The sequence below is a fragment of the Hippopotamus amphibius genome, chromosome 4 (assembly GCF_030028045.1).
Source record: "Hippopotamus amphibius kiboko isolate mHipAmp2 chromosome 4, mHipAmp2.hap2, whole genome shotgun sequence".
In the NCBI taxonomy this organism is placed as follows: Eukaryota; Metazoa; Chordata; class Mammalia; order Artiodactyla; family Hippopotamidae; genus Hippopotamus; species Hippopotamus amphibius.
This window is the reverse complement of record NC_080189.1, coordinates 6,608,818-6,669,765: the sequence shown is the minus strand read 5'-3', so window position 1 is coordinate 6,669,765 and position 60,948 is coordinate 6,608,818. Positions and strand designations below refer to the sequence as shown.

Sequence of the window (60,948 nt, the reverse complement as noted above, 5' to 3'; positions counted from 1 at the left end):
GGGGATTCGTATCTAAACGGTCCAGAGCTTCAGGCCGTGCGATGGAAAAGTTCTGGAACTCTGCACAACATCCAGAATGCACCCGATGCTGCTGAGCTGTACACTTAAAAATGGCCAAGATGGTCAATTCAATGTTACATGTGTGTTGTTGTTTTTTTTTCCACAGTAAAATAAAATAAGGTCTTTCTCTGCGTTTCACTTCCTTCTCTAGAAGGAAGCTTTGACCGCGTATGGCTCTCAAACAGGGTTTCGTTTTATAAATTTTCTGAAAGCATCAAAGTTTTAGGATTTCAAATGTTGACTAGCTCGGGAGAAGAACCCTTTCTCCTGAGAACGAGCGCTGGTCCGAGGCCCTGACTTTCTCCTCCGGCGGCGGGAGGTTCAGGGAGGGCCCCCTGGAAGGCAGGGGAGGAGCCGTAAGGGCTGCGGCAGGGCGCGCGGAGCGCGGGCAGTTGGGGGGAGAGGGTAAGCTACGTCTTCCTGTTTTCACCCCAATCTCGGGAAAGGGCGGCCTGAGCGGGGGAGGCGGGGGCCTGCTGGGGGCAGAAACCCCTGCCCCGGGCCCTCCGCACCGCTTGCCCAAAGGCTTGCAAGGTACCAGATTCTTCTCCGCACGTCCTCCTGTGCCCTCGGCACAGCGATCCTTCTGGAGGGACCCTTCTGAAGCTCGGCTGCGGCTCAGCCGGGTCCCCTCAGCTGTAGCGGAGCTCCGCCCCCACCTCCCACCAGCCTTAGGCCGCTCGGGGTAGGTGGGCACATCCCTCCCTGCTTCCGAGACCGCCCTGCCTCAGACGCTCTCACCCTGTCATGTGGCATCCCTTTTGTACTTCCCCTCTGACTGCACTGGAAATCTATTTCTAGAAACCTCTTGCTCCTCAGAAACACGCTTTGTCAGGAAGATCCCGACCCTGCGAGGCTGGTCCAGCCCCGGCTTTCCTCTCCCCGCGCGGCTCCTCCATCCTCTGAGGGGACAGAGCGGCCGCTTCATCCAGCCGAGCGATGGAGGGACGGCCGCAGGCAGAACCTGGAGGTTCTGCGACTGTGACAGGCGAGGGGACAGGACCGAGGTATGTGTGTGCATGGTGGCGGGTTCTGTAAGGATGAGAAAGGCAGCCGACCTGGGGCGGGGAGACAGCTTGATTTCAGGGGCTCTGAGATGTTCCTCCCGCTCCAGCGCAGGTCTCCCCAGCCTGCGGGGCGCCACAGAGCTCCCCACCCCCCGGGGGAGTCGTGCCTGTGGGCAGCCTTCTCAGGAAGAGGCGGGCCTGGGAGGCGCTGCTCTCCCACCGAGGGCTCAGATGAAGGCCTGGAAGAAAAAGAAGGGGGGCAGGTCCGCTCCTCCGGAATCTCCTGACTTCACGACTGTGACATAGAGAGCAGCCCCCCCGAGAAGTCAGCGGGAGCTGCCTGCCTCCTTGAGAAGTAGGGAAGATGGCCATTTGGACACTGATTTTCCACATTCACTTTCCTGATATTTCCCAACCCTTGGACACTTAGGATTCCATTAACTGAGCATTGCAAGTGGTCAGTGTTTGCCAAAAGCACTCTTTCTGATTTTATCTAAATTTAAGCCTCCCGGGCTCTCATCTATGAACTCTTTTCCTTCCTCCTCCTGGGCTGGGATTGCATTCTCTCCAGGCTGGGCTCTGGAAACTTCTCTGACCACTTTTTCTGTGCACATGAACGGCCCCTGATGTGGGATGAATCCCTACATCATGGGCAGCTTTGCTTGGTTGCCGGAAGCCGTGTCTCCTTTGGGCTATATCCTGAGAAGAGGGTGGAGGCTGCTTTAGAATCTCAACAAGAGTTCTGGAGAAAGCTGTCTTTCTTTCTTTTTTCTCTCTGTTGCTCTGCTGGTGTCTCCAGAGTGGTCTAGGAGATGATGAGGGGACTGTGGGTCATCAAGGAGAGAGTGAGGGGAGGGGGAGTTTTGGTTCCCTTTTGTCCCGAAAAGTATTTTCTGTACCCTTGGGAGAAAATGGTACAGGTTGGGCAATTGTATGGAGAGAGAGGGAGAGAGAGCCAGGGAGAGCAAGAGAGAGAGCTGATTCAATATGGCATCGTAGACTGGAAGGAGTCCAGTAAAGACTCTTCCATTTTGTCACACTACGATGAGGAAGCATATAAACAACGGTGAGTACTTGGGAAATAAATTCCTTTTTTTCTTCAACCTGCTGGAGGTCTCCGCTTCCTTCAGCGTCTTTTTAAAACATTCACATACAAATATATACCACTTCTTCACTGGTTTGCGAAACAATATGAACAATAACACTTTTATTATTCAAAGTGACATTACATCAGTTTCCCACTCCATTTCTAAAACCAATTTTTCTTCCCTTCCTCACATCCCCTACTCTCGTGATTCATTTCATGGCATTTATTGACCATATACTATAACGCACGACACAATATTAGGACTTAGGATGCAGAATAAGACAGGCATGGTCTCTGCTCTTATGAAGTTTCATACTACAGGCAGTAAAGAGAAAATGAAAAAAGTAGACACAATAAATAAACCAGGTAGAAACAGTGTTATGATGACAATAAGGAGAGTCAGGGTATGGGGAGTTAGGGTGAGGATTTCTTTTTCTTTCTTTTTTTTTTTGGCTGCATTGGGTCTTCATTGCTGAGCACAGGCTTTTCTCCAGTTGTGGTGGGCGGGGGCTACTCTTTGCTGTGGTGCACAGGCTTCTCAGTGCAGTGGCTTCTCTTGTTGAGGAGCAGGGTCTCTAGGTGCATGGGCTTCAGAAGTTGCAGTGCGCAGGCTCAGTAGTTGTGGCATACGGGCTTAGTTGCTCTGTGGCACGTGGAATCTTCCCAGACCAGGGATTGAACCCATGTCCCTTGCATTGGCAGGTGGATTCTAAACCACTGCGCCACCAGGTAAGTCTGAGGATTTCTTTATATGAGGCTGTGTCAGGGTCAGAAGAGGCTCTTAGAAGAGTCCCAACAGTGACTGGACTTGTCTCCTTGGTGTAATGTTTCTGAGGAACATGTTTTGGGCTGAGGTGGGCTTTGGCTATTGCACGGTGCAAAGATCCAGATGCTTGCAAGGAGGAGCCCAGGCCTCCATCCATCCTGATGAACCTCTCCGTGCCTCAGCCCTGCATCTCCTCAAGGTGAAGCTTCTTGAAGGCAGGTGTATGTGCTCCCTTTCTCACCTTCTGTGACTCCTTCCTCACATTCCACCGGACACTCTTCTCTTAAAAGGTGTGAACTCTCAAATTAGCTATGCAGAAAAAAGGGCTTTTCTCTTTCTTCACTTTCTTCGGCTGCATTTCTTTGTTCCTCAAGTCAGTATGACCATCTGCTCAGTCAGAGTGGGTGTTTACTGAATGCCTTCTCGATGTTGTAGATCCACTGGTGAATGAAAAAGAACAAGTCCCTTCTGGTGGTGTGGAGACAAACAAGAATGCAAGAAGCCAGTGAATGCACCTTTCCCAGGAAGTGGGTGCTGAGGAGAAACATAAAGCAGGGTGCAGGGGTTGGGGTGTGTTGGTGGGGTATGGGGGGCGGTGGCTCTTAAATATAGGATGACGGATGAAGGCCTCCTGAACCTCAGAGACAGTACAATGGAGACCTAAAGGAAGTGAACCTTCCCAGCACAAGTCTGGGGGAAGAATGTTCTAGCTCAGATGAACCACCAGCACAAAGCCCCAAGGTCGAATGTTTGAGGACTAGCACGGGGGCAGACAGAGCAAGGTGGACGGGGTGGGGGATGAGGCCGGATTGGGCAGGGTCTTTCAGACCCCTGCAAAGGCTTTGCTTGTTTCTTTGAGTGGATGGGAGGCCACTGGGGACTTTGGACTGTTGAGTGACATTATCTGTCTCTTGTTTTAGCAGGAGCACTCTGGCTGTTGCAGGATGATAGACTCTAGGAGAAGGGTGGAAGCAGGAAGACCAGGCATAATGTTATTGCAGAAGTCTGGTTCAGTCTGGAAAAATCAGGAAGGGCTTGACATGGAGGTGACACTTATGCTAAGTGGTGAAGAATGGGGGTGGGTGTCCAGGTAGACAGGAGGATGGGGTACATTCTAGGGGACTGGAGCTAAGGTAGCAGACATGAGGTGGGGTCCCTGATTGTGAAAGGCACCCACAATTACAGGCCACACATTCCTTCCACACCCACATGAGACATTTACAAAAATTTTATTCAGCCAAAAAGTAAATCTCTACCAGTGACAGCTGTTTCATACAGATGTTGTTCTCTGACCATAGGGCAATGACATTCAAAATAAATAAAAATGTCTCCCAATATATTTTTAAATTTAATAATCACTTCTCAATTTATGGATCAAAAAGAAATCATAGTTGAAAGTAGAACATATTTAAAGCTGATCAACAAAAAGCAACACTATGAAGATGTCAGTTCTTCTCAAAGCTATGAATGCAATGAAATGGTGTTCAGCATTTCATCAGGAAAGTGACAACTGATTGAAAAGTCCTAAAGAAGTTTAAAAAGTTAAGAATAGCGAGAAAATTTTGAACAATTGCAGGGTGTTGGGACCTGCCTGATCAGATAACTAGGACTTATTTTAAAATTATACTGTCAGTCATGTTGGTTTTAGTAATTAAGACTTTCTGGTTCAGGAATAGACTGAATCCAGTGGAAAAAGTGGAGAACCTAGGGGCAGACACGTGGGAATATAGGTCCCTGGTACCTGACAGAATCACCTGGGAAGGATGGACTACTCAATAAATGGACAGGGAAACTTGGCTCTTTTTTTTAAATTTATAAATTTATTTATTTATTTTATTGGCTATGTTGGGTCTTTTTTGCTGTGCATGGGCTTTCTTTAGTTGTGGTGAGTGGGGGCTACTCTTCGTTGTGGTACGTGGGCTCCTCATTGCTGTGGCGCACAGGCTCTAGGAGCATAGGCTTCAGTAGTTGCAGTACATGGGCTCAGTAGTTTTGGCTCACGGGCTCTAAAGCACAGGCTCAATAGTTGTGGCGCACGGACTTAGTTGCTCCACGGCATGTGAGATCTTCCTGGACTAGGGATCGAACCCATGTCCCCTGCATTGGCAGGCAGATTCTTAACCACTGCGCCACCTAGTAAGTCCGGAAACTTGGCTCTTTATGTGGTTTCTGAATCAGTTAGGAATGCTCATTTTAAACTTAAAGTGGCTCACACCTGTGCTCCTCAAACCTGAAGTTTTGTGAGAATCACCTTGTTAAACTATAGATTCTGATGCATCGGGTCTGGGGTGTGGCCCAGGACCCTGCATTTGTAACAGGAACTCAGTTGCTGGCAATATTGCTAGTCTGTGAATCCCACTTTGAATAGCAACAGCTTAAGTTGTAAGACTGTTAATTGTTTATTTAACCAAGGGGTCTCAAGGATGTTCTGGCAGCTCAGTGACGTCGTCAGGGACCCTTTTTATCTTTCTGCTCTGCCGCCTTTAGTTGATGATGAATGTTGACTTTTTCCCTCTTATTTCTTACCTCATTGCCCATGCATGATATCTGCTGTGATTCCCGCTTGCATTTCATGCAAGAAGGGGCAAGTGGTGACAATAGGAGTTCTCTACTTGAGCCTGCCCCTACCATCAAGAAAACAATTGCACTCCCCGAAGGTCCAAGCAAGCATTCCTTAAGCTCTCACCTGGGAGAAGTGAGTCACATGGACACCCTTCCTTGCAAGGGAAGTTGGGGAGAGAATGTATTAGTTCCCTATTGTTGCTGTTACAAATTGCCACAAATTTAGTTGCGAAAATCTCACAGACTTATTATTTTACAGTTCTGGAGGTCAGAAGTCCTGTAACAAGGTGTTGAGCAGGGCTGTGATCCTCCTGGGGGCTCCGTGGAGAATCTGTTTCCTTGCTTTTCCAGCTTCTAGAGGCACCTGCATTCTCTTTGGCTCGTGGCCCCTTCCTCAGTCTTCAAACCCAGCAGTGTAGCATCTTCACGCCTCTCTCGGCCTCTGACCTCTGCTTCTGTTCTCCCATCTCCTTCTCACTCTGACTTAGGAAAGTCTCTCTCTTATAAGAACCTCTCATAATGTGATTACATTGGGCTCACCTGGATGACCCAAGATTATCTTGCCATCTCAAAATCCTTAGTTACATTGACAAAGCCCTTTTACCATGTAAGGTAACAAATGTAGTCACGAATTCCAGGGATTAATTAGCACATGGACATCCTGGGGGGAGCTTTATACTGTGTATCAGAGAGGGTCTAGATTTCCTCCAGCGTGTAGAGTGGGTGGTGTGTATAGAGAAGGGGGGCGTTTGTTTAGCCAATCAACAATGTTTGACATTTTACCAATATGAGTTTATTTTAGAGACAAGAGCACAGAGAAGAATCTGGGAAACAGGATTTCTTGCTCCAAACTAGTCCCGAGTCTAGGACTTCAGTTGCCCAAATCATTGGGGGAAAAACTTGAGTCAGAAACAGAAGGTACTTTCTTGTTGTTCTTCTGTCCACGCTGTGAGTCGAACATTGATGTGTTGCTTTTTTGTCCCAGCAGAACCAGTGGAAGCCTGTGTCAGGAGAGAGAGTCAGAGGAGGGCTTCTCCACGTTGGAACTGAGGCTTCTTCTCTTAGGGAAACGTGGCGCAGGGAAAAGTGCCACAGGAAACACCATTCTGGGCAGAGATGCGTTCAACTCCAGATTCAGTGAGCAGATGGTGACTGAAATGTGCCAGAGAGAGAGTGGGGTCACGGAGGCGGGGAAGGTTATGGTCATCGACACCCCTGACCTTTTCTCCTCGAAAGCTTGTGCCGGTGACAAGGAGCGGCGCAACATTGAGCGCTGTCTGGAGCTCTCGGCTCCCAGCCTGCACGCCCTGCTTCTGGTAATTCCCATCGGCTATTATAAGGCGGAAGACCAAGAAACAGTCAAGGGCATCCAGAAAGTGTTTGGAGCTAAAGCCAGGAGGCACATCATTATAGTCTTTACTCGGAAGGAAGATTTGGAGGATAGCTTGCTGGAAGAGTACATCAAAAATGACAAGTCTCTTAAGGACTTGGTTCAGTGCTGTGGCGGACGATACTGTGCTTTCAACAACAAGGCAAGCAAGGATGAGCGGGATGCCCAGGTGAAGGAGCTCCTCAGCAAGGTCAAGCGTATAGTGGATGAGAACAAAGAACCATACTGGGTGAACTTGAGATATGAAGACAGTGGATTCCAGGTGTGAATTCTTGTCAAGGTCTCCAAGGGTCTCTGCTGTTAGAGCTAGTGGGATGAAGGCACAAGTAAGAGAAATGTTGCATAGGCTTTGTTTAAGGGGATATTTATCCATAAATTGAAAAGATGAGGCTACTTTGAGTATTATACTTAATTGGCAAATTAATAGGTACATTTAAGCCCTTATCTGACTTTACCCCGCATAGTTTTGGACACACAAATGACTCATTAGACCCTCTCTTCCCTTGGCTTCAGTAAAACTACCTTTGACTTGTTTTTTCCTCCTCTCTTGCTACTCCAGAGATTGCTGAGTCCTCCTCTAATGACCTCTGAAAGCTGGCATCTGCAGGGCTTGATTCTAGCTCTTCCTCCATGCTCTACACTTTTTTTCCCCTCAGGTGATTCCACATTTTTACAGCTTTGAGCTTCATCTGTTGCGAATAGTTTCCAAATTAGTAACTGCAGTCGAGGTGTTTCCTCTGAGTTCTGACCCCTTTCTCCATCCAATTGCTATTTGACATTGCTCTCTTCAAGGATCTCAAAATTAACACGTCCAGACTTTTGTTTTTCCCTCTTAGATCTATAAGACTTCAGTTTTCCTCTCGACTCTGTCAATGGCTGTCCTGCTCACCAAGCTCTTCAAACCTAAGCCCAGCTGTCAGCTTTGATACCATGGCCGGTTTGCATCTGATTTCTAGGAGATCACTGTCTTGTGTGATTAAGGCACCTGGAATCCACCTGCTTCTCTCTGTCTCCACTACCACCATCTGGTCCAGGCCAGCCTCTTTTCTTGCCTGTACTATTTTACATACACTCTACTAACAATTTCCACCTCATTCATTCTTGTGCCTTACCCTCCCCACCCCCATCCATTTCACACACAATTTGCTGGAGTGATATTTTAGTTGATTTTAAAACTTCTGGTTTCATGCCAATTTAAATGTCAGGAGTGAGGCTTCCCCAGGAAGGTGAAGGGGACATTAATTACGTGTTTGGCTCTCCATCCTTCCTTGTCTCCATTTTCCCATCTGGATGGGGAAGGTTCCAAGTTTTACTTGTGTTAGAAGAAGCCTAATCTCTGTACTGGGGGTGCAGTAAGGGAAGAAGACATTGGAGAAAACTGGGGAGCTTGATTTCCAATCTCCTCCCTTCTCCTGTCCCTCAAGTGCACTGCACAGGCATCACTTGACTAGTTTCTTCTTCCAGGGAGTCCAGAAGCTCTTCTTAAGTGTCTAGATTTTCTCCAGGAATAGCAGGAACTCTGCGAGGCTTTGGAGAGAATTACTATTACTATTGGAGACTGTGGAGAAGTAAAGTTAGGAAGTGCTTCAGGAACAATGCCTGGGTTAGATGGCATTTGTGGGGCTCCTCTGAGTGAGCACAAAACCCACCTTCTTACTTCTGGGAAACCTGTTGCAGCAGCAGCAGCAATGTCTCAAGATAAGCTTCATCATGGACAGGACTAACTATACAGGCCAGCAGTGACCATGACCATGGCCGTGATTTGACCACATCCTAATCATTGAATTACTCTGAATTATATACTTGTGTCTCCATTCCTTTACTTTGTGGAAAGCAGGGATTTTAGATCTGTGTGCATCATTTTCCGCCTTTATTTTCTTTCTAGGATTGTGTGAGTGAAGCTGCATCTCAGAGGGAGGACCATCCACATGGTAAGATAATCCTTAAAAGATGTTAAGCTCATATCGGTATTCTTTTGATGCATCACGCATCAAAATGAAGTGGAAAAATTATCTGGATAAGTCAGAACACAAACGCACCCTGGAGCCCTAGCTCAGGCTGGTGGCCACAGGCTGTCCCCCAGGGAACTGCCAACACTTGTGAGTAGGTGCAGCACCAGCAGAAGTTCTGGATGCGGCGTGGGTGTCCTCGGCCTTCTCTGAAATGTAACAGAGCTGCACTTGCCTCTTTCCTGACTCTGCCTCTTCTCCCCAGCCTGGGATCCAGCACTACCCAATTTTGGACTCCCACTGGGAGGCAGAAATCACTCCGTGGATAACACTTAATAGAATAACGCCTGCAGAATTCAGTGATAAGCTCAGTATCTGTGTGATGATTGCCATTAAGGGTGCACACTGCCCAGGTCAATACACATAGATCTACCTCGTTCTGTTCCGTGGAGGTAATGTGAATAAGACAGATGAGATCGCTGTCCCTGTGGGACTTCCCAAAATAATAATTAAAATTGAAATTACAATTTTAATAATGACCATTATTGCAGCTGACTTTATATGTTGGGAAATGTATATAGTATATATAAATTATTCAATCTTCATAGCATATAATATATACTCCTCATAACAACTCCATAATACAGTTCTCATCACAACCCTATAAAGGTGTTATTTTCATCATTCTTATCTTACAGATGAGTAAACTTAGCCAGAATACATGAACTTACACAGCAGTAGGGAGTTAAAATTCTGTTGATGCCCATCAGCCAAGACCCCCAGGGATGTTCTTGTTACTGAACAAAATTGGGTGGAATGGCTTGTGGCAGTGAGGCAATATGGCCCATCATGGGGACCAAGGAGTGGTGGTTGGAGAAGACTTTTTATAGGATGTGGGCTTGCGTTCGGTGATTTGGGGGAAAGTAGTAACTCTCCCGAGGCAACGTGACACGGACACGGTGTCACTAGCATTTCGGCTGCTTTCTTTAAATGCGATGTTGGTTCCTCCTCCCAGACTTGGGGCTTGGACACTGAGTGTCATACACTCTGAGAGCGCCCTGGATGAGACAGACTCTGTGACTATCCCTGTAGTTATGGACTCTGTCATGTGCTCAGCGGGTGGGTCTGGTATTGACCTGGGATCATGGGAGAAGTGGTGGGGACAGGGTATGTGTGAAGAGACAGTTTTGTGGTGCAGATTATTGCAGTAATTTACTGAAGTCTAATTTACATAGAGTGAAATGCACAAATCTTACGTATACATCTTGAGGGTTTTTTACATATCTACACATGTGACCGTCATCTAGATAAAGACATGGGGCATTTCCATCACCTTAGAAGTTCTTACTGTCCCTCCCCAAAGAGAACCACTCTCCAGACTTCTATCAACATGGATTAATTTTGTGTATTCTTGAACTTCAGATAATGACATCACGTAGCATGTGGTTTTGCGTCTGGTTTCTTTCACTTAGCATGTTTTGGAGACCCATCCAGACTGCATATCAGTACATCACTTTTTGTTAAATTGCTAAGTTGTATTCTATTCTATGAATATACCACTAAGATACATTTTTTAAATTAAATTTTTAAAAATTTAATTATTTTTTTATTTTATTGGCCCCACTGCACAGCATGTGGGATTCCAGTTCCCTGACCAGGGATCAAATCTGTGCCCCCTGCAATGGAAGTGTGGAGTCCCAACCACTGGACCACCAGGGAAACCCCCTACTAAGATGCATTTTAAACTCATTCTCCCCGGTTCTGCCTTAGCCCATGAACTTCATGCCCCAGTAGTTAACTTTGGTAGCAAAATAAGAGGAATCCTGAGGTTCAAGACCAGTGAAGGCCAAGTTTAACCTTTTCGTGTTCCTGGGAAATCTTAAGCCCTTTACATGTCTCTTAAGTTGTTCATGGCCCTTTTCATGGCTTTCACTTTGATGGGTGGCTTCTGACTGGGACTAGAGTTCTACTGTTGAGAGCACCACTGCCATTATCTATAAAAACTGACAAGAAATTTTTAAAAATTGCAGAAGAGATTTATGAGAAATCCTAAAACCTGTCCACATCTCTGTATTCCACTGTACGAAAATATTCTGAAACTGTCCTTTTGTCGCAGGATCAGGGGAGGAGCATCACCAGGCCACAGGATGTGAACCAAACCCTGGGCTGCCAACACTGAAGGTCCTGCTCGTGGGGAAGCATGGCGTGGGAAAAAGTACAGCAGGAAACAGCCTTTTGGGGAAGCGGGCCTTTGAGACCAAATACAGTGAAAAGCCAGTAACCCAGAGATGTAAGTCTGAGAGCAGAACCTGGAAAGGGAGAAAAGTTTTGATCATTGATACTCCAGACTTCTCATCTCCAAAGGATGTGAAACAAGACCTGTTGCGCAATGCCTTTCCAGGTCCCCATGCCTTCCTACTTGTGACCCCACTGGGCTCTTTCAATGAGAAAGATCACAAGGTGCTGAATACCATTGAAAAGATTTTTGGACGGAAATTCATTGAGCACGTGATTGTTCTCCTTACCAGGAAAGAAGATCTAGGGGATCAGGATCTAGATGAGTTCTTAAAAAGCAGAAGTGGAGAGCTCTACAAGCTCATCGAGGAATGTAAAAACCGACACAGCATCTTTAACTACAGAGAAGAAGAGGAACCGCAGGTGGATGAGCTCCTGCAAAAAATTGTGAGCATGGTGCAGCAGAATAAGGGCAAGCTTTGCACCTTCAAAGGAAAAGGTAAATGATGTCTAGAAAACCTTTCATGCAGACTTAAAAAATAGACATACATGTACGAGAACTTTATTTCCTGAAGGGCAAAGAGGAGATCAAAAAGACAGTTCTCTTCTATCAACCGACTCTTTTCTCTTTCTCTTTTCTTTCTCAAATTTTACTAAATGTATGTACCTTTCTATGCAGTGTCCTGACCTGGTCTTTAATTCTCTCCTGACTCTTCTCCCATCTCTTCAACTGAATGGTGAGCCTCTTGAAGGAAGGAGTTGGTCTTTTCCAGTCTCTTGTCTTCGCCACAGTGTATCTGTTTCTCAGGGCTTAGCACTCAATGCTGCTGGTGAGATAGTCCTGGATCATTGGTTTTACTCTTCTCTTCTTCCTCCCTTCTCCTCCCCCTCCCCCCTCCCTCTGTTGCTTCCTTCCTCCCCCCTCCCTGCTTTCTCGGCCTCTTTGTCCACTCTCTTTTTTCTTTGCTCTTCCCTCGGTTGGAGAAGGGAGGGCATTTTCACTGGACAAGGACAGGGAGCCTGAATGCTCATGGTGGTTATGGCCTGCGTGGCACTAGGTGGGCTTTACTAGTCCAGCCACACTACCCTACCTACTGCTTAGGCAGAAGTCCCCATCCACTCAGTGCCACAAGTTCTATTGACCTGAGCTGAGATTCTTCTAGTTCTACTCATCCGATTCTGTTCTGCTTCAAACATCCTTATTCGGGAAGAACATCAGACCAAAAGGAGCATATCTGTTTGTTGTGCCCGTTCACATTCTCTCTCTTTTTTTTTTGGCCACTCAGCATATGGTATCTTAGTTCCCCAACCAGGGATAGAACCTGTGCCCCCTGTATTGGAAAAGTGGAGTCTTAACCACTGGACGGTGAATGTGAAATCCCTCCTTTCACATTCTTTATGGGCAGCCAGGTGCTGGGGAGCCTCCTAAAAGCAGAGACATGTGGGAAAGTCGGGAGGGGCTATGTGAAGGAAGCCTGCTTTGAAACAGGCTTTGGAGGATGGGTAGAGTTTGGATGGCTGAGCAGAAAGCTCCAGGGAGTACGCTAGCAACTTGAAGCAAGGAGGTAGAACTGAGCATCTACTTGTGAGGGGACAAAGGGGCATGGTCTTGGTGGAGATGAAGGGCTCACGCCTAGATGTGGGATGGAGAGTTTAGACCAGATTGTAGAGGTGGGTGAGAACCACACCCTCTGAGGGAATGGAAGAAGGACTTTACTTTTTTTAACTATGAGATTGTGGGTTCAAGATAACCAATTCAATAATTTCTCCCAGAAGAAAGAGCGTGGGATGAGCTTTCCTCTCTCTTTGTTTTGAGGTAGATATCAGTAACTTGGTAAAAATTCACAGTCGAGAACTGTGAGACCTGAATGGAAGAGAGAGATCACAGTACAAGTGCAAAGTCATAAGGAAAACTCCAATAATATGCATTATAAGAGCTCTGTGCATCTGTCATCTCATTTATAGGGAAATTTATTCTCCATTATTGACCCCACACAGAACAGTGTTAGTGGATATTCATTATTATAACCAGGGAGTGCCTTTTGACTCATTGACGAAAGATACAATTAGACACAATTAAGAGTAATGTGGTTTTTAGATATATATGTATATATGTATAACTGAATCACTTTGCTGTATATCTAACATTGTAAATCAACTGTACTTCAATTAAAAAGATTAATGTGGTTCTAACAAGAAATGAATTTTAGCATGATCCAACCAAAGGAACTGGTAATCCATTAGTGATATATGTAGTTGTTTTTTCATGAAAAGTCAATTCTATGGAATACTTTTTCAAATACATCAAGGAGATTTTGCTACAGTTAGCATTAATTGGCAATAGGAAGGCATAGTTAGAGCAGGAGCAGAAGACAGAGGTGAGGTGTATGGACTGGACCCGGCTAAGCAGGTGAAGAGTAATAAAGCCACTGGCACTCAAAGGGTGTCAGGGAGTCAGAGAAGGTACCAGAAAAAGGAAGCAGAGCAAGTTCAGAGATGGGTACAGTGTTATGTCAGTGGATGAGCACTGAGAAGAGACTGTGGTCCATGTCCTGCTTCTGAGTTTACAGACTGTGTAATTTTGACAAGCTGTTCCAGTGCTTGGGGATAGAACTTTCTGAACATCCTCTGCTGTAATTAGTGGCAATGGTCTTGAGATGAAAGTTGTACCCAGATCAGCCCATGGTCATGAATCTTTCCTGCTTTCTTTTCAACAGAGTCCCTGAATATTATCCTTGTGGGGAGGAGTGGGACTGGGAAGAGCGCCAGTGGGAACACCATCCTCGGAAGGCCGGAGTTCCACTCTCAACTGGGAGCACAGCCGGTCACCAGGACGTGCCAGAGTGGTAGGAGGACGTGGGACGGGCAGGATGTTGTGGTTGTGGACACTCCTTTGCCCTGTCTGGAGTCCAGAGCTGCAGGGGGTTCACCCCAGCTACTGGATGAGGTCAAACGCTACTATAAAGAAGGGAGTACAGTTCTGGTCCTGGTATTACAGCTGGGACGGATCACTCAAGAGGACAAAACAGCAATGGCAAAATTAGAGACCATCTTTGGAGCAGAAGCTATGAAAAACACGATTGTGCTATTCACCCGCAAGGAAGACTTAGGGACTGGGAAGCTTAAACATTATGTCCAAAACACAAATAACAGATATCTTAAGAACATAATTGAACAATGTAAGGGGAGATATTGTGCTTTTAATAACAGAGAAACTGGCCAAGCCAGGGAAGAGCAGGCAGGAGAGCTTTTGTCAGAGGTCAGTAACCTGATAAAGTGCTTTGAAGAGTGTGAATATACCCATCCATTGGAGAATGTAGGGAAAATAATGAAAAGTTTCCAGCCCCCCAAGTTAGTAGAAAATTTAAAAACTATGTTACTATAAAATTACTAAACAATTTAAAAAGTATGTAAGTTACTATAGGAAGCCTCCAAAATTACTGAATAATTTAAAAAGTAAATTACTATAGGAAGCGAAAATGCCTGGGGTCTCTTTAAGTTAGAGATACCCTCAGGCTACAAGCATGGGGTGGGGCATGGTAGGACTGGTGGGACGGGAAGAGGGTCCACAACTTTGAGGGCTTGAGAGGTAAATGTATCTCACCTTGTGGCGCTTCGGGTCTTTGCAGGTAAATAAATTGTCAGGTTGGGGCAGGTAGTAGGGGTTGATAAAGGAGAAAGAAGAAATGAGGTGGGGAAATCTGGGAAAAGGCTTCAGAGATTAGGCCAGTATTAAGCAAATCACAAGAATCACTTCATCTGTGTAGGTAGATTGGAGTCAGGACAGACACTGGGACTGAGGCCAAGACCAGCCTGAGGTCAGAATACAATACTCACACGAGAACCATGGGATTCAGATGCATGAGAGTAAGGCAATGTCCAGACAACTCCTAGGCATGGCAGAACAGAGATGCTGGATTCCTGTGGGCCTCTCTGTTGCCCAGCACTGCTTGCCAGGTGCCCTGAGCTACCCATGTCCACTGGGGCAAATCTCAGGGCCTTCCATTCCTCACATGGTGGCTGCTCCTTACTTCTTTCCTCATTCCAAGCTTGAATGTGGAACCCAGTCGACCCTCCTTTGCTGTCCCTAAGGAAATGAACAGGAGTCTGAAGTATCAAAAGTTTTTATTGCTAATCATTCACAGTGGAATAGACTAGAACAAAAACTAGAAGTGTGGTAAAATTGCCAAGGTTAGACAATCTTGCAAAAATTTAAAATTCTAAGTGGGATTCTAGATTTCCTCTAGAAAAAGTTATTGAAAACTCCTTTATACTTCTCTCTCTCTTTTTCTTTCTCCCTCCCTCCTCCCCACTCTTGTCCCTGAGGCTTAGGAATTAGGTTAAAACTCAAAGAACTCAAATAATAATGGCTTAAACACATAAGGGGTTTATTGGGTCTTACGTCAAGAAGTCTAGGATTAGGCAGTCTGGGACAAGTGTGACATCGACTTTCCAGCTTCTTTCTGCCCCCACCCATCAGCAGGCAGCCTCTACACTTAAGGTTGCTTCTTGGTTCCAAGATGGCTGTGTCCTACTCACAGCTGAGCAGGTTATGTTGAGAGCTGCCCAGTGTGGGTGATATATGAGAACCATGGAATCTTCTCCCAGTTAGGTGTAAGGTCAGATGTTTTCAATATTAACCACTTTATACACACTCTGAGGACGTGATCTATGTCATCTGCTTTGTAAAACTTTCAAAGTATCAGGTTACCTCAAGATTAACCCATTTATGAGAGCATGGACTGTCACCATTAATACTTTTGTACTCTATGTAACCCTTAACATGATAAATTCTGGAAAATGTGTGTAAATATATTCAGTTGAGTGAAATAATAAAGATGAATTATCTTATGAATTCACATCTTCCTTCTGTTTCCTATTTTTCTGACTTGGGGGAAGAGCATGCTTCCATGGAAAGGAAATGAAAATGTTTAGATACTTTGGTGAAGTTTCTGCATCTTTGATGCCTGAAGACCTTTAAACTGGGTGACAGTCACTTCACTAGGCCTCTGCCAGCTCAGGAATCTTCCACTATGAGCATTTCACTACAGTAAGGACAAAAAAATGTAACCACTATTAGAGCCAGGTACATGGGAGGAATAAAGTCTAGAAGACATTCTGTGCCTCTTCCCAGAGCTTCCCTTCAGCTTGAAGGCAGGAACAAATCCCAGAGTGCTACCCATGATTGAGTAGATGACACTGAACCTGCATGAGGTGGGGAATGTGTGGGCTGAGCAATGTGATATACATTGCCAGAGGAGAGAAGAAAGAGGCAGGAAGAATATTTGAAGACATAATGGCTGCAAACTTCCAAAATTTGGTGAAAAACATTAATCTACACATCTAAGAAACTCAATGAACTTTAAGTAGGATAAATTCAAAAAGACCCACACCCATTATAATCAAAAGACAAAGACAAAGAAAGAATCTCGAAAAGAGCAAAAGAGAAGTGACTCATCACATACAAGGGATCCTCAACAAGATTAACAGCTGATTTCCCCTCAGAAACCATAGAAGCCAGTGGTCCATAGGATGGTACATTCAATGTGCAGAAAGAAAAGACTGTTAACCCCACATTCTTTTTCCAGCAAAATTATTCCTCAAAAATTAAGAAGTTTAAAAACATCCCCAGATAAAGAGAAGTTTTTATAGAAGAATTTATTGCTTGCAGAGCTGCCCTACAAGATAAGATCCTGAGAAAAAAGAACAAAGCTGGAGGTATCCTGTTCCCTGACTTCAGACTATACTACAAAGCTTCAGTAACCAAAACAGTATGGTACTGGCACAAAAACAGACACATAGATCAATGGAACAGACTAGAGAGCCAAAAAATAAACCCATGCACATATGCTCAATTAATCTACAACAAAAGAGGCAAGGCTATCCAATGGGGAAAGGGCAGTCTCTTCAATAAGTGATTTTGGGAAAATGGGACAGTTACATGTAAAAGAATGAAATTAGAACATTTTCTTACACTGTATGCAAAAACAAACTCAAAATGGATTAAATATCTAAATGTAGGACTGGAAACCATAAAAATTCTAGAAGAAAATATAGGCAGAACACTCTTTGACATAAGTCTTAGTAATATTTTTTTGGATCTCTCTCCTCAGCCAAGGGAAACAAAAGCAAAAATAAATAAATGGGACCTAAATAAACTTGAAAGCTTTTGCATAACTGAGGAAACCATCAACAAAATGAAAAGACAACCTACTGAATGGAAGAAGATGTTTATAAATGATGTACCTGATAAGGGATTATTATCCAAAATACATAAAGAAATCATACAATATAAAACAAATGTATAAAGTCATACAATATAAAAAACACAATCAAACTATATGATTAAAAAATAGGTTGAATTCTTGGGACTTCCCTGGTGGTGCAGTGGTTAAGAATCCACCTGCCAATTCCGGGGTTTAATCCCCAGTCCAGGAAGATCCCACATGTAGAGGAGCAACTAAGCCTGTGCACCAAAACTACTGAGCCCATGTGCCCTAGCGCCCCAGTGCCACAACAACTGAGCCTGTGTGCTGCAACTACTGAAGCCTGTGTGCCTAGAGCCCATGTTCCAGAACAAGAGAAGCCACCACAATGAGAAGCCCGGGCACTGCAACGAAGAGTAGCCCCTGCATGCCACAGCTAGAGAAAACCAGCCCAGAGCAACGAAGACCCAATGCAGCCAAAAAGAAAAATAAAAAGGATAAAAAGAAGGAAGAAAAAAGAAAGACATGAAAAAAAGAAAATAAGAAAAAAAAAGAGAAAGAAAAGAAAAAAAGAAAAAAGGTCGAATCCTTATTGACACAAATATGTGGAAATTAAACAACACATTCCCAAATAACCAATGGGCCAAAGAAGAAATCAGAAGGGAATTTAGAAAATATTTTTGAGATGAATGCAAATGAAGACATATCAAAACTTATGAGATGCAGTGAACACAAGGATGCTTAGAAGGAAGTATAAATCTGTAAATGCCTTTATTAAAAAAATCAATAATATAATCTTCCATCTTAAGAAATCAGAGAAAGAAGAGCCACTAAACATAAAGCAAGTGGAAGAAAGGAAATAATAAAGATCAGAGTAGAAGTAAATGAAACAGGCAATAGAAAAGCAATAAAGAAAATGAACGAAACTACAACTTCATCCTTCGGGAAAAAACCAACAAAATCAACAAATCTTTAGCTAGTCTGACCAAGAAATAGAAGGCTAAAATTACTAAAATCAGGAATGAAAGAGAATACAGTGCTACTGATTTTACAGAAATGAAAAGTATACAAGGAGAAACTAAGAAAGACTGTGTGCCAACATATTAGATAACTTGGGTGAAATGGACAAATTCCTAGAAAGACACAAACTACTGAAAGTGACTCAAGTTGAAATAAAATCTGAATATACCTATAACCTGTAAATAAGAGATTAAATTAGCAATTAAAATAACTGTCCTCAAAGAAAAACCAGGTGGCTTCACTGGTGAATTCTAGTAAACATTTAAAGAAGAATTAACACCAATAGTTCTCAAACACTTTAAAAAAATAAAGAGAGGAGGAAGTACTTCACAATTTTTCTATGAGGTCAGTATTATCCAGACAAAGATATTACAAGAAAAGGAAACGATGGACCAATATCCCTTATGAATATAAACATAAAAACCCTCAACAAAATACTAGCAAATAGAATACGGCAACTTGTAAAAAGAAGTATATACTTAGATTTACTCCAGGAATGCCAGATTGGTTCAATATATAAATACCAATCAATGTGTTCCACCATATTAGTCGAATGAAGCACAAAATCACATGATCATCTGCAGAAGAAAAGTCTGACAAAATCCAACACCCCTTTAATGATAGAAACACTTGATAAACTAGGAAGAAATATAGGCATGCTATTCTTCTGCTTATTTTTTCATGCTTCTCAACTGTCCTCACAAATTCCAGACTTCTTGGTATTTTAAGCAAAGCTCTTTATGCTGGGGGATCCATTTAAATCTCCACTATTCTTTTTTTCTTTCTTTTCTTTTTTCTTTTTGGCTGTGTTGGGTCTTCGTTGCTGCATGCGGGCTTTCTCTAGTTGTGGCAAGCAGGGGCTACTCTTCATTGAGATGTGCAGGCTTCTCATTGTGGTGGTTTCTCTTGTTTCGGAGCATAGGCTCTAGGCGTGCACGGGCTTCAGTAGTTGCAGCATGTGGGCTCAGTAGTTGTGGCACATGGGCTCTAGAGTGCAGGCTCAGTAGTTGTGGCACACCAGTTTAGTTGCTCCGTGGCATGAAATCTCCACTATTCTTACTCCTATGGTCACATCTGAGGGTCCTGCCCTTCTGTCTGCATTGCTTCCTATAGCAGCTCTCCCACTTCTGCCAGTTGCCCCACCTCACCAGACACACACACACACACACACACACACACACACACACACACACACGCTGTGGATGACCACAACCCCAATTCATCATGTCAGTTTAAGGATTCATCTTAAATCTCACCTCTTTCCTTTCCTTAAGGAAAGTTTTCTGACCCACCCAAGGCTTACTTAAGCACTCCTGTTTGATTCTATCACCTTCTAGGCACACACAGATCATGCTTGCTATTTCTTGTCTGTATCCCCAAGTACACTGTAAAATCCTTGGTCCCAGAAGACTCCTTGTTAAATTATATCCTGATATTTAATACATCTGAGGCTCTCAATTTATAATTTTTTTAAGCTCTTTATTGGAATATAATTGCTTTACACTCTTTTACCAGTTTTTGAGGTACACCAAAGTGAATCAGCTGTATTTATACATATATCCCCATATCCCCTCCCTCCCGCGACTCCCTCCCACTCTCCCTATTCTGGCCCTCTAAGGCATCACCCACCATCGAGTTGATCTCCCTTTGTTATACAGCAACTTCCCACTAGCTATCTATTTTACAGTTGGTAGTGTATATATGTACGTCTGTGCTACTCTCTCACTTTGTCTCAGATTCCCCATCGACCCCCCCCAACCCCGTGTCCTCAAGTCCATTCTCTGCATCTGCATCTTTATTCTTGCCCTGTCACTGGGTTCATCAGTACCACTTTTTTTATTCCATATTGTAAATAGTGCTGCAATAAACATTATGGTACATGTTTCTTTTGGGATTATGGTTTTCTCTGGGTATATGCCCAGGAGTGGGATTACTGGATCATGTGGTAGTTCTATTTTTAGTTTTTTAAGGAACCTCCAAACTGTTTTCCATAGTGGCTGTACCAACTTACATTCCCACCAACAGTGCAGGAGAGTTCCCTTTTCTCCACACCCTCTCCAACATTTATTGTTTCTAGATTTTGTGATGATGGCCATTCTGATCGGTGTGAGGTGATACCTCATTGTGGCTTTGACTTGCATTTCTCTGATGATTATTGATGTTGAGCATCTTTTTGTGTGTTTGTTGGCCATTGTATGTCTTCTTTGGAGAAATGTCTGTTTAGGTCTTCTGCCCATTTGTGGACTGGGTTATTTGCTTTTTTGGTATTAAGCTGCATGAGCTGCTTGTATATTTTGGAGGTTAATCCTTTGTCCGTTGTTTTGTTGGCAACTATTTTTTCCCGTTCTGAGGGTTGTCTTCTAGTCTTGTTTATGGTTTCTTTTGCTGTGCAAAAGCTTTTAAGTTTCATGAGGTCCCATTTATTTATTCTTGATTTTATTTCCATCATTCTAGGAGGTGGGTCAAAAAGGATCTTGCTTTGATGTATGTCATAAAGTGTTCTGCCTATGTTTTCCCCTAGGAGTTTTATAGTGTGTGGCCTTACATTTAGGTCTTTAATCCATTTTGAGTTCTTTTTGTTTGTGTATGGTGTTAGGAAGTGTTCTAATTTCATTCTTTTACATGTAGCTGTCCAATTTTCCCAGCACCACTTACTGAAGAGAGTGTCTTTTTTCCATTGTATATTCGTGCCTCCTTTGTCAAAGATAAGGTGCCCATATGTGTTTGGGCTTACCTCTGAGTTCTCTATTCTATTCCATTGATCTTCCTTTCTATTTTTGTGCCAGTACCATACTGTCTTGATCACTATGGCCTTGTAGTATAGTTTGAAGTCAGGAAGCCTGATTCCACCAACTCCATTTTTCCTTCTCAAGATTGCTTTGGCTATTTGGGCTCTTTTGCATTTCCATACAAATCGTAAGATTTCTTGCTGTAGTTCTGTGAAAAATGCTATTCTCTTTTTTAAACATAAAAGGTAGCATACTATTTTTACAGCTCTACATCTTTTTTTTTTTTTTCATGTAACAACATATCATGGGGATTTTCCTATATCAGTATCTAGAGCACTTGCTTATTCATTTTATACAGCTGCATAGTAGTCTTTTGTGTAGTTATACAGGGGTTTATTTTTTCACCTGTCCCAGTTGATAGTCATTTGGGGATTGTTCCAACCTTTGCTATTTGAAATAACATTGTATTGTTTGCTAAATTTCCCTACATGTGTGTTATGCCATTCTGTATTTTCACAAATAAAGTATGAATGCACCAGTTTCATTCTTTCAAGTTTTGAAAACCAAGTAGGAGAGAAATCATACCTAAGAATCATTTGATATGCCTTTCTTTCCATGTGAGTGGCATTAAGCCTATTTTCAGGTGTCTATTTGTTTTTATGTTTCTTTTCATGTTTTGTCCATTTTTATAATGGATTGTTGGTCTTTTATTTTTCAATTTCCCAGGAACTCTACATGTTAGAGAGACTAGATATTTGTCTATTAGATGAGTTACAAATATTATTTTCTAGTTTATCATTCAAATTTTACTTTTTAAATGTAGGTATATATCACTATTATACAGGTAAATTAATCAATAATTTTATCTGTGTGTTCTGGCTTTTGAGTCACCGTTAAAAAGACCCTCCACATGTACACATGTAGTGGAATACTTTTCTGTTTCCTTCTAGGACTTTAAAATTTTCCTTTTGGCTAACATTTAAATCATTTATTCATTTGTAATTTATCCTGGTGCTTATGAAGCATTTATCCTGTCTTTCCTGCATAAACTGTACTTCAGGTTACTAAATATGTGAAGAAGGAAAGAATGTCCTAATAGAAATATTCCAGCTACTTAACAAAAAAGAAATTTTAGAATAGAATATCACCATTTTCAATACCTATTAAAATTATGGATCTACTCAGTGATCATCAATGTGTGCTAATGCAAAAAGAGGGAAAACCAGACACTGAGTACCCCCTATGGATATGCAGAATATCATCTGTGAGTAATATTGTAAAAAAAATTGAACTTAATTCTGACCTGTTTGATCAAACCAACCACAACTAACTTCCAGTTTACAAAAATGGTGAGGCAGAGGAACACATTAAATGACATCATAATGACAGAAGCAGCAAAATTGAGAATGTGGGGAAATTAATAGTATGAATGTCTAGTGTCGTCAATGAATACTTTGCAAAAAGAAGAAATGGGCAGGAGTCTTCTGGTTTTGGCTATGATGGAGTAACTAGTATTATTATTTACCTTTTTTCCATTAACAAGCAGAAAACTAGAGAAAAATATGCAAGCAGACCTCATTGTATTGTGCTTTGCAGATATCATGGTTTTTACAAGTCGAAGACTTGTGGCCACTCTGCATGGAGCAAGTCTATCAGGGCCACTTTCCCAATAGTGTTTGCTCACTTTATGTCACATTTTGGTAATTCTCACAATATTCATAACTTTTTTCAATATTATTATATTTGTTATGATATTGATAGGAATAATCAATAAACAATCTATACTAGGAATAGAAAAGAGTTTTATCTGAGCCAAACTGAGAACTATAGCCTGTGAGACACAGATCCTAGGAGCACTTCAGTTGTGTTCTGCTGGACTACAAAATGGGGGCCTTATAAAGGCAAAAACTGTAAAATTACATAAGTTGTTTGTCAAGAACTATAATTGGAGCTGGCAAGAAGTAAAGGTGCTTGTTAAGCAAGGTTTGGTTGGGGTCCAAAATGGTTGCATAGTTACAAGGGAGACCTTGAGGCCATAAAAATGCATCTGGCAGTGGCTAGCAGATATTATTTTGAGAACAGCTGGTAGTGTCCTTGAGTTTGATACAGTTCAGTGGATTCAAGTTCTCAGTGATGCAGGAGTGTATCTGAAACCACATCCACAATGGTCAGCTCCATTTTGAATGCCTGAACCATAGTTATTCCATTTTTAATTTAATTAATTAATTGGCCATGCTGCACGGCCTGTGGAATCTTAGTTCCCTGACCAGGGATTGAAGCCATGCCCCCTACAGTGGAAGTGCAGAGCCCTAATCACAGGACCGCCAGCGAATTCCCTCCATTTTGACTTTTAAATTCATTCTTTTCTTTAATGGTTAAAATAGATGTACAATGTATGTATAATAGGCCACCAAACAGGCTGTTCTAGTTAAAGTTCAGGTTAAATTATGCATAAGCCAGAATGTCTTCCCCATGCACCCCTTCCACCATGGTGATCTGTGATCAGTGGTCTTTTAGGTTACAACTTTAAGGTTGTAACTGTTTTGTGGTGCCACAAACCACATCCATATAGGACAGTGAACTTGAATGATAAATGTGTGTGTCCTGACTGCTCCTCTGACCAGCCATTCCCCTGTCTCTTTCTCTCTTTGGGTCTTCCTATACCCAAGAAACAACAATATTGGAATTAGGCAATTTTTAACCCTACACTGGACTCTAAGTATTCAAGTGAAAGGAAGGGTTCACATGTCTCTCACTGTAAATCAAAAGCTAAAAATGATTAAGCTTAATGAGGAAGGCATGTCAAAAGCCAAGATAGGCTGAAAGCTAGGCTTCTTGTGCCAAACATTTAGATAGGTTGTGAATGCAAAAGAAAAGTTTTCGAGGGAAATTAGAAGTGCTACTCCAGTGAACACAGAATGAAGAAAACGAAACAGCCTTATTGCTGATATGGAGAAAGTTTTAGTGGCTACAACATTCCTTTAAGCCAAAGCCTAATCCAGAGCAAGGTCCTAACTCTCTTCAATTCTATAAAGACAGAGAGAGGTGAGGAAGCTGCAGAAGAAAAGTTTGAAGCTAGTAGTGGTTGGTTCATGAGGTTTGAGGAAAGAAGCCATCCTCATAACATGAAAGTGCAAGGTGAAGCAGAAAGTGCTGATGCAGAAGCTGCAGCAAGTTATCCAGATCCAGCTAAGATAATGCATGAAGGTGGCTGCACTCAACAACAGATATCCAATGTAGTTGAAACAGTTTTATCTTGGAAGAAAATGCAGTCTAGGACTTTCATAGCTAGAGAGGAGAAGTCAATGCTTGGCCTCAAACCTTCAAAGGACAGGCTGACTCTCTTGTTAGGGGCTAATGGAGCTGGTGACTTTAAGTTGAAGCCAATGCTCGTTTATCTTTATGAAAATCCTAGTGCCCTTAAGCATTAGGCTAAATCTACTCTGCCTGTGCCCTATAAATGAACAACAAAGCCTGGATGACAGCACATTTGTTAGCAACATGGTTTACTGAATATTTTAAGCCCACTGTTGAGATCTAGCTCTGGGAAAAAGATTCCTTTCAAAATATTACTGCTCATTGACAATGCATCTGGTCACCCAAGAGCTCTGATGGAGATGTACAATGAGTTTAATGTTGTCTTCATGTCTCCAAACACACATCCATTCTGTAGCCCACGGATCATAGAGAAATTTTGACTTTCAAGTCATTATTTAGGAAATACATTTCATAAGGCTGTAGCTGCCATAGATAGTGATTCCTCTAGTGGACCTGGGCAAAGTTAATTGAAAACCTTCTGGAAAGGACTCACCATTCTAGATGACATTAAGAATATTGATGATTCATGGGAAGAGGTCAAGAATATAAACATTAACAGGAGTTTGTAAGAAGCTGATTCCAAACCTCATGGGTGACTTTGATGGGCTCAACATTTTAGTGGAAGAAGTAACTGCAGATGTGGTGGGAACAGCAAGAGAACTAGAATTAGAAGTAGAGCCTGAAGATGTGATGGAATTGCTGTAACCTCATGATCAAACTTTAACAATGAAGAGGTGCTTCTTATGGATGAGCTAGTCAGTGGTTTCTTGAGATGGGATCTATTCCTGGTGAGGATGCTGTGAAGGTTGTTGAAATGACAACAAAGGATTTAGAATATTACATACATTTAATTGATAAAGCAATAGCAGAGTTTGAGAGGATTGATTGCAATTCTTCTTTCTACCCATTCATAGAAAGAAGTTCTATGGTGGGTAAAAGCTATCAGATGGCAATGTGTACTACAGAGAAATCATTTGTGAAAGGAAGAGTCAATTGATGCCGCAAACGCCATTGCTGTCTTATCTTAAGGAATTGCCACAGCCACCCCAAACATCAGCAACCACCACCTTGATCAGTCAGCAGCCACTGACATGGAGGCAAAAAGATTATGACTCACTGAAGGCTCAGATGATGGTTAGCAATAATGTTAAATTCAGGTATGTACATTGTTTTTTAGACAACATGCTATTGCACACGTAATAGACTACACTATAGCATAAACATAATTTTTGTGCACTAGGAAACCAAAAACTTGGTGTGACACTTTTGATAGGCACTTTGTTGTGGTGGTCTGTAAGCAAACCTGCAGGTTTTCTGAGGTCCACCAGCATAAAAGAACTGTTTCCAGACACTGGGCAACAGGCTGCTCTGGACTGATCCATAGATGGGTCAGGTGGATGGAAAATAAAAAGCAACTGAAGAAAATGGATGGCTTGTCTGGTGCAAGGAAGGGAAAATTGAAAGCAAAATTATGTAAAAAGCAAGTAAAATTCCTTATCAACACAGACAGAAGTGCTGACTCTGAAAAAATGGAAGCCAATAGCAGGTATCATCTGAAAATGCTCAGAGTACATGAGTAATATGCAAGATAATTAAAATGGCAAGAAAAATCAAGACGCATATAAGAACCACAAATATTCCGATGTGAAAAATGACCCAGTTTTTGACTCGGAGGAGTGCCTTGAAGGCACAGTTTCTCTGGGCCTCTTTCAGGTCTTGCGTTTGCTTTGCAACCTGTGACCGCACCTTGGCCAGGTAGCGCGTGTAACCTTCTGCACGGGCGTCACCCCCGCCCTGCTGCAGCAGCTGTGCATCAAAGAAGAGGTCGTTGCTGAGGAAGGCGCCCTGGTGCTCCCTCTTCAGCCCCTCGACCACGCCCATCAGCTGGGCCAGCTGCTCCCTCTGCTCGTCCCCGGAGGCCCGGTTGTTGAAGGCGCAGTACCTCCGCCCGCACTCCCGGATCACCGCCCTAAGCCTGAGGTTGTCCGTGTTTGCCACATAGTCATCCAAGGATTCTTCCATTAAGTCCTCCTTGTGGGTGAAGAGGACGATCATGTGTCTCAGGGCTCTGGCCCCAAAGACCTCCTTCGCCCTGGTCACGGCCACCATGTCCTGCTCGGTGAAGCGCCCCAGCTGGGTCACCAGCAGCAGCACATGTGGCCCCGGGGCCGAGAGCAGGTAGCAGTCCCCGATGTTCTCGTACATCGCTCGGTCCGGGGCCCTGGCCTCAAAGATGGAGGGCGTGTCCACCACCAGGACGCTCCTGCCATTCCACGTGCCGGTCTCCCCCTGACACCTCTGGGTCACCGACTGGGCCCCCAGCCTGGACTCAAACACCTGCTGGCAGAGGATGCTGTTCCCGGTGGCACTTTTCCCGCTGCCTGTTTTGCCCACCAGGATGATCCTCAGTGAGGACGAGGCTGCAGACCACTTGTGTTCTATCTCGCCTATAAAAAAAAGAAAAAAAAAAAGATTTTTCATGTTTTAGTAAGTTAGTGATTCTTTTTTAAAGAATTTTTTAATTTCATCTTGGAGTATAGTTGATTAACAATGTTGTGGTTAGTTTTGGGTGTACAGCAAAATGATTCAGTTATACATATATATATATACATGTATCTATTCTTTTTCAAATCCTTTTCCTATTTAGGTGATTTCAGAACATTGAGCAGAGTTCCCTGTGCTATACACTAGGTCTTTATTGGTAAAGTTAATGATTCTTAAGATTTTTAGGTCACGGACCTTTCGTGGTATCTCATGAAAGCTATGGACCTCTTCCCCCGCCACATAGTGATGTTTAATACATGCAAATGTTTGCCTACAACTTTAGGCGGCTCTTGAATGGTAGGAAGCCTACATTGGGAGCCCAAGCTTGGACCCATAGCCAAGAGTAAGAACTGCTACGCCATGGAGAATGCTCCAAGGACTTCGTCAGGACCAGGGAAAATATAGCTTTTCTGAAAGAAAAGTTGTGCCTGTGATTTTCCAGGGATGGTGCTTAGGCCAGGTTCATGCTGAATAAAGTGAGATTAGAAAGAGGCGGAGGATAAGTCACAAATGAGAAAATATTATTCCCTCTTTTTCACCCACCACTTCCCAGGCACACAGACTGCTCGTCACATTCATCTGAACCTTGGAGGTGAAGGAAGCCTCAGACGTCAGAGCGCCAGGGACCTCCCATTGAGGACCAGCTGAATGTCCCTGGGTTTCTGCTTTCTGGGTGGGGAGTTGGATGTTGGAAAGTGAGCCTGCAGAAGGCTTGTTGTTAATGTCCAGGACAGAGTCTGACAGATGACCCTGGATCGCTGGCTGAAGAAGAGATGATAAGACCATTGGAAATACGTGTGTTGGAAAGATCATGGATTTGGCTGATAGAATTATAGGAAATCATAACCAAAGTGGTGCTGGTGAGGGTGACACTGTGCCAAGAGCTAACACCTTCAAGGGATGAAGAGAGTGAGAATCCAAGGATTTCTTATGAGCCCAAATGAATCAAGTTCATTATAGGCTCCTAAAATCTGTTATTTCATGCCTTTTACTCTGTGTTGGTTCTTCTTTCCTTAAGTATTCTGGATTTTTTTTTTTTTTGAAGCAAACATGATTACTAAATCTCTATGGGGAACTTTCCCTCTTTTCAGCCCAGCGCAGTCAGGGAAAGATATCATTTTCACAATTTGGTTCCAGATCCCCTGACTTCTGACTTGAAGTTTCGTTTCCACATTTCGCATACATCACCGCGTGGGGGGAGCTTCACACGCAGGTGTGCGTGAGGTGTGGTGATGGTAGGGAAGGTACAGAACATGATGGCTGCCTTTTTCTTCTGTTGTTGGGAATAACTGGGTTTCTTTTCTGTCACTGTGTTTGAGGTGAGGGAGAGGAGGAGAGAAAACAGTGACTCCTCCCTGGTGCCTAGAGCTCTTGAGAATTTGGAGGCTTTCTTACCTTCGGCCATACTCCCGTATCTGCTCCTTTGAAGCCCTTCCATTCTCTTCTGGAATAAAAAAAGGAAAGGAATGAAAAGCAAGTGTCCGTATGGGAGCTGGTAAGGCCTGAGAACACCTCCAATTCAGACAGCCGAGAATAATGAGCCTTACGTGAGCCGTTTCCATTGCTAATTTTCTAACCTCAGATGTCCATCTATAACTCTAAGCAAGCCAGGTGATGCTAGGTTGTGTCAACACAATGAACTCTCGCTGTCTCCTCATCCTACAGGAGAGCAAGAAACGCTTGAAAACAAATCAGTTGACTATCTCCCTTCAACTTGACAAGGCATGAAATAAAGGACGCCTTCTTCTATGGAATGAGAAGCAGGATTTTTATTATTATTATTATTTTATTATTGGAATCAAAGTAAGCAAACTTGCTAGACTAGAAAAATTGCCTTGCTGTAAATGACATGGGTTTGTTTGAAGTACTGGGCGTTTCCAGTCCCAGAAACCCTTTGTATCAGATGGCTATCCCAGTGGCAAAGAGGAAAGTACAATGCACCTTCCAATGGGAGTGTGGAACTGGGGGTCCAGGGCTCCTTTGAGGACTGACAGGAGAGGAAGACGTGGAGGAGGCTGAGCACGGCCACCGACCTCCCTCCCCTCCGAGCAGCTGGTGGAGAGAAGCTGGCGCCGTGACTGAGGGACAGAATCCACATTCGGGACACACTCAAGATATGTTCATTCCTGCTCAGTTTTAAAGCAGATGGCTTTCCTCGTGAGCCTCCCAATAACCACTTAAAAAAATCCCAGTAGATATAACCAGAAATTGGCAAAGCTATGGGGATAAATGTTTCATTCAGATGAGGCATAATATTGTGTCATTCCTCTTGGTGCTAGAAAAGCGTAAGGAAGGTGCATTAGAAAAGCCAAGCATGCAACATGCAACTATAATGAAGATGAACTCTTTGAGACTGTATTTTATTTACTCGGTTTTAAAGATTATGCAGTTATGAAACAAACATCTTAAGGGAAGACATACACAGAGTAATGAAACAAATGCCCACCATTTGCAAAGAATAAATCTAAGTATTTTGGCATTTTTACTGCTGCTGTTTGGTTTGCTTGAAAAAGTTAAGAAACATCACACATACAGTGCCATTTATTTATTTTTGACTCTCCCACCCTGCCCCCCATCTCATTCTCCCTCCTCCCTTGTGAGGCAGCCAGTATTCTGAGACATTTATGCATCTTTCGCATTTGTGTGTTTACACATCTACACACACTTGTATCTATAGATAAAATATAGTACTTTTTGGTAGTTTACATAAGTGACGTTATTTGTGTAACATTTTATCCAACTCTTTATTAACAAACATTTGCTGTGCCAAAATATGGGCTTGCTGCTACAAACAATGCAGCAGAAGAACCCCTGGACACATCTCCTTGTGCAGGTGGACAGTTTCTCTGGGATCCAGTTTCCACGTGACTAGAGATTGCCGACTATGACTCCAAGAAGCTTGTGCTAAGTCCTCCAGGCAGCAGCCACGTGTGAGAATTCCCCAAATCCTCACTAACCCTTGGTGATATCAGATATTTAATTTTTTGGTCACCCTGATGGGCTTAAATTAGGATGTCTTAATTGGTTTAAACTTGCATTTTATTGATTAATATTGAATTCAGAACAGATTTCATACTTTGCTCTTCAGGTTGATTCTGTTATTTCTACCTTTTCCACATTTTTCTATTCACTCAGTAGGGATGAACAGAAACAGCCCTCATTAGGGACACTATCCTTCGTCACATTATCAGAATCTCTTAAGACAGCGTCCTTCTTTCCCTTTCCTTCTGCACCCCTTTCCTTTCCTTAAGCCCAGAGAAGAGCATTTTCCTCACCACCTTCTCCCACACGCTGTCCTTGTCTCTGGTAAACTATACTCCAGCTTTTGCTTAATCTGCTCAAATTCTCTGACATCTTTTCTACTTCAGGTGACATTTTCTATATATTGGAATGAATATATTGATGTGATAAAGGCAATGACGACAGTGGTGGCCATGTTGACGAGGAACTGCACCATAGTAACAACCCTCTGTGCAGCCCTTTGTAGTTTGCAAGGTACTTTCATGTCCATGGTCTTAATTGTTCTCCTAAATTCCCTATGAAGTGATCAAGATAGGTGTGAACATTTCTATTAAAATATTAGGAAACTGAGCCTCAAGTGACCTGCCCACGATCACACAACTGCCACAGAGCCAACGCCAAAACATGGCTCATTTTGCCTGCGTGTTCTCCTAGATTCACTGGGGGGAAAAGACATTATAGAGTCAGCAAGCCTCTTGGAACATCACATACCATGCTGCCATCCATGGTCAGGACATACACTGAGGCAGACAGGCTGGAAGCTTGCCCTAAAACCAACGAAGAGAACTGTATTGCAAAATCTGCTGTGCGTGTTTAAAAAAAAAAAGACTTGAAATATAAAATCGCAGGGGGCAGAAGTGGCTCTGAATGGAAGTGTTTCAGTTTAAAGCAATCTGGTGTTTTTCCGTGACTTGATGATCAGTGTGACCCAAATGGAGCTCTCTGGCTGTCACAATAGCCAATCAAAGTGCAGGTTACATCAGCAGAGGCGCAGCACCATCCCCCTAACCATCTTCTGAGTGGGTCAGGCTGCTGGGGGAGATATGTCCCCTGGAGGAATAGATGTTTTGGGCAGATATTAACAAATACAAAGTCCAGAGGCTAGTCAGAAAGGATATTGATAGAGATGCTAAAATGAGTCATAGAATATTAAAAAGACTGAATCAAGCCCAGGAAAAGATTGGGAAACATCATAAACCTGAAGGAATGTGACACATGTCAATCGCATAGTAGATAGAAGTGGGAGAATGAAGACTGGAGGCAGATTTCTTCTCCACAAGGAAAGTCCTTCTCATCTTCCCCCAAACAGGATCAGGACTCTCAAGAGAGTGGCGGGCAGTGTGTGAGCAGAGACTGTAAGAGTATCTCCCTGGAACAGCAGGAGGATCTAGCTTAGGTGGGAGGTTGAAGCAAATGAACACAATGTTTCTTCTGATTTTTAAGTTATACAAACCTGGTTTTATCTTGACAATACTTTATTTTACCAACCCACGAGAGAGCAGCCTGTCTCATGCTGTTTTAGGAAAGACAGAAAGATTTCTTGGCTGCCTTATTCATAAGTATCCTTCACCCATCTGCCCCCGTCCCTGTTTCCTGGTACGTGTTTCATCGTTTAGCATTGTGATTTCAAAACGCGGCTCTCACAGCAAGTGTAGCAAAGGGATGGTTCCTGTACACCCTGGAGTCTGTCATAGGGTCGAGTTCAACACCGTGTCATAGGGAAAGTGTGGGGGTATTTGCGGGGAGAACGGGGTGGTTTTCAGAAGATGAAGGTCATAGAGCAATGTTCACCGAGGTTTCATTTGGAACACGTGGCTCAGTGAGGTGGGAAAACAATGACCCCGTGCTTGCCCTGTGCAGCCCTCGGAATCCATTCCCCGCATCCAGGCCCCTCTGGGACGCGGGGCTTGTCAGGGATGGGGCGGGGTGCTATGCGGGAAGGTAAGAGGGTCACATTGAGACGCACGCCGCACCTAGTTAGGGCACCTTGTGAGTTTCAGTTTTTCCTCATCTGTCAGATGCGATGAGACTAGTAGTGAAGCTTTATCAATCCTGTGCAGCTTATGAAGATCACAGGAGCTAAGAAGCAGGCAGCTAGACGGAGAAGAGCGCGGCGCCGCGGAAAGCGATGGGCGGCGAAGGCGGGGGAGGGCGTCCCAGACCCGCTCCCCTCCCTCCAGGAATCCGCTGTTGCCCGGAGCGCTCACCAGCGGCGCCGCGTTTCCCTGCGGGGAGCGCCCAGGAGCGTGGTGACCGGTGTGAGATCCCGCCGGGAGTCAGCGCCCTGAAAGCAGACGCCACCGCGGCCTCCAGACCTCGCCCTCCTCCCCGGACGCTGCGACCCCCGCCGGGTTCCCCTTACCGGGCGCGGCGCTGAGGGCTGGGGGGCCGGCGGGTCGGCGCGAGCGCGCGGCCGGAGGTCCCAGGGCGCGGCTGCAGGGCGGGAAGGAACGTGGGGCCTCCGGAGGGCGCCCCCTGTCCCCGCCGTGGGGGCCGCCCCCTCCGGGTGGGCCGAAGCTGCTGCCGCGGAAGCGCGAGCGCCGCGCGTCCGGAGCCTGCGGCCCGCACCGCGGGATGCTTGCCGGGCGCGCCCGCGAGCGCCTCGCCCCCTCGCGTTTCCGCTTCAGGACGTGCGAACAGAAGTGAGGCTTGGCTTGTGAAGCAGAAAAGCGAGGGCCCCGGCGCCCGCTCTCCGGTGCGGAAGCCCCCGCGTTGCCTCCGCGGGAGTGTCGGGCTCTGGGGCCCCCGTTCCCGGAAGATCAACGTTTCATCTGCCTTGCTGAGCCGAGTAACTCGGAAGTGAGTCTCCCTGTGAAAGCACCTACAAAGAGATCTGCTGAGAAAATTAGCTATTTTCTTTGGCACAGGAAGGAATGATTGGCTTTTCTCGAAGGAGGACTTCTCTACCTTTGTGAAAAGCTGGAGGCCAGCTGTGGAACGGGTTAGAATCCAGCCTTCCTCCTCTCCAGAAACTCCTCAGAGCTGGGAGTCAGAGAGTGACTGTCCTTGTCTTTTGTGTCTTGGGGTTGGGGTGTCTCTTCTTGGGGTGCGTGTGTGTGATTTTTGAGGAGCAGTTCTCTTCAGTGTATCCATGAGCTATTTCACGAGCATGTGGAATAGAGCTTAGGTGTTTTCCGATGTAGTAAATCAAGGGAAATACACGATTTAACACCATTTTCAAAGTAAAAAGGAGTGCCTAAACTTAACGGTATAAAGGGTGAAAGGAAATATAAAATAAATAAGAATTGGGCCAAGAATGGATTGAATGTAAGGTGTAAAAATAATTAAGACCCAAAATAATAATGAAAATAAAACACTACATCATTTGGGAAGATAGCTACTTAAAAAAAGAGGTAAAAGCCAAATTTATAAAATAAACAACTTAAAACATTTTATTGCTGGAATAAGCAAGTGAAAATCCAGTTATATAAAAAAAGGCAAACATTGCCGCTATCAGATGAAGCCTCCCAGCGCACACACACAAAAAATGACCTAACACCATACACAAAATGGTTAAAAAACCTAAATGTAAGGCCAGGCACTAGAAAACTCTCAGAGGAAAACATAGGCAGAACATTCTTTGACATAAATTACAGCAAGATCTTTTTTGACCCACCTCCTAGAGTAATGAAAGTAAAAACAAAAAGAAACAAATGGGACCTAATAAATTTAAAAGCTTTTGCCCAGCAATGGAAACCATCAACAAGATGAAAAGACAACCCTCAGAATGGGAAAAAAAATATTTACAAATGAAGCAACCGACAAGGGATTAATCTCCAAAATATATAAACAGTTCATGCAGCTCAATATCAAAAAAATCATAACCCAATCATAAAACGGGTGGAAGATCTAAACAGACATTTCTCCAAAGAAGACATACAGGTGGCCCACAAACACGTGAAAGAATGCTCAACATCACTAATTATTACAGAAATGCAAATCAAAACTACAATGAGGTAACACCTCACATGGGTCAGAATGGCCATCATCAAAAAATCTATAAACAATAGGGCTTCCTTGGTGGCACAGTGGTTAAGAATCTGCCTGCAAATGCAGGAGACATGGGTTCGAGCCCTGGTGCGGGAAGATCCCACATGCTGTGGAGTAACTAAGCCCGTGCGCCACAGTTACTGAGCCTGTGCTCTAGAGCCCTCGAGACACAACTACTGAGCCCACGTGCTGCAACTACTGAAGCCCACTCACTTAGAGCCTGTGCTCTGCAACATGAGAAGCCACCGCAATGAGAAGCCCAAGCACCAAAATGAAGGGTAGCCCCCACTCACCACAACTAGAGAAGGCCCAAGTGCAGCAATGAAGATCCAACGCAGCCAAAATAATAATAATTTAAAAAATAATAAACTTTAAAAAAAATTTTAAAAAATCTACAAGCAATAAATGCTGGAGAGGATGTGGAGAAAAGGGAACCCTCCTACACTATTGGTGGGAATGTAAATTGGTATAGCTACTATGGAGAACATTATGGAGGTTCCTCAAAAAACTAAAAATAGATCTACCTTATGACCCAGCAATCCCTCTCTTGGGCGTATACTGGAGAAAACCGTAATTCAGAAAGATAAAATACATGCACCTCAATGTTCATTGCAGCACTGTTTATAATAGCCAGGACATCAACAGAGGAATTGGTAAAGAAGATGTGGTACATATATACATTGGAATATTAGTTAGCCATAAAAAGAAGCAAAATAGTGCCATTTGCAGAGAAGAGGATGGACCTAGAGACTGTCATACAGAGTGAAGTATGTCAGAAAGAGAAAAACAAATAATGTATAATATTGCTTATACGTGGAATCCAGACAAATAATACAGATGAACTTAGTTGAAAAGTAGAAATAGAGACATAGATGTAGAGAACAAACTGATGTACACTGGGACAGGGGAAAAGGGAGAGTGGGATGAATTGTGAGATTGGGATTGACATATATACACTACTATGTATAAAATAGATAACTAATGAGAACCTACTATATAGCACAGGGAACTCTACTCAATGCTCTGTGGTAACCTAAATGCGAAGGAAATCTAAAAGAAGAGGGGATATATTTATACGTATAACTGATTCACTTTGATATACATTAGAAAGTAGCAAAACATTGTAAAGCAACTACGCTCCAATAAAAAATGTTAAAAAATTTAAAAAAATTAAAAGAAAATGAGTCTTTGGTCATAGTCTAGCTCTGGCTTCCCCAAGGACTTACAGGAATTCCTCTTCTAGGGAATTCAATTCATAGGGTATTCTCTGGAAGTAGTGGCATCTGTCCAGCCAGGTGATGAATATTGAATATTGCACAAGAATATTGACTATTGTGCAGTACTGAATATTGTACAAGGCTGTGTAAGGGGGTATGCATTGTTTGAAATCTGCTCAGAAAACTCATCGTGGCTGAAAACTACTCTCAGAAGTAAGCCAAATATGAACCTCTCTGGATAAAATGACAGCTGATCCAGGCAGCAGGGCATGGAAATATGAAACTTCATCAGCACACGATCAGGGAGTTTTTATGCATGAGGAGTTAAAAGAAAAGGTGAAAGGAGATATATGTAGTTGATATATATACATATTCACTTAGACCATTTTTGAGAAGTTTTGGTGTTTTGACCCTGTGTCTGGTTAAGGAAACTCTTCCTATAGGACAGTAAGGAAAAATAAGCTCCAGGTCTGATTTGCCAACTTTTGTCCTAAGAAAATCACTTGACTGTTAGTAGATTACTTTCCTCTTCAAATGAAAGGCTGTAAGTTATCTGCTATGCACACGCTGTGCAGAGCTGGGCCCCTTTTGATAACTTCTGTGGCCTCTGCCATACTTTCCTAGGCACGCTCCACTGAAGAAAGGCAGGATGGAGGTGGGCCTGGCCGTGAGGGCCATCTGGAGTCCCACCCCTGGGTGTGAATCACAGCCCCACCCCCTGCCAGCCCTGTAACCCTGGGAAGCTGCTTAATCTAACTGTTAAGGCTCTCCTGCACAAATGGGATCAATAATGTAGCACTTCCCTCATGGGGCTGCCTGGAGGATAAGATGAGACCATCTCTTCTTCTCTCCCTGTTTCCCGCCTCTTCCTCTTCTCCGCTCTCTTAAACCTGCTGCCTAATAAGATACCTGGTTAACCCTCCTCCTTGTTCCCTAACACCTTCTACCTGGTGAATCATGTCCCCTCTAGTACACGATTTGATGCCCTCTACATCCCCTTCTGTGGAGGTCAGAGGAAGTTTATTCATTTTACTTTGGAAATGGAGGTGCAGGTTAGTCAAAGAACTCAAGATCTCAGAGCAGGGCAGGGGCAGAGATCAAGGTCACATGCCAGTCCCAGGGCTCTTGCTGTTTCACCCCAGCATCAAGAAGCCTCTGGGGTTTCTCTCTGCTCACTGTTGAGTTAACCCATGCCCCTCACTACCCAGAGCTCACACCTGGGGGCAAACATGTGCTGTGAGGCGTGTTCTTACCATAGGCATTTTCTTCATCTCTTGGCATCTTCCATCCTCCCATGATTAACTGAAAGAGTCCCAAACACCATGTGTTCATTCATTCATTCCTTCCATTCATCAACAGCTGGTGACACGACAGTGAAAAGGTCATAGTTCCTGCCCTTCTCTGAGCATTAGAATTTAGGGAAGATATTGGAAGAGCCTGGTCTGGAGTTGGGATGATACTGTGAGAACACTTGGTGAGCTTGGTTTTGTCTTTTCGGGGCCTCCAAATGCAAAGAGCAGAGGGGAGATGATAACACCTACTCTATATCAGTGAGTGAGCTTTCGATGCTGATTTTTCCAGGTAATTCTATGTCAGTGACATAAGCTGTAGAAAATAATTTTTCCCAGGAGATTCAGCTGCTGGGGGAGGGGTGGGCTTTGGAAAACCCTGAGAACAAGAAAGTTTGCTTGCTCACTTAGGACCTACCTTAGGATTGTTTTCCTGGGAGACAAACAAGAAGAAAACTGGAGTTTTGCTTTTGGAAATTGGAAAACAGACATATTTCCCAAACTGATCTGGAGAGCTTCTGCTCTCAGAAAACCACATAATTGGCTTGTCCTAATATGTCTAAATATGGAGAGACTGGGATGCTCCCCTCCAGCTCTTTATGTTCTGGCCTCAAACCTGAGGCTTCTCAAAGTAAAGTGATTATACCCACTCAAACATCATTTAATACAGTTAAACATTTTGTGGTCAAGTTTGTCTGAGCGCATGAGCACCTGGACACGACAGCACAGTCTCTCCTCAGTCTACTTCTCCAGCCTCATTTCCAGCTAATCCCCTCCCCAGCCAGCCCCTCCACAAACAGCAGATGTCAGGGCCTTTTCCAACCCACCCTGTGCTTTCTTTCACTCCTAGGACCATTCATCCCACCCCACATTTCTGCCTGAGTCCTGTCTGTGCGTCAACGTCCATTTCAAATTCTACCTCTTCATGTCATTCACCTGGTTCCTACAGGTAACTGTGTTCTCCCCCATTGGCACCAACAACGAAGGAACAGCAAAGGGAGAGGTTGGCTGAATAACCTGCCTTTGGCCAAAGGACTCAGATGGCAGGTTTGCCTAGAACTCAATACAAAGCTATTCACGTTTCTGCAGTAACACTTCTGCTGATCCCCACTGAAAGGCTTCAGTAAAGTTTACCCCAAGGGCAAATCACATGTGATGAGTTATTTTGTGTGTAGAAATCAACAAACTCTCTTAATTGACAACAGAGCAGAAATGAACAAAGAGTCACAAGATTCAGAGCCAAGAAGAAGAATGTAGCTAAAGCAAGATGTCCTCGTCAAAGGTGGAAATGAGGAGGTGTGCGATAGGGAATTCCCTGGAATTTCCATATAGTTTGAAATAGGGGTTATAATCACTTAAAATAATTTTTAAGAAGGAGGTAAGGATGAAATGTGGGATGACAAATGGTTCTTTGTTATTGAGCTATGTAAAACGTGTAGAATCCTGTATTTGGAATACTCTGAAAATTTAAAGTTCATGCAGTTCAGTGCCTCTCAAACTTGCTGTTTTTCAGAATCACTTGCGTGTTCTTTAAAAATGTCCATTCTGGGGGGACCATCCTCAGAAATTCCAACTTATGAATCAGATGTATCTAAGGTAATCAGTCCACAAATCAGAGTTTGGAAATTCAGACCCCTTCACTGTACAGATGAGGAGACTGAGGTGTTCCTGCAGCTAGAGTGGGAGAGAGGTGAATTAGGGGGCAGACGTGTTAGGGCTCCTGCAGGGAGAAGGGTCAAAGAACTAGTTCCTGACCTCTTAAGTCTCTTGAGCGCCCCTACTGTGGACAGAGGGGACAGGGAGAATCTGGGGAGTGAATTCTGATTCGCCACATTGTAGCTTACTCTGAAGTTAGATTGCTTTGGGGGCCATAGAAATACCTTTTGCCTGTGCTGAAAGTGCAGTTTGGGCAATGTGGAATGCCTTTTAAAATGTATTTTATTCCTAAACGTGGTCCCAGCCACACGTTTCTTACTGTATGGAGAAAGTGTGGGAGGAGGCAGGTAGGCGCACCCTCCAGGCTGGAGAAGATGCTCACGGACCTTCTCTTGAACTTCCTCTACTGGAAACTTGGAACATGTGGACCACTCTGGGCGCCCCGCTCAATGGCTCCGGCTCTTACTTACGCGCATGGTGCCTGGTGGGACCCAGGTGCTCAGACAGTAAATGCTCTCAGAGCCATGTTCCTTCTGGGTGGTCGCAGCTCCTGTCCCCTGCCGGGGCTCGCCTTTCCTGGTGACAGGCTCTGACAGGTGATCCGAAAAAGCACTGATCTCTGCTTTCCTTTCTGTTGTGAGTGCGGCAGGCTGTTTTCTTCCAGTGTGCACAGAGGAAGTCTCAGGCCTTTGAGACTCAGAGCTCTGGAAAGCCCAGAGGGAGGGTTAGGTGGTGGTAATGACTTAAAGAGACAGGAACATTCATTGTGGGCTTAGAGCATTTCTCTTACAAAACCTCCCTCCTGTTGTGACTAATGTGGTGTGTGTCTCCAGCAGGGCCCCTCGACACCAAATAGCTTGTGATACCAGAGGAAGGGAAGGGTGCTGTAGGACCCCGAGGCCTGACTCCTTCTAGAACTGCTTAGTGATCTAATTTCAATTACTTTTTACCCTGTAGGCATTTGTCCTCATATAAAATAATTCCAGAGTGCCTCCTGCCCCAGAACAAAGAACATGAAAGCTTTTCTCAACAGCTGTCCATTGACTGGACATCCATGTGGCCAGTACTCCCCTGGGGACCAGTCTGTCAGAAAAATCCAGAATTAGAGTTTTGAGCTTCAAGTCCTTCAGCAGCTGAAGGACTTGAAGCTGGCCGGTGTGTTCAGGATGGGTACATTTACACGACTCCTAAATTGGCCTCATGAGCAGGCTCAGTCTGGTCATCTGTGTTGGTGTCACAAATTCTACTATTCTGTCTTCTCTCCAGTGGGTCATGAGAGTGAGGTCAGCAAAAGAGCCAGTGGTGTGACGAGCAGGCTGTGAAAGGATTGGCCCTAAGACTGTCAGGTCACCAACCTAACTCAAAGTGTCTGGAGTTGACTGTCCCTATGTGTGGGAAGGAGGGCTGTCCTGAGCCCTCATCTACTGACTGGGACCTGCCTTTTCCTCTCTTTCTTTCCAGCCCATTTTTTTCAGGTAGGAAAGAGACCCAGCTTCCACTATTTTCCATTCTTTTTCTCAGGTACAGAACCTCTCGAGTAACCGACATTCAGCATTACTGAAGCCAGGAGTCTCTTATTCTCTCACTAGATCAGCAGGTGTGAGGCAAGTTTGGTTTCCAGGGCACTAGGTTGAAGGAGGCACTCACTGCCAAGGTCACCCAAGTCCATCCCTTCAGGTGAATGGCCCTGGGAGAGAGAACTTCCCTAAGCCCGAGGTGCATATGGCTCCTCACTGACTTCACCCTGGTCCAAGCCACGCAGACCAGTCTTAACTAAGTCTTTGATGCCCAACCTGTACCTTTCATGAAGATGCTTTCAGTGCCTCTTCCATAACTCCTTGCTGTTCAGTGTTCTCATGCACGTATGTGGTGTCTTCCTTCAACCACTTGTGACTCTCTGCCTGAGGGTTCACCTGGTTATGAGAGGATGCTCGGCTAATGTATGGAGCAGCCTGAAGTCATCAGAGACCTAAGGTCCCCAGGAGCAGACCCCAATCTGCGACAGTTAGAAGTTAGTGCACAAATACCCTAGTTTCCTTGCTTATTAAGTTCTGCACTGCCCACCAAGTGAGACCACTTTGAGGTATAGTCTGGACCAACTGCTGTGGTCCCCGGCAGGACGGAGACCCAGGTGTCTGTGGCAGGAACCCCCTCATCACTGTCTACATTGGTAACATGTTCAGCAGCACAACCTGAGTCAGCTACTTTCCCCTTCCTGTCTCACATTCCCCATGGCCCTACTAGTGCTTTCTGGGATTGCCTTCCTACCCCAAAGTGACTGTCTCCATTCTCCTCTGCATCCTGATTAGCTTTTGATTATTTGCTATTGTCTCTGAGCTTGGTCCCCTGTTATTCACTGATTTGCCATCAGCTGTGGAAACCTATCCACGGCCAAGGCCCTGAGCCTCCTGGGTCTCAGAACCATGCAGGGCTCCTGCTTCCTCTCCTCCCTCTTTCCACACTTCCTTCTTCACTTTTCAGATTTGCATGTTTATTGTTTTCTTCTCTCTCCTTATAAATCCAGTAAAAAAGACACAGAAGGAAAACATCCTTCCTGAACAGAGCTTCAGAACAGAATAATAAGAAGTTCAAACCTTCTGGGATCGTTCTTCATCCCTGATGTCTCCCTTTTCTTGACACCAGATGAGCCAGAGCTCAACTATCAGCATCCCCAGGGCTACAAAGAAATAAGAAATATCCGAATATTATCTCAGGAGAGGAGATTATAGGAAAATACTTCTTCAATGAAATATTGACTATCTGAAGGACATTGGCCCCACTATGCCCCAGCATTTAGAAGCACTATTTTAGTGTCATGTAGATCCTACTTTCCTTTTTGTGGGAGAGAGAGGTTGTGGCCATCAAGATTTACTTGTTAGAAGTACCAGAGAAGTAGGTATCATCCAGAATTCAGTTTCACAGGACAAGGACCAGAGCAATCTTCCTAGTTTGATAGCATAACATAAAAGGAGATGGAAGTTTAGAAGACAAATCAGAAGTTAAAATGTTGTGTGTTTCATATTCCAATGTTATATACAACGGGACACTGAAGTCAAAGATAGACAATAAAAGTTCCAAGTGAGAGAGATGCAAATATTAACACAAACTGAGACTTGTGTGAGAACCTAGGATGAGTTTCAGTTAATAAAAAACCAGGAGAAAGGCCGGGGGGGGGTATATTTGAAGAAATAGCAGCATGTCATAAAACAACAAATGAATGGGGAAAAACACTCAGAGAAAATGAGTAGGATATAAAGAAAAAAGGACTGAGAATAGAACCCCAAAGACCTTATAATTCTGGAACCATCAGGGGGAAAACAGTACAAATGTTTGAAAAGTGGAAGGATAGCTGAAAAGTGTGTTGTTATTAAAGACAAGTTGCCGAAAGTCTGAAAAAGAAAAAGAATCCATCAAATGGGGGATCTTTTGCTTCTGGTTAAGTTGGAGAAAGGTTCAAAAGCCCTCAGCTTCCAGACTGACAACAAGAATTGGACAGGATGAAAATATGCTTCTCTATGTCAAAGGATGGTGGAAGCAAGGAAGCATTGAGGAACTGAATTCTAGATGTAAAAGGGCCCTTTATAGGTGAGGAGAGAGCTGGGGAGCCTTCTATACCTGGGGTAAGTACTTGGTCTGGATATAAACATTTGGAGGTGTTGGCTTGTCACAGACAGGTGTTGCAGAGTGGAGGAGAAATTAGATGATCATTTGACAAAAATGTGGGCTATCAAAGTAGATTGGGATCTACATGATCCTAAGGGCGACACTAAATTGTGTGTCTTGAAAACTCCTCCCTTTCCCATCACAATATTTTTTTCTGAGAAAGCAGCAATAGAGATGGGTCAAAAAAAAATGAGAAATTATTCTGTCTCATTAAGCCCTGCTAGTAACGTGAAGCCATTCAAAATTGGAGTCTTACACCTTTCTCAGTCCAAATGTTGATTAGATAAAATGTGTATTAGATAGGAGACTGTTAGGTGTATTATGAATCAGAAGTGGACCTAATTGATTTAATGATGTCTCATTCTCATTTCAATTCAAGTTTTGGAGTCAATGATGTGACTGTAATCATTAGACAGATGAATGAACTTGCACTATCTAGAAAGTAATCCAAACCAGGGGCAATGCAGACTTTAGACTTCAGTTTTACTGTCTGCAATATCAATCTATATGACATAAGAAGAGTCAGGAAAACATGGCTCATAATCAAAAGATTAAACAGTAGAAGCAGAACCACAGATGACTCATTCATTGGAACTTAGGACTTTAAAATAGCCATCATGAAAGTGTTAAAGAATTTATAGAAAAATAAATATAATGGTTTAAGTGTTGAAGAATTTCATGAGGGAAATATAAACTCAAAAGTATTAATTCTAGAAGTAGAAAATAAAATATGTGGAAAAGAAAACCTTTATTGGATGGACTTCGTAGCATATTGGACATTAAAGAAAGCATCTATGAACTTGAAGACAGGTCATGAGAAATGATTGAGACTAAAGCATAAAAGGAAAATAGAAAAAAATAAACCAACAGTGCTAGTGATCAGTGGGATAATATCAGGCAGTCTAGTGTAATTAAAGTCCAAGGAAGAGAAGAAAAGCCTGAAGTAGGAGGAAAAAATATGAAGATAATGATCAAAGATTTTAAATTTTGATGAAATACTTCTACTCATAAATCCCAAAATCTTTCTGTACGTGGGAAATACAAAGAAAAACAAAATCCAGGCACTTTATAGTCAAACTACTGAAAACAAAATAAAAAAATAATAAATACATAAATAAAAAGAGAGAAAGAGAATAATTTAAAATCAACTAGGTGAGGGGAAAAGATGCATTACACACAGAGGAACAATATAAGAATAATGGCTGCTTTCTTATTAGAAATAACACAAGCCAGAAAACATTGGAATATGTTTAAAATGATGAAGAAAAATAAAAGTTTGCCCTAGCAAAACTACCCTTCAAAAATGAAGATTGAAAACAGACATTTTAAGGTAGAAAACCAGAGAGAATTTGTCCCATCAGGGCTTGTGCTACAAGAAATGTTAAAGAAATTCTTCAGGTTGAAGGAGAATGATATCAAAGAAACTTTGATCAACAAGAAAGAATACAGTTTTCTGGAAATTTTAAATATGCGGGAAATATGAAAAGGCTATTATTTTGATTATTGCTTAGTTTCTTAAAAATGAAATTGACTAGAGCAAAATAATAATAACCTATGGTGAGTTTCTAACATACGAAGAAGCAAAAATTGACAATATCACAAAGGAAGGGTAGGGGCTAGATCCAAGTACATGTCATAGGTTCTTATATCTTCTTTAGCGTGGTCCCCTCTTAATTCAAAGTAAAGAATAATATGTTAAGGATAAATATTTTAATTTCTAGGGCAATCACCAAAAAAAAAAAAAAAGAAAGAAAAGAAAGAAAGAAACAAAAGAGGAGAGAAATTGGAATAATTTTGAAAAGATCAACACACAAAAATGAAAAAAAAAAGAGAAACAGTGAAAATACTGGGCAAATAGAAAACAGGAGCAAGATGGTAAAGGTAGATGTAAATCCAGCCATAGCTATAGCTATTTCAAATGTGACTGATCTTTGACAAAGGAGTAAAGATAATTTAATGGAGGAAGAATAGTCTTTGAAAATTTTTTTTTATTTTTACTTTTAAAATTGAAGTATATTTGATTTACAATATTATATTAATTTCAGGTGCACAGCATAGTGATTCAGTATTTTTATAGATTATACTCCATTTAAGGTTATTACCAAATAATGGCTATAATTCCTGTTACTGTACAATATATCCTTGTTGTTTATGATTCAGTATTTTTATAGATTATACTCCATTTAAGGTTATTACCAAATAATGGCTATAATTCCTGTTGCTGTACAATATATCCTTGTTGTTTATCTATTTGCTTCACAATAGTTTGTATCTCTTAAGCTCATACCCCTATTTTGTCCCTCCCCCTCCCCCCTCCCTACTGTATCCAGTGGTTTGTTTTCTATATCTATGAGTTGTGTAAAAGCATAGACTTTTCAATAAATTATGCTTTACATCCACATGCAAAACAAAACAAAACAAAAAAAATGAATATAGTCACAGACATTATACATTTCACAAGAATCAATTCAAAATAGATGATAGATATAAATGTAAAATGTAAAACTATAAAACTCCTAGAAGATAACATTGGAGAAAATCTAGGTGACCTTGGGTTTGGTTAAGACTTTTTAGATACAACACTAAAAGCATGATTTATGAATGAAAGAGTTGATAAGTTGAACTTCTTTGAAATTAAAAACTGCTGTTGTATGAAAGACATTTTTAAAAAGGTGCAATGAAATGGAACAGTGAAAATATATAGGAGAAAATCAAAGTTAGATTTTTGTAAAATTTATAAAGTTAAAACTCTAACCAGGCTGATCAAACAAAAAGAAATATATTGAAGATCAATCCTTTGTCCGTTGATTCATTAGCAAATATTTTCTTCCATTCTGAGGAATATCTTTTTATCTTGTTTATGGTTTCCTTTCCTGTGCAAAAGCTTTTAAGTTATTAATTAGGTCCCATTTGTTTATTTTTGCTTTTATTTCTATTACTCTAGAATAGGGTCAAAAAAGATCTTGCTGTGAGTTATGTCTAAAAGTGTTCTTCCTACATTTTCCTCTAGGAGCTTTATAGTGTCCAGTTCTACATTTAGGTCTTTAATCCATTTTCAGTTTATCATTGTGTATGGTGTTTGGGAGTGTTCTACTTTCATTCTTTTACATATAGCTGTCCAGTTTTCCCAGCACCACTTGTTGAAGAGGCTGTCTTTCCTCCATTGTATACACTTGCCTCCTCTGTTGTAGATTAATTGGCCATAGGTGTGTAGGTTTAACTCTGGTCTTTTATCCTGTTCCATTGATCTATATTTCTGTTTTTGTGCCAGTATCATACTGTCTTGATTATGGTAGTTTTGTGGTATAGTCTGAAGTCAAGGAGCCTGATTCCTCCAGCTCCTTTTTCTTTTTTTTCCCCTTTTATCCTCAGGATTGCTTTGGGTATTCAGGGTCTTTTGTGTCTCCATACAAATTTTAAGATATTTTGTTCTAATTCTGTGAAAAATGATATTGGTGATTTGATAGGAATTACACTGAACCTGTAGATTGCTTTGGGTAGTGGAGTCATTTTCACAATATTGATTCTTCCAATCCAAGAACATGGTATATCTCTCCACAAACAGCTCATGCAGCTCAATATCCAAAAAACAAACAACTCACTCAAAAAATGGGTGAAACACCTAAATAGTCACTTCTCCAAAGAAGACAAACAGGTGGCCAAGAGGCACGTGAAAAGATGTTCAACATCACTAACTACTTGAGAAAGGCAAATCAGAACTCCAATGAGGTATCATCTCACACTGGTCAGAACGGCCATCATCAAAAAATCTACAAACAATAAATGCTGGAGAGGGTGTAGAGAAAAGGGAACCCTCTTGCACTGTTGGTGGGAATATAAATTGATACAGCCACTATGGAGAGCAGTATAGAGGTTCCTTAAAAAACTAAAAATAGAATTACCAGATGACCCAGCAATCCCTTTCCTGGGCATATACAGAGAAAACCATAATTCAAAAAGACACAAGGCAGCCCAATGTTCATCACAACACTATTTACAATAGCCAGGTCATGGAAGCAACCTAACTGCCCATCAACAGATGAATGGATAAAGAAGATGTGATACATGTATACAATGGAATATTACTCAGCCATAAAAAGGAAGGAAATTGGGTCCTTTGTAGAGATCTTGATGAATGTAGAGACTGTCATACAAAGTGTGAGTCAGAAAGAGAAAAACAAAATCATATTAACACGTACATGTGTAATCTAGAAAAATGGTACAAATGAACCTGTTTGCAAGGCAGAAGTAGGGACAGAGTGGTAGAGAACAAACATATGGACACCAAAGGAGAAAGGAAGGGTGGGGTAAATTGGGAGATTGGGATTAACATTTATACACTAATATGTATAAAACAGATAACTAATGAGAACATACTGTATAGCACAGGGAATTCCACTTCGCTGTACAGCAGAAACTAACACAACATTGTAAAACAACTATATCCCAATTAAAAAAAGCCAAAAAGAAATAATCATAAGTTGCCAATATCAGAATTCAAAGAGAAGCCCAATCAAAAATGTTTGTTAGGGTTTTGTATGACATCATAAGGAAAATCTGAATGAACTTTTTGGCCAAGCCAATACTATAGTTCTTGCACCTATTAAAGGAATGATAAACTATTTTATGTTTCTGCAAATAAACTCAACTACTTTAGTATAATAGAAAAATTCCTTGAAAAGCACAAGGTATCAAAATGAACATAAGAGGAAAAAAAATCAGAACAGCCTTTTACCTTTGGTTAAAAGAAAGACTTTATAATATTGATTTATAGCGTTAGAATGTATCCTACTAGGGAAGGGCCTGGTTTAGTATAGGTTTGGGTTGAGGGGTCAGAGAGCTCGGAATCAGCTTCTGACTTTACCAACAACCCAAGACTGAGTTTCTTGGTCTCGGGATTGGCCTGGGCGTCTGTCTGTAGGTCCACCCTGCCTTCTGGTTGGCCTGTCCTCACGGCTCTCAACTCCCCTTTTAGCTCCACATCCTTTTTACAAGTATTGTTTGCTTCATCCTTGGAATTTGCCTAATTTTCTAGTGAGCTCATCGGTCATAAAGATTGGGTTATTTTAATAAATTCTAGTTGCATTTAACAGGCTGATGCTCCAGAATATTCAGTCCAGCGTCTTGTCTGAGATGTGAGCCTCTGTGTGTTTCAATGCTAACTGGGCTTGGACACCAGGGGTGACATCTGGCTGAGCCTCTTGCAATGTCAAGCACATTTGATGCACAGAAAACAGACTATTGATGTGTGAGTGCGTCTGCATGTGACTGTTGAGGAGGAATTGGTTGTGTTACAGAAATGAGCCATGGGTTCACTTACCATCTTCTGAGGATAAAACCACAGCACAGAACTAAAGATACATGATCTCAGGAACTTTACAGCTTATTTGTTATTTTACTATACCCTGTAGAAATTTTATTGTTATTTTTGTTATATTCAGTAGAAACAGTAATAGTATAAAGAAGAAAAGGAGTTTTCAGGAAGATAAAACTGACTTTAGAGAGTCACAAATGAGAGAAATTTTATGTTTACAGCTTTTAAAAGGTATATTTCAAAACAAACAGTAACTTTTTTTTATTGAGATACAGTTAACGTACAATAAACTGCATATATTTAGAGCGTACAATTTGGTATCCCAATCTCCCATTTCATTCCCCCCAACCCTCCCCACTTTCCTCACTTGGTGTCCATATGTTTCAAAACAAACAGTAACTTTTAAAATCATTTGGTTCACTAACAAATAGACTGATGTTAAGATTTAAACACTTCACAGAAGCTCAAACGCTTAGGGCTGTCAGGCACTGCATTTTACAAGGGAGGTGCTGTGATCCACCCACCAAATGACAGTGAATAAAGAGCCCCTGATCTGCAACTATGATATAGGACTCTTGCACCCTAGTCTAATGGCCTTTCTAAAAATTATCACTAATTTTTGGGGTATAATTAAGAGTAAGCTAAAGAATAAACTGCACATATTAAACGGTAAGCGGCAAAAGAAATTGCACATTCTGTGCAATACACGAAATAACAGAATTAGCAACCTGGTGAAAAGCTGAGCACACAACACAATACTCATCACTGTATGGAGGAGGGCATCTCGTAGGCAGTTTGCTTTGGCCGTGGTTGTGCAACGCCTCTGAGTTTCCATGTACTTTATAAAGCTCCCTTTGAAATGCTGTGCTCTTTCCTCTGACTGCACAGCTCCACATTCTGACCCTGTTACCAGGCTGTACAGCCTGTTGGTGTAGTGGTCACCCCTTCTCGCCATCACTAGGCTCTCGATCAAGACCATCAGCTCCTTCACTTGCTCATCCCGATCGCTCCCTTTAGCACGGTTATTAAAGGCACACACTCGCCCCCCACACGCTGCCAGCAGCTCGCTCAGAGCTTTGTTATCTGAGCCATGGATGTAATCCTTCAGGGAGCCTCCCTTGAGGTCTTCCTTGCGGGTGAAGAGGACAATTGTGTGCCTCATGGCATCCTCTCCAAAGATCTCCTTCACCCTCTGCACAGCCTGCTGGTCCTCGGTGGTGAATCGGCCCAGCTGTGTCACCAGGAGCAGCACGTGGGGCCCTGGTGCGGAGAGTAAGTAGCCCCTCTGTACCTCTTTGTACAGGGACTCAGAGGGGTCCTTCCCAGAAAACATATCTGGTGTGTCAATAACCACCACCTCTCGCTCTCCCCAGCTTCCCCGGCATGTACTGCAGGTCTTTGTCAGGGGCTGGGCGCTCAGCCTGGACTCGAATGCTTGCTTCCCGAGGATGCTGTTCCCTGTAGCACTTTTGCCAGTTCCTGTTTTGCCCACCAGAATGATTCTCAGCTCCGATCCTCTGGCATGATGCGCTTGTGGACTCTTTGTATATGGTCCTGCTAAGAGCAGGTTTGCTTAGAAGAGAAAGACAAATACCATACAATATCGCTTACATGTGGAATCTAAAAATATGATACAAAATAAACTTACTAACAAAACATCTATAGACTCAGACATAGGAAACAAACTTATGGTAACCAAAAGGGAAAGGGGCAGGTAGGGATAAATTAGGAATTTGGGATTAAAATATACACACTACTACATACAAAATAGATAACCAACAAGGACCTGCTGTATAGTACAGGGAACTCCACTCAATATCTTGTAATAAACTATAATGTTCATATATGTGTGTATATAACTGAATCACTTTCGTACAACTGAAACTAACACAACATTGTAAATCAACTATATTTCAATTAAAGAAAAAGGTGGAAAAAAAAAAGAGCATGCTTACTTTGTTATTACCATACTGATCATGCCAATGGAATATTTTTAATGATAAGGAAATGTCTGGGAAAAGATATTCTCACCATATATTGCATTTATGAAATAGAAGCTAATGCTATTATTAAATAAAATAATGATTTTTAAAACATCTAGACTTCTCAAAAAAAATCTAGATTTCTCTAGGTCTGTAGGGTATTGCCATGTTGGCTCCTACAAAAACATATTTGGGGGATGAGATAGAACTAGAAACATATCTTGTCATTCAAAGCTTGCCTATATCACCCAATTCTGGCCCCCTAAAAGACAAATTTTCTGAAGATTAGAGACGTGTAGCCAAAAGACTGTCGGTTCCATCTCCAGGTGGGTAAGTAACCTGACTGTTCCAAGGCCAGAGATGGCTTCCCTAACCCAGGCTGGCAGAGGTGTGGTCACGACCACCAATGAAATGGTTGGACCCAGGAAATACTGACATGAGCAGCGTGAAATGATTCTCTCCAGTGAAGAAACAGCTGCTAGCTTACTCTTTGCTTTGAGAGGATAGCATGATTTTTATATAAATAGGCTAAGAATAGGGTAAAACACGCACTCACAGGAAGTCACTTTCTTACCAGAGTGACTGCATTCATTTTGGTTCATGGCAGTTCCTGAGGGACAGAGAGACCAGAGACCAATTAAAAATCTCTCATTTTTGAGTTACGACTCATGAAAGAGCCTTATTTCTAGAGCACGTCAACAGCCATGCCTCATTGGTCTACCCAAAGCTGAGGAGGAGGGTGGAAAGAAGTACTATCTCTGTTTTACAGAGAAATTTAGTCACTTGCTCAGAATCAATGGAGTGAGTCAGAACATGGGTTTCCTTTGTGGCCCCACCTCCACGCCCACCTCCTCTAGCTTCCCTCCTCTTGTCAGGGCCTCCCTGCCCCACTCTTGCTTTCCGTGACCACACACCCTCCCTTCCCTCCGCATCCTTTCTAGGTCTGCCTTGCGTCTGAGCTCCAGACCCCTCTTTCCTCCCCTCCTTCCCCACCTCACTCCCTTCCTTACACCTCCACCTCTCCAGCCAGACTCCTCCCTCCACGCTGAGTCTTTGCTGAGAGACTCAGTGAATTAAGAACATGACTCTGGAAAAGTCCACTATCCTTTAAACCAGAAATACACTTCAGCTGATTCGTTAATTACTTGACTTTTCCTCTTTCCATGAAAAGCCTTGCAGTTAGTTCCCTTTCCTATGCAGAGAGAAGTATCTTAAAATTGGCAGCCTGTACCAAGCCACAAGGCACAGAAAACGCATGTGTGAATGACCAAATTCTTCCCAGTTGGCGCTTTTTATCGCCTCTATGCTAAGGAAGCTCTCTTTCCAGTAATGGGTAAACTAAATTCCATGAAGTTTACAGGTCCTGTAAAATGGCTTCCCTTAAGCCAAATGCCATCACTCTAAATTATTTCCCTGAAAAGAGGGTAAATTTGTTTAAGAAGTTTTTCTTTTTCAAGCATGGCCTGGGAAATAGAAATTAACACTGCAGAACTCTCGTGAGTGTGGGCTTACCTGAGTTATTGTTGAAAGAAACAGATGCCTTCCTGATCAAATCTGTGACTTGCCAGCTCAGCTCGAAGAGAAAAAAAAAAAAGACAATCTAGTCTGCTTCTTCCTCTCTTGAATCTCCACCGAGCATCCCCATTGCAACAGAGCCGCAGCACATGCCTGTGTCTCAAATTCTCTTTTTAAAAATGAACAGTTAACATGGCAACATTTAATGAGTAATATGTGGTCACATGGACTGTCTTTTCTGAATAGAGAAAAAAACCAATATTTGAATTATTTAAACTGGACAGGAAAAAAAGAGATACCAGGGATGCTGGTAGATTTGATTCCTTCCCATCTGGGCTGTGTCCCCACAGCTACAGGTTTGCCTAAATGCAATCCCCCTACCCCCAGCTCCTCCCAGGAGGAATAACACCTCATCTACACTGTAGCAGTGACTGTCCTAAAGGCAAGTGCTGCTGCCGGGGCAGAAAGAGTGTGGGCGTGGGGAGCAGGGACAGGGCATTGTGCAGAGGGGGAGGGTACAGAAAGGGGAACCGGAGAGAAATAACTCATCATGGTTTCCCTGCTTTTCCTTCTCTGCAATGTCAGGGAAGCATTCCTGGGGAGCAATGATCTAGGCAGTGTCTACAATGATCTAGGCAGTGTTTACAGTGATCTAGGAGGTGTTAAAGTTGGAATCTCTCAAATGCTTTTTTCCCTTGTTTGTATGATGTTCACCACAGCAGGGGGACAGGAAATGTGGGACTTGGATAACCTTTAAATACCCCAGATTAGTAGTGGTGCACTTTGCTTTCTCTCCCACCACTGATGAGAAACAATCACAGGCCCCGACCTCATTATAAGAGAGGCTGGGAAATGCAGTGGAGCCCTGGGACACGGGTGGACACTAGCATTTTGTCACACTATCAATATTATCACTGTTTTGAATTCTTCCACATCTTTTACTGTGCAGTCTTCTACTTAATATCAGTAATGTCTTCCAAAAAACAAAACATTCTGTATCAAAACATTAACAGGGACCTATTTCCTATCGTTTGATATAACAAGAGATATAATGCAATATCAAACTTGAAGTCCACTCAGTTTTCTAAATCACATGTAAAATTCAGTGAAGTACCTATATAAAAACTTTTTTATGGATTAAAAAAGCTTAAAAAATTGCTCTTTTGAATACCAAAAAATTTTGGTTTATAGAAGAAAGTTATTGGATAATGTAATTATCCTGACACATAACTCAATTAAAATGGGCAAAGAACCTGAATAGATATTGTTTCAAAGAAGACATACAAATGGCCAACAGGTGCATGAAAAGGTACTCAACATCACCAATTATCAGGGGAATGCCAATCAAAACCACAATGAGATATCACCTCACACCTGTTAGGATGGCTATTTTCACAGAGACAGGAGAGAAGTGTTGGTGAAGATGTGGAGAATTCACATGTTGGTGGGAGTGTAAATCAGTATAGCTACTGTGGAAAACAGTATGGAGGTTCCTAAAAAAATTAAAAATAGAACTACTGCATGATCCAGCAATTCCTGTTCTGGGTATATAGCCAAAGGAAACAAAATCAGAATCTTGAGGTGATACATGTACTCCCATGTTCATTGCAGCATTATTCACTAGTCAAGATATGAAAAAAATCTAAGTGTCCATCAGTGGATGAATGGATGAAGATGTCTAAGCTGTATGTAATGGGATATTATTCAGCCAGAGAAAGAAGGAAATCCTGTTATTTGCAAAGACATGGATGAAATTTAGGGTGTATACTAAGAGAATTAAGTCAGAGAAAGACAAATGTTTTATAAACTCATAAGTGGAATTTTCCCAAAAAAATGGAGCTCATGGAAACAGAGAGTATAATGGTGAGTGATTACCAGGGGCTGGAGGTTTGGGGACATGCTGGTCAAAGGGTAAAAGCCTTCAGTTGAGATAAGTTCTGTAGAGCGTGGTGACTAGACCTACAATGCTGCATTGTCTATTTGAAATTTGCCAAGACAGCAGATCTTAGTCGTCCTCACCCCATACACAAACGCGGTAACTATGGGAGGTGGTAGATGTGGTAACTAACCTGACTGTGATCATCATTTCACAAAGTATCCACACATCAAATCATCACTTTGTACACTTAAATATCTACAGTTTTATTTGTCAACTGTACCTCGATAAAGCTGAAGGAAAAAATAAAAATTTAAAAAATAAAAAAGACAGACATCAAGGGAGGATGTGGAACAATCAGAAATCTGCATTGTTGGTGAGAATGTAAAATGTTACAACATTTTGGGAAAATATCTGGCAGTTTCTATGTCTTTCACTAGAATATTATGTTTTTCTTTATGTAGAGAAACATTTCTTCTCAAGTTTATTTCTTAGAACTTGTTTTCGTATTGCTATTCTAAATCGGAATTTCCTCTTTCACCCTATTTTCTAAAGGGCTTCTATTTTGTATGGAGGAATAAAATAAATTTTAATAAATTCATTTTATAGCCACCTAATTTACTTATTTCAGTATTTCTAAAAATTGTTTTTCATTTCCTTTTGATTTTCTTGGGGTTTGGAGGTTCATCCTAGACTCAGGTGCAGGTAGTGATAGGTATTCCTCAACATTCAAACCTCCACAATTTGAACATTTGCTATAAACAGCTTTATCCCAACTTGATTATTTGAATTGAAAGTCCATTATAGCATCTGACTGTGCATACCCGTAAAATGATCACATTGCATGGGAGGCTGGCAAAGAGGATGTAGAGTGAACTGTGGTCCTATCTCAGCTGTTTCCTGACAGGATCCTGTCTTCTGCCCATGTTACTTGGCTGTGGTTTTAATTGTTGGAATCATCTTCTCCACATCATTCTGTGAAAGGTAAAATATACATTATGAATTCAAATTACACTCACAAATGAAAAGAAAACAAATAACATAATTTAAAATATTTATATACTGATTAGAGTTGCTTAAAAGAGGTTTAATGCTTGAAAAGATACATACATCTCAATGTTCATAGCAGCATTATTTACAATAGTAAAGATATGGAAGAAAACTACATGTCCATCCACAGAGGAATGGATAAGGAAGATGTAGTACTTATATACACAATGGAATATTACTCAGCCATCAAAAAGAATGCTGCCATTTGCAGCAACATGGAAGGACCTAGAGGGTATTATGCTGAGTGAAGAAAGTCAGTCAAAGACAAATATTGTATGTTTTCACTTATATATGGAATCTAAAAGAGATACGGAGAGCAAACAAGTGGTTATGGTGGGGGGTGGGACAAGATAAGGAAGGAGATTAAGAGGCACAAAATACTAGGTATAAAATAAACAAGATCAAAAGCTGGTATAAGAGTGTAAAGCAATTATATTCCAATAAAGAGCTTAAAAAATAATAAGATACAAGGATGTGATGTACAGCATAAGAACTATAACCAATATTTTATAATATCTTTAAATGGGATATGATCTGTAAGAATTTTGAATTACTATGTTCTACACCTGAGACTAACATAATGTAAATCAACTATCCTTCAACTTAAAAAAAGAAGAGAAGAAAAGAAAAGAAAAGGAAAGGAAAGGAAAAGAGGTTTGGGGGCGGGTGAAGAGAAATCAAAGACCAGTCACAATGGCTGTTCAGTGGGGGTGAAAGTTTGTGGGTGAACTGGGAAGGGAGGGAAGGAATGAAGGATGCCTAACTTCCAAAGTTTCACCAAAGTGAAGGGTGCAAAACAAAACAAAAACTCAATGAACAAAACAAACAAACCCCAACAAACAAACAACAAAAGACCCAACCTGGATCTTTTTGCAGAGGCTGGGTTGAGTGTCTTGTCCACTGAAAAGTGTGAACTTTATATTTCAAAGAACTACCTGCCAAAGAACTGGTTCCAATGGATGCTCAGAGTTGTAAGAAGGGTCAATCTCATGGAACAATTGTAAAGATTAATGGCTAAAATTTTCATTAAAAAAGGTAAGACATTTTACATCAAACAAAAGACATCAACAGAAGCATTCCACTAAAAGATGCAATTACCAGCAGTGTTACATTTCAAAAAGAGGTATATTTGCAAGCAAGGGAACACAAAGAGATGTCCATTTTCTTCCACCACATTGCTTTGTCTGTGGTTTCAGATGACAGCTCACAATCACCTTCTTCTGGAGCATCACCTAGTGATGTAAAGATAGGTGTCAGCTCCTTGGAATTGGACATGGACACACCTCAAGTGTGGACTGTTCTACCCATTCCCTCACCAGTTCATTCCCACAGAAGGTCACCCCCACTCAATAGCCAAGTGACTGCTCTTTGATCTACCTCCTCTCTCAGTGGACAAAGCTGGCCAATAATCCCTTCAAATTCCTCTGACTTTACATTACTATGGTGAACTAGGGAATCAAAACCACCAGGAGTAAGGCACTGTCATCTTGATGAAGGAGTGAAGAATCCATCTGGAACATTCCAGCCCCAAAAGATGCAACAGAGAGAGGAACGAAGAAACACAGTTGACCACCAGGGAGGGATAGAGGTGTGGCACTAGGCCAGTGTCCCCACCAACTGAAGCCCCAGTCTGCATGCAGCAGAGGCAAGTGACACCTTCTGTGCTCTGCTTGACTTCCTGACACAGAAAATCATGGGCATAATAAAAGTATTGTTTTCTGCCACTGAGTTTGGAGTGATTTCTTATACAGTAATAGATAATTGGATGACCTGAATAGATTCCTAGAAATGGAATTGCTAGACAATTGGTAGATGCATTTGTAATCTTGATAGATATTTCTGGATTGTCTGCAATAAAAATTTTAACCAATCTAGTTACACCAGCATGTTGTTAATTTCCCCATATCCTTATTCATGATTTGATCTGCCAATCTGATCAATGAAAAATTGTATTTATGTGATTTTTATATGCATTACTCAATATGAATGTGATCAAGTTGTTTTTCACATGTTAAAGAACTATGTCTTTTTTATTGATATCTTCTCATATATTTGTTATACTTAAATTCTGATCTTAATCATTTTGATACTGATTTCTAGAAGTTCTTTATGCAGCTAAAAATGATCATTTTACCTCCTCCTCTTGGATTTTTCTTTAAAAAGTCCAATTTTGTCCACAATTAGTTTATTGTGCCTAGTATCCAGAAGAATGTTTAATAATCACAATACATTAGGCCTCCTTAAATTGTTTCTAACTTTTTTGGCAATATCTCAATTCTTCCAGTTAAATAAGTTGCAGGCTTTGAGGTTGAGATGGAAATTTCTATTATGGTAAGAAAGTAACCAATTATTACATGCTGAATTTTTACCAAATTGCCTTCCAACAGTCAAGGAGATGATTGGATTATGTTTCTCCATAGCTTTACAATACATTAAATTATATGAAAATATTTCCTGATGTTGAATATTCTTTGCATACTTGGGACAAATCATCATCTAAGTTATCGCTGGATTCTATTTGATAGTAGCTAATTTAGAATTTTTACATTTCTTCATGGGTAATCTTATTCATTTCATCTTTTTTTTAAAGCTCTTTATTGGAATATAATTGCTTTACACTGTTGTGTCAGTTTTTGTGGTACACCAAAGGGAATCAGCTGTATTTATACATATATTCCCATATCCCCTCCCTCCAACAACTCCTTCCAGCCTCCCTATCCTGGCCCTCTAAGTCATCACCCATCATCGACTTTATCTCCCTATGTTAGGCAGGAACTTGCCACTAGCTATCTATTTTACATTTGGTAGTGTGTACATGTCAATGCTACTCTCTCACTTTGTCCCTGCTTTCCCTTTGCTCCCCACCCTCCCACTCCCCTTGTGTCCTCAAGTCCGTTCTCCATCTTTATTCTTGCCCTGTCACTGGGTTCATCAGTACCATTTTTTTAGATTCCATATATATGAGTTAGCATACAGTATTTGTTTTTGTCTTTCTGGCTTACTTCGCTCTGTATGACAGACCCTAGGTTTATCTACCTTATTACAAACAACTCAATTTCACTCTTTTTTATGGCTGAGCAATATTCCATTGTATATATGTGCCACATCTTCTTTATCCACTTATCTGTTGTTGGGCAGTTAGGTTGCTTCCATGTCCTGGCCATCGTAAACAGTGCTGCAATGAACATTATGGTACATGTTTCTTTTGGGATTATGGTTTTCTCAGGGTATATGCCCAGGAGTGGGATTGCTGGGTCATATGGTGGTTCCATTATTAGTTTTTTAAGGAACTTCCAAACTGTTTTCCATAGTGGCTGTACCAACTTACATTCCCACCAACAGTGCGGGAGGGTTACCTTTTCTCTGCACCCTATCCAGCATTTATTGTTTCTAGATTTTTCGATGATGGCCAATCTGACAAGTGTGAGGTGATACCTCATCGTGGCTTTGACTTGCGTTTCTCTAGTGATTAGTGATGTTGAGCATCTTTTCATGTGTTTGTTAGCCATCTGCATGTCTTCTTTGGAGAAATGTCTATTTAGGTCTTCCACCCATTTGTGGATTGGGTTATTTGTTTTTTTGGTATTAAGCTGCATGAGCTGCTTGTATATTTTGGAGGTTAATCCTTTGTCTGTTGCTTCATTGGCAAATATTTTCTCCCATTCTGGGGGTTGTCTTCTTGTCTTGTTTATGGTTTCTTTTGCTGTGCAAAAGCTTTTAAGTTTCATTAGGTCCCATTTATTTATTTTTGATTTTATTTCCATTATTCTAGGAGGTGGGTCATAAAGGATCTTGCTTTGGTTTATGTAATAGAGTGTTCTGCCTATGTTTTCCTCTAAGAGTTTTATAGTGTCTGGCCTTACATTTATGTCTTTAATCCATTTTGAGTTTTATTTTTGTGTATGGCGTTAGGAAGTGTTCTAATTTCATTCTTTTACATGTTGCTGTCCAATTTTCCCAGCTCCACTTATTGAAAAGGGTGTCTTTTTTTCCATGGTATATTCTTGCCTCCTTTATCAAAGATAAGATGCCCATATGTGCGTGGGTTTATCTCTGGGCCCTCTATTGTGTTCCATTGATCTATATTTCTTTATTTTTTTATTGGAATATAATTGCTTTACACTCTTGTACCAGTTTTTGAGGTACACCAAGGTCAATCATCTATATTTATGCACATATCCCTGTATTCCCTCCCTCCCTCGACTCCCCTCCACACTCCCCATCCCAGTCCTCTAAGGCATCATCCATCATTGAGTTGAACTCCCTTTGTTATACAGAAACTTCCCACTGGCTATTTTACAGTTGGTAGCATATAAATGTCTTTGCTACTCTCTCACTTCATCTTAGCTTCCCCCTCACCCCCTGCCCCCCCCAAATCTTGAGTTCTCCAGTCCATTCTCTGCATCTGTGACCTTATTCTTGTCTTGTCACTGAGTTCATCAGTACCATTTTTATTTTCCATATATATGAGCTAGCATACAATATTTGTCTTTCTCTTTCTGACTTACTTCACTCTGTATGACAGACTCTAGGTCTATCCACCTCATTACATATAGCTCCATCTCATTCCTTTTTATAGCTGAGTAATATTCCATTGTATATATATGCCACATCTTCTTTATCCATTCATTTGTTGATGGGCATTTTGGTTGCTTCCATGTCCTGGCTATTGTAAATAGTGCTCCAATAAACATTATGGTACAAGTTTCTTTTTGGATTATGGTTTTCTCTGGGTATATGCCCAGGAGTGGGATTACTGGATCATATGGTAGTTCTATTTTTAGTTTTTTAAGGAACTTCCAAACTGTTTTCCATAGTGGCTGTACCAACTTACATTCCCACCAACAGTGCAGGAGAGTTCCCTTTTCTCCACACCCTCTCCAACATTTATTGTTTCTAGATTTTGTGATTATGGCCATTCTGATTGGTGTGAGGTGATAACTCATTGTGGCTTTGACTTGCATTTCTCTGATAATTAGTGATGTTGAACATCTTTTCAGGTGTTTGTTGGCCATCTGTATGTCTTCTTTGGAGAAATGTCTATTTAGGTCTTCCACCCGTTTGTGGATTAGGTTATTTGCTTTTTTGGTATTAAGCTGCATGAGCTGCTTGTATATTTTGGAGGTTAATACTTTGTCCGTTGTTTCGTTGGCAACTATTTTCTCCCATTCTGAGGGTTGCCTTCTAGTCTTGTTTATGGTTTCTTTCGCTGTGCAAAAGCTTTTAAGTTTCATTAGGTCCCATTTGTTTATTTTTAATTTTATTTCCATTATTCTAGGAGGTGGGTCAAAAAGGATCTTGCTTTGATGTATGTTATAAAGTGTTCTGCCTATGTTTTCCCCTAGGAGTTTTATAGTGTCTGGCCTTCCATGTAGGTCTTTAATCCATTTTGAGTTTATTTTTGTGTATGGTGTTAGGAAGTGTTCTAATTTCATTCTTTTACATGTAGCTGTCCAATGTTCCCAGCACCACTTATTGAAGGGGCTGTCTTTTTTCCATTGTATATTCTTGCCTCCTTTGTCAAAGATAAGGTGCCCATATGTGTTTGGGCTTACCTCTGAGTTCTCTATTCTATTCCATTGATCTTCCTTTCTGTTTTTGTGCCAGCACCATACTGTCTTGATCACTGTAGCCTTGTAGTGTAGTTTGAAGTCAGGGAGCCTGATTCCACCAACTCCATCTTTCCTTCTCAAGATTGCTTTGGCTATTCGGGTTCTTTTGAGTTTCCATACAAATCGTGAAATTTCTTGTTCTAGTTCTGTGAAAAATGCCATTGATAATTTGGTAGGGATTGCATTGAATCTGTAAATTGCTTTGGGTAGTACAGTCATTTTCACTATGTTGATTCTTTCAATCCAAGAACATGGTATGTCCTTCCATCTGTTTCTATCATCTTTGATTTCTTTCATCAGTGTCTTATAGTTTTCTGTGTACAGATCTTTTGCCTCCTTAGGCAGGTTTATTCCTAGGTATTTTATTCTTTTTTTTGCAATGGTAAATGGGAGTGTTTCCTTAATTTCTCTTTCTGCTCTTTTGTTGTTAGTATCTGGGAATGCAAGAGCTTTCTGTGCTTTAATTTTGTGTCATGCTACTTTACTAAATTCATCAATCAGTGCTAGCAGTTTTCTGGTAGAATCTTTAAGGTTTTCTCTGTATAATATTATGTCATCTACAAAGAGTGACAATTTTACTTCTTCTTTTCTAATTTGGATTCCTTTTATTTCCTTTTCTTCTCTGATTGCTGTGGCTAACACTTCCAAAATTATGTTGAATAATAATGGTGAGAGTGGGCACCCTTGTTTTTTTCCTGTCCTTAGAGGGAATGCTTTCAGTTTTTCACCATTGAGAATCATGTTGGCTTTTGGTTTCTCATACATGGCTTTTATTATGTTGAGGTAATTTTCTTCTATGCCCACTATCTGGGGAGTTGTTTAATTTTTTTTTTATCATAAATGGATGTTGAACTTTGTCAAAAGCTTTTTCTACATCCATGGAGATGGTCATATGGTTTTACTCCTTGAATTTGTTGCTATGATGTATCATATTGATTGATTTGCATATACTGAAGAATCCTTGCATTCCAGGGATAAACCCCACTTGATCATGGTGTTTGATCTTTTTCATGTGCTGTTGGATTCTGTTTGCCAGTATTTGTTGAGGATTTTTGCATCTGTATTCATCAGAGATATTGGCCTGTAATTTTTCTTTTTTGTGACATCTTTGCCTGGTTTTGGTATCAGGGTGATGGTCATCTCGTTGAATGAGTTTGGAAGTGTTCCTCCTTCTGTTATATTTTGGAAAAGCTTGAGAAGGTTAGATGTTAGCTCTTCTCTAAATGTTTGATAGAAGTCGTCTGTGAAGCCATCTGGACCTGGGTTTTTGTTTGTTGGGAGATTTTTAATCACAGTCTCAATTTCAGTACTTGTGATTTGTCTGTTCATATTTTCTGTTTCTTCCTGGTTCAGTTTTAGAAGATTGTCCTTTTCTAAGAATTTATCCATTTCTTCCAGGTTATCCAATTTATGGCATATAGTTGCTTGTAGTAGTCTCTCATGATCTTTTGTCTTTCTGCAGTGTAGGTTGTTACTTCTCCTTTTTCATTTCTAATTCTGTTGATTTGTGTCTTCTCCCTTTTTTTCCTGATGAGTCTGGCTAATGGTTTATCAATTTTATTTATCTTCTCAAAGAACCAGCTTTTAGTTTTATTGATCTTTGCTATTGTTTCTTTCATTTCTCTTTCATTTATTTCTGATCTGATCTTTATTTCTTTCCTTTTGCTTACTTTGGGGTTTTTTTTTTGTTGTTGTTCTTCTTTCCCTAATTGTTTTAGGTATAAGGTTAGGTTGTTTTTCAAAATTTTTCTTGTTTCTTGAGGTAGGACTGTATTGCTATAAACTTCCCTCTTAGAACTGCTTTGGCTGCATTGCATAGGTTTTGGGTTGTCGTGTTTTCATTGTCATTTGTTTCTAGGTATTTTTTATTTCCTCTTTGATTTCTGCAGT

The 60,948-nt window shown here is 41.8% G+C and overlaps 3 protein-coding genes across 3 annotated transcripts; 1 reads left to right on the top strand and 2 right to left on the bottom strand.

Annotated features, from left to right (window-relative positions):
• Positions 1-673: 673 nt before the first annotated feature.
• Positions 674-15,877, top strand: GIMAP8 (GTPase, IMAP family member 8). The gene is made up of 6 exons (XM_057732210.1): positions 674-745; positions 880-1,067; positions 6,471-7,134; positions 8,758-8,803; positions 10,938-11,555; positions 13,774-15,877. The coding sequence occupies exons 2-6, from the start codon at positions 1,000-1,002 to the stop codon at positions 14,439-14,441; spliced, it is 2,064 nt and encodes a 687-aa protein (XP_057588193.1). The 5' UTR covers positions 674-745; positions 880-999; the 3' UTR covers positions 14,442-15,877.
• A 9,236-nt stretch (positions 15,878-25,113) lies between these two features.
• Positions 25,114-38,612, bottom strand: LOC130851781 (GTPase IMAP family member 5-like). Its single transcript, XM_057732513.1, has 3 exons — positions 38,517-38,612; positions 28,269-28,317; positions 25,114-26,776 (listed from the first exon to the last, which is right to left on the bottom strand). The coding sequence occupies exons 1-3, from the start codon at positions 38,520-38,522 to the stop codon at positions 25,893-25,895; spliced, it is 939 nt and encodes a 312-aa protein (XP_057588496.1). The 5' UTR covers positions 38,523-38,612; the 3' UTR covers positions 25,114-25,892.
• An 8,970-nt stretch (positions 38,613-47,582) lies between these two features.
• LOC130851202 (GTPase IMAP family member 2-like) lies at positions 47,583-49,607 on the bottom strand. The gene is made up of 2 exons (XM_057731168.1): positions 49,580-49,607; positions 47,583-48,595 (listed from the first exon to the last, which is right to left on the bottom strand). The coding sequence occupies exons 1-2, from the start codon at positions 49,605-49,607 to the stop codon at positions 47,583-47,585; spliced, it is 1,041 nt and encodes a 346-aa protein (XP_057587151.1).
• Between the last annotated feature and the right edge of the window lie 11,341 nt (positions 49,608-60,948).

Coding starts and splice junctions, on each gene's coding strand:
- GIMAP8 (XM_057732210.1), top strand. CDS start 1,000: ATGGAGGGACGGCCGCAGGCAGAACCTGGAGGTTCTGCGACTGTGACA. Junction 1,068..6,470: donor GGCGAGGGGACAGGACCGAG/GTATGTGTGTGC, acceptor TTGTCCCAGCAG/AACCAGTGGAAGCCTGTGTC. Junction 8,804..10,937: donor GAGGGAGGACCATCCACATG/GTAAGATAATCC, acceptor CTTTTGTCGCAG/GATCAGGGGAGGAGCATCAC.
- LOC130851781 (XM_057732513.1), bottom strand. Junction 26,777..28,268: donor ATACGGGAGTATGGCCGAAG/GTAAGAAAGCCT, acceptor TTTTTTTTATAG/GCGAGATAGAACACAAGTGG.
- LOC130851202 (XM_057731168.1), bottom strand. CDS start 49,607: ATGAACCAAAATGAATGCAGTCACTCTG. Junction 48,596..49,579: donor AAATGAATGCAGTCACTCTG/GTAAGAAAGTGA, acceptor TTCTCTTCTAAG/CAAACCTGCTCTTAGCAGGA.